Here is a 72,089-nt window from a genome sequence, read left to right on the forward strand (position 1 = left end):
AAGGTAATGTTGGGGACAAATTTAATAAAGAACAGTCATGTCTTATTGAAGAAAATCTCACAAGCGAAACAACCCCAAAAGAGAAGCACTTATGAAATCAAGAACCATCAGTGTGTCTGTTTGAGGTGGTCTCCATGTGATATACTCATCCTCTAGCATCAGTTACAGTCAATAGCATTTGTCGTGTACAATCGCCCCAACCAGAAGCACTTCCTGAACTCAAACACGAGTCAGCACAGACAGTGAATCAGATTTTTTTCTTACATGAATTTCTCCTGAGTCCAGTCGATGCTTTCTTGTGTCCCACTGGGTGAGTGTGTTGAACAGTGTTGCCCAGTTTATATGCTCAGTGTTTGTGGTTCCAACAAACTCCACCTTCCTTTTTCACAAGGTTTCTATGGTCCAGGCAATGGGCCATTAAACAACCATTCAAAGAAGAATCGTTTTGGAATGAATGCAGACATGAGGGCAGTTAGGTGTTGATGAGTGATCAATCAGCTTTCTGCAGGTTTGCTCCATGAAACTTGTTTGACAAAGGAAGCCTCCAGTTGGAGTTCCATCACACGTACTTCAAAACAAGACAAACCCAAATGTATAGTCTGGTATCAAGTGTAAGAGACAGAAAAAGTGGGTGGATTGTAAATTGGCTCCCCACACTGTGGAAAGATTTAAGAGTCTGGATTCATCAAACAGTGAGGCAAGAATCCCACCCCAACCTCATGCACTTTCCACCATTTTCTCCAAAGAATGTGCATAAAGTTGAAGTGCATGTCCTACTGAGGAATCCACGTGAATTTTCAAGAGTTTCCTACTATTTGGTTGACAGTCCTGGAAACTTGTCCAATAATTGAAGCAGTCAGTTAAGAATCACACCCCAACTTCAAAGCACTTTCCACCATTTTCCCCAAAGAATGTGCATAAAGTTGAAGTGCATGTCCTACTGAGGAATCCACATGAATTTTCAAGAGATTCCTACTATTTGGTTGACAGTCCTGGAAACTTGTCCAATAATTGAAGCAGTCAGTTAAGAATCACACCCCAACTTCAAAGCACTTTCCACCATTTTCCCCAAAGAATGTGCATAAAGTTGAAGTGCATGTCCTACTGAGGTATCCACACGACTATTTGAGATAATTTCTCATTCTTTGGAAGACAGTCCAGGAAATGTCTTCAATTGCTGAAGGAGTCTGTTCAGAAACACACCAAACTTAACAGGACTTTCCTCCATGTTCTCAAAAAAAGTGGATAACGGTGAGCTTGCCGTTCAGCTCACACGAGGAAGATCTGCAGGTCATGAAACTACCCCAACAAGAAGCACTTACTATAATGAGGAACAGCTCAGTGTTTCTGTTAGGGCACTTATCATGACAAAGTCTCGCTTCTGATAGAAAATAAGTGTCATTCTAATCGTGGCCACAATATTGATCTTGTACTTGACTTGAAAAATCACATGTCATCCCTAGATGTAATACACAGTTTGTTTCAAAGGTTCAGATCTTGTACATTTTCACTACCAAGACAACCCCAAAGAGAAGCACTTTTGAGCACAAGAATCAGGAGTGACTCCTTTGAGGTGATCTGAGAGTGATTTGCCCACAAAAACGAGGCTTCACATTTACCCAGTGGATGTGGTCTGTCCCAGAGTGTCGCACCCTTTCACTTCAAAGCCATGTAAATGCTCAAATTAGGTAGAAATTAAATAGAAATTCCTTGCAAATACATTTTTATCTATAGTTCATATTTTGTAGGAGGATCTTTGAATGAGAGCCGTCTGCAAGATTACCCCAACAAGTAGCACTTACTTTTAGAAGAAATGTAGTCAGTGCCTGTGTTAAGGTAATGTTGGGGACAAATTCAGGAAAGAACAGTCATGTCTTATTGAAGAAAATCTCACAAGCGAAACAACCCCAAAAGAGAAGCACTTATGAAATCAATAACCATCAGTGTGTCTGTTTGAGGTGGTCTCCATGTGATATACTCATCCTCTAGCATCAGTTACAGTCAATAGCATTTGTCGTGTACAATCGCCCCAACCAGAAGCACTTCCTGAACTCAAACACGAGTCAGCACAGACAGTGAATCAGATTTTTTTCTTACATGAATTTCTCCTCACTCCAGTTGATGCTTTTTTGTGTCCTCCACGTTGCGTTTCCCACTGGGTGAGTGTGTTGAACAGAGTTGCCCAGTTTATATGCTCAGTGTTTGTGGTTCCAACAAACTCCACCCTCCTTTTCCACAAGGTTTCTGAGGTCCAGGCAATGGGCCATTAAACAACCATTCAAAGAAGAATCGTTTTGGAATGAATGCAGACATGAGGGCAGTTAGGTGTTGATGAGTGATCAATCAGCTTTTTGCAGGTTTGCTCCATGAAACTTGTTTGACAAAGGAAGCCTCCAGTTGGAGTTCCATCACACGTACTTCAAAACAAGATAAAACCAAATGTACAGTCTGGAATCAAGTGTAAGAGACAGAAAAAGTGGCTCCCCACACTGTGGAAAGATTTAAGAGTCTGGATTCATCATACAGTGAGGCAAGAATCCCACCCCAACCTCATGCACTTTCCAGCATTTTCTCCAAAGAATGTGCATAAAGTTGAAGTGCATGTCCTACTGAGGAATCCACATGAATCTTCAAGAGTTTCCTACTATTTAGAAGACTACTATTTAAATGTCTTCAATCGCTGAAGCAGTCAGTTAAGAATCACACCCCAACTTCAAAGCACTTTCCACCATGTTCTCAAAAAAAAGTGGATAACAGTGAGCTTGCCGTTCAGCTCACACGAGGAAGATCTGCAGGTCATGAAACTACCCCAACAAGAAGCACTTACTATAATGAGGAACAGCTCAGTGTTTCTATTAGGGCACTTGTCATTACAAAGTCTTGCTTCCGATTGAAAATAAGTGTCATTTTAATCGTGACCACAATATTGGTCTTCTATTTGTCTTGGAAAATCACATGTCATCCCTGGAAGTAATCCACAGTTTGTTTCAAAGGTTCAGATCTTGTACATTTTCACTACCAAGACAACCCCAAAGAGAAGCACTTTTGATCACAAGAATAAGGAGTGACTCCTTTGAGGTGATCTGAGAGTGATTTGCCCTCAAAAATGAGGCTTCACATTTACGCAGTGATTGTGGTCTGTCCCAGAGTGTCGCACTCTTTCACTTCAAAGCCATGTAAATGCTCAAATTAGGTAGAAATGAAATAGAAATTCCTTGCAAATACATTTTTATCTATAGTTCATATTTTGTAGTAGGATTTTTGAATGAGAGCCGTCTGCAAGATTACCCCAACGAGTAGCACTTACTTTATGAAGAAATGTAGTCAGTGCCTGTGTTACGTTAATCTTGGGAACAAATTCAGGAAAGAACAGTCATGTCTTATTGAAGAAAATCTCACAAGCGAAACAACCCCAAAAGAGAAGCACTTATGAAATCAAGAACCATCAGTGTGTCTGTTTGAGGTGGTCTCCATGTGATATACTCATCCTCTAGCATCAGTTACAGTCAATAGCATTTGTCGTGTACAATCGCCCCAACCAGAAGCACTTCCTGAACTCAAACACGAGTCAGCACAGACAGTGAATCAGATTTTTTTCTTACATGAATTTCTCCTGGGTCCAGTCGATGCTTTCTTGTGTCCCACTGGGTGAGTGTGTTGAACAGAGTTGCCCAGTTTATATGCTCAGTGTTTGTGGTTCCAACAAACTCCACCTTCCTTTTTCACAAGGTTTCTATGGTCCAGGCAATGGGCCATTAAACAACCATTCAAAGAAGAATCGTTTTGGAATGAATGCAGACATGAGGGCAGTTAGGTGTTGATGAGTGATCAATCAGCTTTCTGCAGGTTTGCTCCATGAAACTTGTTTGACAAAGGAAGCCTCCAGTTGGAGTTCCATCACACGTACTTCAAAACAAGACAAAACCAAATGTATAGTCTTGTATCAAGTGTAAGAGACAGAAAAAGTGGGAGGATTGTAAATTGGCTCCCCACACTGTGGAAAGATTTAAGAGTCTGGATTCATCATACAGTGAGGCAAGAATCCCACCCCAACCTCATGCACTTTCCACCATTTTCTCCAAAGAATGTGCATAAAGTTGAAGTGCATGTCCTACTGAGGAATCCACGTGAATTTTCAAGAGTTTCCTACTATTTGGTTGACAGTCCTGGAAACTTGTCCAATAATTGAAGCAGTCAGTTAAGAATCACACCCCAACTTCAAAGCACTTTCCACCATTTTCCCCAAAGAATGTGCATAAAGTTGAAGTGCATGTCCTACTGAGGTATCCACACGACTATTTGAGATAATTTCTTATTCTTTGGAAGACAGTCCAGGAAATGTCTTCAATTGCTGAAGGAGTCTGTTCAGAAACACACCAAACTTAACAGGACTTTCCTCCATGTTCTCAAAAAAAGTGGATAACGGTGAGCTTGCCGTTCAGCTCACACGAGGAAGATCTGCAGGTCATGAAACTACCCCAACAAGAAGCACTTACTATAATGAGGAACAGCTCAGTGTTTCTGTTAGGGCACTTATCATGACAAAGTCTCGCTTCTGATAGAAAATAAGTGTCATTCTAATCGTGGCCACAATATTGATCTTGTACTTGACTTGAAAAATCACATGTCATCCCTAGATGTAATACACAGTTTGTTTCAAAGGTTCAGATCTTGTACATTTTCACTACCAAGACAACCCCAAAGAGAAGCACTTTTGAGCACAAGAATCAGGAGTGACTCCTTTGAGGTGATCTGAGAGTGATTTGCCCACAAAAACGAGGCTTCACATTTACCCAGTGGATGTGGTCTGTCCCAGAGTGTCGCACCCTTTCACTTCAAAGCCATGTAAATGCTCAAATTAGGTAGAAATTAAATAGAAATTCCTTGCAAATACATTTTTATCTATAGTTCATATTTTGTAGTAGGATCTTTGAATGAGAGCCGTCTGCAAGATTACCCCAACAAGTAGCACTTACTTTTTGAAGAAATGTAGTCAGTGCCTGTGTTAAGGTAATGTTGGGGACAAATTCAGGAAAGAACAGTCATGTCTTATTGAAGAAAATCTGACGAGCGAAACAACCCCAAAAGAGAAGCACTTATGAAATCAAGAACCATCAGTGTGTCTGTTTGAGGTGGTCTCCATGTGATACACTCATCTGCTAGCTTCAGTTACAGTCAATAGCATTTGTCATGTACAATCGCCCCAACCAGAAGCACTTTCCTGAACTCAAACACAAGTCAGCACAGACAGTGAATCCGATTTTTTTCTTACATGAATTTCTCCTCGCTCCAGTTGATGCTTTCTTGTGTCCTCCACGTTGCGAATCCAACTGGGTGAGTGTGTTGAACAGAGTTGCCCAGTTTATATGCTCAGTGTTTGTGGTTCCAACAAACTCCACCTTCCTTTTTCACAAGGTTTCTATGGTCCAGGCAATGGGCCATTAAACAACCATTCAAAGAAGAATCGTTTTGGAATGAATGCAGACATGAGGGCAGTTAGGTGTTGATGAGTGATCAATCAGCTTTCTGCAGGTTTGCTCCATGAAACTTGTTTGACAAAGGAAGCCTCCAGTTGGAGTTCCATCACACGTACTTCAAAACAAGACAAAACCAAATGTATAGTCTTGTATCAAGTGTAAGAGACAGAAAAAGTGGGAGGATTGTAAATTGGCTCCCCACACTGTGGAAAGATTTAAGAGTCTGGATTCATCATACAGTGAGGCAAGAATCCCACCCCAACCTCATGCACTTTCCACCATTTTCTCCAAAGAATGTGCATAAAGTTGAAGTGCATGTCCTACTGAGGAATCCACATGAATTTTCAAGAGTTTCCTACTATTTGGTTGACAGTCCTGGAAACTTGTCCTAAAATTGAAGCAGTCAGTTAAGAATCACACCCCAACTTCAAAGCACTTTCCACCATTTTCCCCAAAGAATGTGCATAAAGTTGAAGTGCATGTCCTACTGAGGAATCCACATGAATTTTCAAGAGTTTCCTACTATTTGGTTGACAGTCCTGGAAACTTGTCCAATAATTGAAGCAGTCAGTTAAGAATCACACCCCAACTTCAAAGCACTTTCCACCATTTTCCCCAAAGAATGTGCATAAAGTTGAAGTGCATGTCCTACTGAGGTATCCACACGACTATTTGAGATAATTTTTTATTCTTTGGAAGACACTCCAGGAAATGTCTTCAATCGCTGAAGGAGTCTGTTCAGAATCGCATCCAAACTTAACAGGACTTTCCACCATGTTCTCAAAAAAAAGTGGATAACGGTGAGCTTGCCGTTCAGCTCACACGAGGAAGATCTGCAGGTCATGAAACTACCCCAACAAGAAGCACTTACTATAATGAGGAACAGCTCAGTGTTTCTATTAGGGCACTTATCATGACAAAGTCTAGCTTCCGATTGAAAATAAGTGTCATTTTAATCGTGACCACAATATTGGTCTTCTATTTGTCTTGGAAAATCACATGTCATCCCTGGAAGTAATCCACAGTTTGTTTCAAAGGTTCAGATCTTGTACATTTTCACTACCAAGACAACCCCAAAGAGAAGCACTTTTGAGCACAAGAATCAGGAGTGACTCCTTTGAGGTGATCTGAGAGTGATTTGCCCTCAAAAATGAGGCTTCACATTTACGCAGTGATTGTGGTCTGTCCCAGAGTGTCGCACTCTTTCACTTCAAAGCCATGTAAATGCTCAAATTAGGTAGAAATGAAATAGAAATTCCTTGCAAATACATTTTTATCTATAGTTCATATTTTGTAGTAGGATTTTTTAATGAGAGCCGTCTGCAAGATTACCCCAACAAGTAGCACTTACTTTTTGAAGAAATGTAGTCAGTGCCTGTGTTAAGGTAATGTTGGGGACAAATTTAATAAAGAACAGTCATGTCTTATTGAAGAAAATCTCACAAGCGAAACAACCCCAAAAGAGAAGCACTTATGAAATCAAGAACCATCAGTGTGTCTGTTTGAGGTGGTCTCCATGTGATATACTCATCCTCTAGCATCAGTTACAGTCAATAGCATTTGTCGTGTACAATCGCCCCAACCAGAAGCACTTCCTGAACTCAAACACGAGTCAGCACAGACAGTGAATCAGATTTTTTTCTTACATGAATTTCTCCTGGGTCCAGTCGATGCTTTCTTGTGTCCCACTGGGTGAGTGTGTTGAACAGTGTTGCCCAGTTTATATGCTCAGTGTTTGTGGTTCCAACAAACTCCACCTTCCTTTTTCACAAGGTTTCTATGGTCCAGGCAATGGGCCATTAAACAACCATTCAAAGAAGAATCGTTTTGGAATGAATGCAGACATGAGGGCAGTTAGGTGTTGATGAGTGATCAATCAGCTTTCTGCAGGTTTGCTCCATGAAACTTGTTTGACAAAGGAAGCCTCCAGTTGGAGTTCCATCACACGTACTTCAAAACAAGACAAACCCAAATGTATAGTCTGGTATCAAGTGTAAGAGACAGAAAAAGTGGGTGGATTGTAAATTGGCTCCCCACACTGTGGAAAGATTTAAGAGTCTGGATTCATCAAACAGTGAGGCAAGAATCCCACCCCAACCTCATGCACTTTCCACCATTTTCTCCAAAGAATGTGCATAAAGTTGAAGTGCATGTCCTACTGAGGTATCCACACGACTATTTGAGATAATTTCTTATTCTTTGGAAGACAGTCCAGGAAATGTCTTCAATTGCTGAAGGAGTCTGTTCAGAAACACACCAAACTTAACAGGACTTTCCTCCATGTTCTCAAAAAAAGTGGATAACGGTGAGCTTGCCGTTCAGCTCACACGAGGAAGATCTGCAGGTCATGAAACTACCCCAACAAGAAGCACTTACTATAATGAGGAACAGCTCAGTGTTTCTGTTAGGGCACTTATCATGACAAAGTCTCGCTTCTGATAGAAAATAAGTGTCATTCTAATCGTGGCCACAATATTGATCTTGTACTTGACTTGAAAAATCACATGTCATCCCTAGATGTAATACACAGTTTGTTTCAAAGGTTCAGATCTTGTACATTTTCACTACCAAGACAACCCCAAAGAGAAGCACTTTTGAGCACAAGAATCAGGAGTGACTCCTTTGAGGTGATCTGAGAGTGATTTGCCCACAAAAACGAGGCTTCACATTTACCCAGTGGATGTGGTCTGTCCCAGAGTGTCGCACCCTTTCACTTCAAAGCCATGTAAATGCTCAAATTAGGTAGAAATTAAATAGAAATTCCTTGCAAATACATTTTTATCTATAGTTCATATTTTGTAGGAGGATCTTTGAATGAGAGCCGTCTGCAAGATTACCCCAACAAGTAGCACTTACTTTTAGAAGAAATGTAGTCAGTGCCTGTGTTAAGGTAATGTTGGGGACAAATTCAGGAAAGAACAGTCATGTCTTATTGAAGAAAATCTCACAAGCGAAACAACCCCAAAAGAGAAGCACTTATGAAATCAATAACCATCAGTGTGTCTGTTTGAGGTGGTCTCCATGTGATATACTCATCCTCTAGCATCAGTTACAGTCAATAGCATTTGTCGTGTACAATCGCCCCAACCAGAAGCACTTCCTGAACTCAAACACGAGTCAGCACAGACAGTGAATCAGATTTTTTTCTTACATGAATTTCTCCTCACTCCAGTTGATGCTTTTTTGTGTCCTCCACGTTGCGTTTCCCACTGGGTGAGTGTGTTGAACAGAGTTGCCCAGTTTATATGCTCAGTGTTTGTGGTTCCAACAAACTCCACCCTCCTTTTCCACAAGGTTTCTGAGGTCCAGGCAATGGGCCATTAAACAACCATTCAAAGAAGAATCGTTTTGGAATGAATGCAGACATGAGGGCAGTTAGGTGTTGATGAGTGATCAATCAGCTTTTTGCAGGTTTGCTCCATGAAACTTGTTTGACAAAGGAAGCCTCCAGTTGGAGTTCCATCACACGTACTTCAAAACAAGATAAAACCAAATGTACAGTCTGGAATCAAGTGTAAGAGACAGAAAAAGTGGCTCCCCACACTGTGGAAAGATTTAAGAGTCTGGATTCATCATACAGTGAGGCAAGAATCCCACCCCAACCTCATGCACTTTCCAGCATTTTCTCCAAAGAATGTGCATAAAGTTGAAGTGCATGTCCTACTGAGGAATCCACATGAATCTTCAAGAGTTTCCTACTATTTAGAAGACTACTATTTAAATGTCTTCAATCGCTGAAGCAGTCAGTTAAGAATCACACCCCAACTTCAAAGCACTTTCCACCATGTTCTCAAAAAAAAGTGGATAACAGTGAGCTTGCCGTTCAGCTCACACGAGGAAGATCTGCAGGTCATGAAACTACCCCAACAAGAAGCACTTACTATAATGAGGAACAGCTCAGTGTTTCTATTAGGGCACTTATCATGACAAAGTCTTGCTTCTGATAGAAAATAAGTGTCATTCTAATCGTGACCACAATATTGGTCTTCTATTTGTCTTGGAAAATCACATGTCATCCCTGGAAGTAATCCACAGTTTGTTTCAAAGGTTCAGATCTTGTACATTTTCACTACCAAGACAACCCCAAAGAGAAGCACTTTTGATCACAAGAATAAGGAGTGACTCCTTTGAGGTGATCTGAGAGTGATTTGCCCTCAAAAATGAGGCTTCACATTTACGCAGTGATTGTGGTCTGTCCCAGAGTGTCGCACTCTTTCACTTCAAAGCCATGTAAATGCTCAAATTAGGTAGAAATGAAATAGAAATTCCTTGCAAATACATTTTTATCTATAGTTCATATTTTGTAGTAGGATTTTTGAATGAGAGCCGTCTGCAAGATTACCCCAACAAGTTGCACTTACTTTTTGAAGAAATGTAGTCAGTGCCTGTGTTACGTTAATGTTGGGAACAAATTCAGGAAAGAACAGTCATGTCTTATTGAAGAAAATCTCACAAGCGAAACAACCCCAAAAGAGAAGCACTTATGAAATCAAGAACCATCAGTGTGTCTGTTTGAGGTGGTCTCCATGTGATATACTCATCCTCTAGCATCAGTTACAGTCAATAGCATTTGTCGTGTACAATCGCCCCAACCAGAAGCACTTCCTGAACTCAAACACGAGTCAGCACAGACAGTGAATCAGATTTTTTTCTTACATGAATTTCTCCTGGGTCCAGTCGATGCTTTCTTGTGTCCCACTGGGTGAGTGTGTTGAACAGAGTTGCCCAGTTTATATGCTCAGTGTTTGTGGTTCCAACAAACTCCACCTTCCTTTTTCACAAGGTTTCTATGGTCCAGGCAATGGGCCATTAAACAACCAAAGAAGAATCGTTTTGGAATGAATGCAGACATGAGGGCAGTTAGGTGTTGATGAGTGATCAATCAGCTTTCTGCAGGTTTGCTCCATGAAACTTGTTTGACAAAGGAAGCCTCCAGTTGGAGTTCCATCACACGTACTTCAAAACAAGACAAAACCAAATGTACAGTCTGGAATCAAGTGTAAGAGACAGAAAAAGTGGCTCCCCACACTGTGGAAAGATTTAAGAGTCTGGATTCATCATACAGTGAGGCAAGAATCCCACCCCAACCTCATGCACTTTCCACCATTTTCTCCAAAGAATGTGCATAAAGTTGAAGTGCATGTCCTACTGAGGAATCCACGTGAATTTTCAAGAGTTTCCTACTATTTGGTTGACAGTCCTGGAAACTTGTCCAATAATTGAAGCAGTCAGTTAAGGTGCCGTTTACACATACCCGGGTATTTTGAAAAACGAAGACCTTTCCCTTCGTTTGTGCCTTTCGTTTACACACAAAACGGAGTTTTTTCCTCCGAAAACGAAGCTAAAAAAAAACTCCGGCAAAAGTGGAGATTTTTTAAAAACTCCGTTTAGCGTTTGTGTGTAAACTGGTTGAAAGACGAAAACGGAGTTTTCAGAATGGAATGCGGACTTGTCGTCATAGTACAGAGCCCCGCCCCTATCCACCATAGTGGCAGGATAACGCCATTCATTGTTTATCTGGCAAGCATGGAGGTACTAGCAGCATTTATTTTGTTGAGAGCTATACTCGCTTGTGTGATTTTGAAAATTACACTCCTACAAAGTATTGAACAACAAAGGCGCATTACGGCGCGGAGGGCAACAATTGCGGAGCTTCTGTTGGCAGACAGAGCCCGGCCATACCACCGCCAGCGACGGCGATTCTGGATTAGACCCGGACGGACTGCTTTATGGTGGGAAAATTTTGAAAATGGCTTTGTTGTCCCGGAGGAATGGAGGGAAAATTTCAGGATGTCACGATTTTCACTCCTTTCCCTAGCAGAACTGCTACGCCCGCACATCCAGGGTGAGAGTACTCACATGCGCGCTTCTGTTGATGTTGTGAAGAAAGTTGCCTGTCAGCGGTTCTCTATTAGGCTTCTGATTGGCTTGTGTGGAATTCTCATTGTTCTAACATTGCCACCGTCAGGCTTGGCGTAATTTAACAGCTCCTGATAGCGTATTTCTCCGGATCAATGTAGACGGGGTTTTTTTAAAAAACGGGGCTGTGTGCACGGGTTTTTTTTTTAAAACGAAGGTTAGAAAATATGCGTTTTTCAAAATACCCAGGTATGTGTAAACGGCGCCTAAGAATCACACCCCAACTTCATGCACTTTCCACCATTTTCCCCAAAGAATGTGCATAAAGTTGAAGTGCATGTCCTACTGAGGAATCCACATGAATTATCAAGAGTTTCCTACTATTTGTTGACAGTCCTGGAAACTTGTCCAATAATTGAAGCAGTCAGATAAGAATCACACCCTAACTTCAAAGCACTTTCCACCATTTTCCCCAAAGAATGTGCATAAAGTTGAAGTGCATGTCCTACTGAGGTATCCACATGAATTTTCAAGAGTTTCCTACTATTTGGTTGACAGTCCTGGAAACTTGTCCAATAATTGAAGCAGTCAGTTAAGAATCACACCCCAACTTCAAAGCACTTTCCACCATTTCCCCAAAGAATGTGCATAAAGTTGAAGTGCATGTCCTACTGAGGAATCCACATGAATTTTCAAGAGTTTCCTACTATTTGGTTGACAGTCCTGGAAACTTGTCCAATAATTGAAGCAGTCAGTTAAGAATCACACCCCAACTTCAAAGCACTTTCCACCATTTTCCCCAAAGAATGTGCATAAAGTTGAAGTGCATGTCCTACTGAGGTATCCACACGACTATTTGAGATCATTTCTTAGTCTTTGGAAGACAGTCCAGGAAATGTCTTCAATTGCTGAAGGAGTCTGTTCAGAAACACACCAAACTTAACAGGACTTTCCACCATGTTCTCAAAAAAAGTGGATAACGGTGAGCTTGCCGTTCAGCTCACACGAGGAAGATCTGCAGGTCATGAAACTACCCCAACAAGAAGCACTTACTATAATGAGGAACAGCTCAGTGTTTCTGTTAGGGCACTTATCATGACAAAGTCTCGCTTCTGATAGAAAATAAGTGTCATTCTAATTGTGGCCACAATATTGATCTTCTACTTGACTTGAAAAATCACATGTCATCCCTAGATGTAATACACAGTTTGTTTCAAAGGTTCAGATCTTGTACATTTTCACTACCAAGACAACCCCAAAGAGAAGCACTTTTGAGCACAAGAATCAGGAGTGACTCCTTTGAGGTGATCTGAGAGTGATTTGCCCACAAAAACGAGGCTTCACATTTACCCAGTGGATGTGGTCTGTCCCAGAGTGTCGCACCCTTTCACTTCAAAGCCATGTAAATGCTCAAATTAGGTAGAAATTAAATAGAAATTCCTTGCAAATACATTTTTATCTATAGTTCATATTTTGTAGTAGGATCTTTGAATGAGAGCCGTCTGCAAGATTACCCCAACAAGTAGCACTTACTTTTTGAAGAAATGTAGTCAGTGCCTGTGTTAAGGTAATGTTGGGGACAAATTCAGGAAAGAACAGCCATGTCTTATTGAAGAAAATCTCACAAGCGAAACAACCCCAAAAGAGAAGCACTTATGAAATCAAGAACCATCAGTGTGTCTGTTTGAGGTGGTCTCCATGTGATATACTCATCCTCTAGCATCAGTTACAGTCAATAGCATTTGTCGTGTACAATCGCCCCAACCAGAAGCACTTCCTGAACTCAAACACGAGTCAGCACAGACAGTGAATCAGATTTTTTTCTTACATGAATTTCTCCTGGGTCCAGTCGATGCTTTCTTGTGTCCCACTGGGTGAGTGTGTTGAACAGAGTTGCCCAGTTTATATGCTCAGTGTTTGTGGTTCCAACAAACTCCACCCTCCTTTTCCACAAGGTTTCTGAGGTCCAGGCAATGGGCCATTAAACAACCATTCAAAGAAGAATCGTTTTGGAATGAATGCAGACATGAGGGCAGTTAGGTGTTGATGAGTGATCAATCAGCTTTTTGCAGGTTTGCTCCATGAAACTTGTTTGACAAAGGAAGCCTCCAGTTGGAGTTCCATCACACGTACTTCAAAACAAGACAAAACCAAATGTACAGTCTGGAATCAAGTGTAAGAGACAGAAAAAGTGGCTCCCCACACTGTGGAAAGATTTAAGAGTCTGGATTCATCATACAGTGAGGCAAGAATCCCACCCCAACCTCATGCACTTTCCAGCATTTTCTCCAAAGAATGTGCATAAAGTTGAAGTGCATGTCCTACTGAGGAATCCACATGAATCTTCAAGAGTTTCCTACTATTTAGAAGACTACTATTTAAATGTCTTCAATCGCTGAAGCAGTCAGTTAAGAATCACACCCCAACTTCAAAGCACTTTCCACCATTTTCCCCAAAGAATGTGCATAAAGTTGAAGTGCATGTCCTACTGAGGTATCCACACCACTATTTGAGATAATTTCTTATTCTTTGGAAGACAGTCCAGGAAATGTCTTCAATTGCTGAAGGAGTCTGTTCAGAAACACACCAAACTTAACAGGACTTTCCACCATGTTCTCAAAAAAAGTGGATAACGGTGAGCTTGCCGTTCAGCTCACACGAGGAAGATCTGCAGGTCATGAAACTACCCCAACAAGAAGCACTTACTATAATGAGGAACAGCTCAGTGTTTCTATTAGGGCACTTATCATGACAAAGTCTCGCTTCTGATAGAAAATAAGTGTCATTCTAATCGTGACCACAATATTGATCTTCTATTTGACTTGGAAAATCACATGTCATCCCTAGATGTAATACACAGTTTGTTTCAAAGGTTCAGATCTTGTACATTTTCACTACCAAGACAACCCCAAAGAGAAGCACTTTTGAGCACAAGAATCAGGAGTGACTCCTTTGAGGTGATCTGAGAGTGATTTGCCCTCAAAAATGAGGCTTCACATTTACGTAGTGGATGTGGTCTGTCCCAGAGTGTCGCACTCTTTCACTTCAAAGCCATGTAAATGCTCAAATTAGGTAGAAATTAAATAGAAATTCCTCTCAAATACATTTTTATCTATAGTTCATATTTTGTAGTAGGATCTTTGAATGAGAGCCGTCTGCAAGATTACCCCAACAAGTAGCACTTACTTTTTGAAGAAATGTAGTCAGTGCCTGTGTTAAGGTAATGTTGGGAACAAATTCAGGAAAGAACAGTCATGTCTTATTGAAGAAAATCTCACGAGCGAAACAACCCCAAAAGAGAAGCACTTATGTAATCAAGAACCACCAGTGTGTCTGTTTGAGGTGGTCTCCATGTGATACACTCATCTGCTAGCTTCAGTTACAGTCAATAGCATTTGTCGTGTACAATCGCCCCAACCAGAAAGACTTCCTGAACTCAAACACAAGTCAGCACAGACAGTGAATCAGATTTTTTTCTTACATGAATTTCTCCTCGCTCCAGTTGATGCTTTCTTGTGTCCTCCACGTTGCGTTTCCCACTGGGTGAGTGTGTTGAACAGAGTTGCCCAGTTTATATGCTCAGTGTTTGTGGTTCCAACAAACTCCACCTTCCTTTTTCACAAGGTTTCTATGGTCCAGGCAATGGGCCATTAAACAACCATTCAAAGAAGAATCGTTTTGGAATGAATGCAGACATGAGGGCAGTTAGGTGTTGATGAGTGATCAATCAGCTTTCTGCAGGTTTGCTCCATGAAACTTGTTTGACAAAGGAAGCCTCCAGTTGGAGTTCCATCACACGTACTTCAAAACAAGACAAAACCAAATGTATAGTCTGGAATCAAGTGTAAGAGACAGAAAAAGTGGCTCCCCACACTGTGGAAAGATTTAAGAGTCTGGATTCATCATACAGTGAGGCAAGAATCCCACCCCAACCTCATGCACTTTCCACCATTTTCTCCAAAGAATGTGCATAAAGTTGAAGTGCATGTCCTACTGAGGAATCCACATGAATTTTCAAGAGTTTCCTACTATTTGGTTGACAGTCCTGGAAACTTGTCCAATAATTGAAACAGTCAGTTAAGAATCACACCCCAACTTCAAAGCACTTTCCACCATTTTCGCCAAAGAATGTGCATAAAGTTGAAGTGCATGTCCTACTGAGGTATCCACACGACTATTTGAGATCATTTCTTATTCTTTGGAAGACAGTCCAGGAAATGTCTTCAATCACTGAAGGAGTCTGTTCAGAAACACACCAAACTTAACAGGACTTTCCACCATGTTCTCAAAAAAAGTGGATAACGGTGAGCTTGCCGTTCAGCTCACACGAGGAAGATCTGCAGGTCATGAAACTACCCCAACAAGAAGCACTTACTATAATGAGGAACAGCTCAGTGTTTCTATTAGGGCACTTATCATGACAAAGTCTCGCTTCTGATAGAAAATAAGTGTCATTCTAATTGTGGCCACAATATTGATCTTCTATTTGACTTGGAAAATCACATGTCATCCCTGGAAGTAATCCAGTTTGTCTCAAAGGTTCAGATCTTGTACATTTTCACTACCAACACAACCCCAAAGAGAAGCACTTTTGAGCACAAGAATCAGGAGTGACTCCTTTGAGGTGATCTGAGAGTGATTTGCCCTCAAAAATGAGGCTTCACATTTACGCAGTGGATGTGGTCTGTCCCAGAGTGTCACACCCTTTCACTTCAAAGCCATGTAAATGCTCAAATTAGGTAGAAATTAAATAGAAATTCCTTGAAAATTCATTTTTTATCTATTGTTAGATTGTACAAATGTACAAACAGTTCAAAGTGCTTTATATAAAATAAAAGCATTGCAGCAGGGAGTGCAAGAAGCATTAAAAATACATAAAAGAATATAAAGAGAAACAAATAAAATCATTTAAATTAATTTAAAAACAGGCAACAGTCTAGATAAGTTAAAAGATATTTCATGCATAGACACATGAGAAAAGAAATGTCTTTAACCTGGATTTAAAAATGTCTACATTTGGTGAAAGTTTAATCTCCACTGGCAGTTTGTTCCACTTGTTTGCAGCATAACAGCTAAATGCTGCTTCTCCATGTTTAGTCTGGACTCTGGACTGGACCAGCTGACCTGAGTCCTTGGATCTAAGAGCTCTGCTGGGTTTATATTCTCTGAACATATCACAGATGTATTTTGGGCCTAAACCGTTCTGGGATTTGTAAACCATCAGCAGGCTTTTAAAATCTAATCTGTAACGGACTGGAAGCCAGAGTATAATAGTTGTATGCCTCCAAACTTTTGTGGGCCTTCATCTGTTGCCTGGTGTAGTAAGAAGTCTGAAGAACCAGGTAGCTCGTTATGTCCACAGCCTGTATATTCGGCAAATCGTTCCGGTCTTGCGAAAATTCGGACATTTTCATTAAGTATGGGTCACGCCCAATGTATTTCTCAACTAACGCCAAATACCTTTCCCTATATGCCGGCTCCAAACCACTACAATATTCATTCATCTCCATGTTGGTGCTGCTGTAGCAATTACAGCAGCAAGCAAGTCTTCATTGCACAGGCATGTGGAAATAGTAGAAAACAATTCTAATGCGTTAGCAAAAAACCTTCTATATCAGGAGTATTGATCAAGATTCCAGAAATAGAGACTCTTTTCTAGTAAGTTTAAAACCTTCCTCACTCAACTGATAATAACTCCGCAAATGAGCACATTTCTTAATAGATTATATGTAGAAAATAATATTTTGCTATATGTATTGTGTGTATGTGGCCCCGAACCCATCCTCTGTTTGGACTCTTTGTTCATAATGGCCTAAAACTCTATGTGGTTCACAAGGCCTTGCTCCCCCATAAGCACCATCACAACACACAACACTGATTTATCAAAAATTATCACATAATTTCAAACCTAATGACACTCAAACATTGCATGAGGCAATTACATTACCAGCAGGCTCGTCCACCGTTTGCAGCGAATAGGAGCGAGAACCCGATGGCTGAACCGGGAAAAATTCTCCTATGGCCCCAGTTCCACTTGGCGACCGACCAACTCATTACCTTTCAAAGTCTAAGGTCCCGCTCCAAACAGCCGAGTCACCCCACTGGCAATGATCATACTAATGATTGGTTGATTTATACCCACAAAATGATTAATCAGCTTAATGATTACATGAAATACAACAGATGAACAAATACAATTTTTTATGATGTCGTGTAGTATCTTCTGGTCCAATCCTGTCACTGCTTGGTGCTCGGTTCTCCTCTTGGCTGAACATCAGTTCAGCATTCTGATCCGGAACTAATCTTGGAAGGAGAGGTCACCAGTACGTCAAAGCATATCATATCCCGCAGGAAGTCCGTCAGACTGCACCTCGACTTCCGGTTATCATTTGTATTTATAGCCTTATAGGTTGGACTCACACTCGACCGAGTATGATTGGACATGAGTAGGTCCAACATGCTTCGTCATATTCTCTGGATCAGCCCAAAACAATGTGTACGTGTGAATCTGCCCTTGCTTTCCCAATTGTTTTGTTTCCGTACTCCTGGATCACTTTAGGTCATCATGGAAAAGTACTGAGACTATTTCATTCATAATGTCTAAGAACAAAGCCAATTTTTACACTAGACAGGCACTTTGACCAACTAAGCCACAGGGCCACATGGTTCATAAAACTGATGAAAGAATAAAGAGCAGGAACTGGATCCATTTCAGGAAACAAGGTCCTGAGACTCTCCCAAAACTAACTGACTTCAAAAAATTTTTTTTATCAAGTCTGACCAAAGAACACACTCAAAATAACCATGATGCTCATTTAAAGGTCCATCATTTGATCAAGACCAACAATGCAAAGCATTCAGTAGAACCCTGCTAACAACCAGTTTCTCATGCTAAGTCGTAGCTAGCTCTGATGGACAACAGGCACTGCTGGGATTTGAACCCAGGATCTCCTGTTTACTAGACAGGCACTTTGACCAACTAAGCCACAGCGCCACATGGTTCATAAAACTGATGAAGGAATAAAGAGCAGGAACTGAAACCCAGTTCGGAAGTCTGGAAGTTTTGGAAGTCCTGAAGGGTGTTCCACGGAGCTGGATTCGCAGAAAGCCTGGCTTTTCTCGATAGTTCTGGCTAATCAAAGAGAGAGTTCCGCTCCACCAATGTGGCTCTTTTCTTTCAGTTGCTCTTTCCAGCTCTCTGCCTCTTTCAGAACTGACTGATATTCAGTTTCTGCTGCAGCTGCTTTCAGAGTTTCACACAATCCTGCAGGGACTCGGTTGCACTGCTTGAGCTCCTGCTCACACTTTTGACGGAGATGACGCTCACACGTCAAACAGTTTTCCACCTTCTTTAGTTTTTCCTCAGTCATGGAGCAGCCGCTCTCTGCTGCCACTCTTCTGTCTTTTTCTCCTGTCAGAAAGAAATGTTTCTTCAGCAGCTTTGTCCTGAGAATATCCATCCCATGCTATAAATAGCTGATCTTGTCATTCTTCTGTCGGTAAGAGTTCTGTCATTTCTCTGATCCATAATCTCCGTCGGCAGCAGAGGCGTTAGAGGGAATCCCCTCGCTTTGTGAAACTGGAAACTTCCACTTGACTGGAGGAACTACGGAGGCCTGGAGATGATCCTGCAGGAGCTGGACATCCTCTGAGTGAGGAGTCCCAGCTGCAGCAGAGACCTGGGGTTGTTCTTTTTCCAACAGTTGCTGGGTTCCTCATAACTTTCCTTAGTGCCAAAAGTAATGGGACACGTGTAGAAACCCTCGAGCAACCACTGAAGTGGAGGAGATGGTTTCTTAGTTTGACTCATTTTGCTTGTTGTTTTTAAGAACTTAAAATCCAAATGACTTTTTAAGATAGTAAGTAAGTGTTGTTTCTAAGTGCTTGTTAAAATGATTATTTAAGATAGTAATTAAGTGTTTTGTAGGCGATGTGAAAACCGTTTGCTGTGACTTTCAAATATGCTTCAAAAACTGGACGTGTTTCTTCAGATAAACTCCTGACCAACTGTGAAAAAGCAGTGAAAATGTCTGGCCTGTATAAACTTTGTGATGTCAAACAAGATCAGAGATGACATCGATTGTGATGTCACTACAGTGATGACATCACAGCTTTGTGAAGGCTTCTGTTCTGTCTCTTCTGGTCTGTGGTTCCAACCACAGATTCTGGATGGAAGTGAAGTCCGGATTCCAGAATGTTGATTTGTGTTCTCTGTTAATCTCTGGACGACTTCAGCTGATTACTTCCTGTCACTGTCACGTTGGAAGGTCCACTTCTGCCAGTTTTTCAGCAGCCAGTATCATGTTTTCCACCAGCAGTGTTTTCCAAGACAGAATAATGTCAGTTTGTTTAAAATGTTGCCAAAATAAACTATTACAATTACAACAAATGTCATCTCAGGGCACTTCAATAATAAAGTTCAATTCAGGCCAATTAGAGTTTAATTCATTGTAATTATAATCTAATTCATTCATACAGAGCAATTCAAAAACTATTTCCTTGCTAAGGAAACCAACAGATGGCACCGAACTTGCACTATTTCTAATTAGATAGAACTTTTTAATAGTTCTAAGATCATATCTTTCTGGTTTTATTTGCATTTTACAAAGAGTCCTGAGTAATTATGAAAGTGGGGTTTTAGTTTGAAGAAAAAGCCTCAAAATAAAGTGAATTTTAGGAGTACCCCTAGGGGTACGCAGAGGTACTGTAGGGGCTGCGCGGCACACAGGGATTTATTTATTTATTTAAAGACGTCACACAAAAGTGTTTAGTCCCGGGGCGGTCGGTGGCGTAGTGGGTTGAGCAGCCGCCCCATGAACAGAGGCTACAGTCCTCGCTGCAGCTGGCCCCGGTTCGACCCTGTGATGCATGTCTTCCCCCTCTCTCTGCCCCCTGCTTCCTGTGTGTCTCGAACTGTCCTAGCATTAAAGGCATAAAAAGCCCCAAAAAAGTGTTTAGTCCTAAGCTCTTAATATGTGGACAAAATAATGTCCGCTGTGGAATTTAGTAATATGCTATTTATTTAATACAATTTTAAAGAAGATAAATCTTCTCAGCATGGGTCAATGTCAAGCTCATCAATAGGGATAACGGTATGAAGGAGACTCCTGTTTTGTGATGAATGTTACATGAGTTAGGCCTGTTAATGTATTCTTAAAGCAGAACTGCTAGTTCATGCTCAAACTCTTTTCTTAGCGGTGGAGGAGTAATATCAACGAACATCCAGTACAAAATGTCAAATAAAACACGACAGAGGCAACTTTTCGCAACGAAATTTGATATGGATTACCAGTGCACACCAGTAACCACTCCGGTGAGTTGATGATTTTGAAAACGGACGTTTATGGTGCTTTTACGGACCTTTTTGTACATGCACATGACTTGCCATTCTGAGGCAGGTTGAGAAGAATCAAAATTAGGCAAATAAAGCAGTAAAATTCAAAAAAGCGGTGCAGACACTAAAACATTGCAGACGACTCAGAAAAGAGGCTTAATGTTGAAAATACCGCAGTTCTCCTTAAAAAGAGAGAGAAATTAGTTATGTTCATGTATTCTTAAAAAAAAGAGAAATGTTACTTGTTTAAGTTAGATAACAAAGGAAGATTATTTTGATTTAGTATTTATGCTATTTTGGTTAATTATTTATATTTCAAGAAAATGTTTTTTATTTTTATGTTGAATTCAACTGAGGTTAAAAAAAGAGAGAGAAAGCCTGAGAATTTTATGTTCAAGTTAAGGATATTAAATAAAATGATTTTCATGTAATAACCACTGTGTTGCTCTACTTTTGAAGAATCATCGCACGCTTTGTATGTGTGAGGGGTACTCGGGCCAAAAAAGGTTGGGAAACACTGTCCTAACTGAGCTGATCTGGCTGCTGAAGCTCAGCTCTGAGTCCATAATAACACCCAGATTCCTGCTTGGTTTGTGCTTTTTAACATCACAGCCTGAAGCTGGGCTCAGATTTTTAACAGCTGACAATGACCTCTGTTTTCTCTTTGTTTAGCTGCAGGAAGTTCTGGATCATCCGGTTGGTTATTTGTTGGAGGCTCTTTGCTGGGCCAGTTATTCCTCTGTGCCAGCAGCTGAGCACCAGTTCTGCCAAAACTAACAGGAAACATCATCCTGCACCGCTGGATTATCAACAAGTAATACTGACCAAGTCAGGAGATTAAAAAGGATGCAGAGGATAGTCAGCCATCTCCTAAACACGGGACTTGTGTTTGACACCAGTCTTTGAACTGCTGTGAGACCGTTGTTTCCTTCATTCGTTTTTCACCTTTTTTTCCAGAACTACTTGGTCGAAAGGTGTAAAACATTAAAAGTACTGGGTTAAAGTTAGAAAAGCATCATGTAGGAAATAAAATACACTTTTGGGGGAAAAACTTGGCCAATAAGACATTTCAGTAAGACCTCGGGAAATTGTACCAAAAAGGGCAAAACATGTCTCCTTTAAAGGACCAATAAGAGCTACATCTCAGACTCTACAGGCCTCAGTTAACTTGTTAAATGTGTCAGTGGGTCGGTGTGAAAACTCAACATCTAGGATGTTATTTCCAGCTTCTACGTTTAACTGAAATAGAAAATCTGAGAATTACGACAATTTGGGTAGAGCTATTTTACGACAGTAAAATATTTGGCAGTGACTAAGTGCCTTTAGCACAGACAGGAGGGTGGAGGCGAGAGGAGACAATGAGGCTGATACCAGAGCAACCAGATGAGCCTCCAGCGTCCACCTGTCCTGATAGTCCCTCACAAGCAGCTGTCTGTTGTTAGCACGTTAAGCTTTGATTGGTCTGGGCTGGTCTGTGGCATTATTTATAAACCTTCACCCTTGCTGTTTCCTCTCATAGCTTGTTTTCACCATGACAGCTGCTGGGTTCTTCCTGAGGTATAAGCACAAGCTGCCTTTTACAGTTTTTGATTGATTGGAAACATTAATTAATTTTGCATTCTTACTCTTTGTTGTACATAATTTCAGGGTTTCCCTCTTTGCCTTGTTGACTGCTGCTACATGGGGTTTTCCCACTAAAGGTGTGCTATCATCTGTTGTGGTAAAACATTACATGCTTGCTTCAATTAGCTTCTGCTAAACTTGTTCTCATGCACCCAGGTTCAAAATCAGCAGGCCAGAGCAGCAGCGGCACAAGAGCTGCAGGTAATTTTGGCTCTTACCAGGGAGCAGCCGCTGGCCGCCCGGTGACCGTGCCCTACACTGCTTCCAGTGGCGTTTATATGGCAACACCTGTGCTGGTCTCTGGTCAAAGTCAACCTGTTCTTCAGGCAGACCCAAGACTCAGTGGCTATGGCTCATTTGTGCCAACGCAGCTGGTTGTCCAAGCTCCCGGTTTTGTCCAAGCTCCCGGTTTTGTCCAAGCTCCTGGCCTTGTCCAAGGTGCTCTTCAGGCAGACCCAAGATTCAGCAGCTCTGGCTCCGTTGTGCCCGTGCAAATGGCTGTGCAAGCTTCTGGTGTCCCACAGGCTGTTCAGACGGGTCCAGCATTGAGCAGCTTGAGCTCTGGCCTGCCTGCAACAGGATACTCTACTGTCACTTATGTGCCTGTTGACGTAGGATCTGACGCTGGCGCTCTGCAACCTGGAGCTGCCCAATCTGGACCACAAGGTAAATCTTCTGCTTGGAGTGTAGATGGCCCAAAATATGTTTGGAAGCCTAAAGGTGTCTGTGCGTTTTCATGTAGCCACTAGCAAATCTTGCCTAGCTCTATTCTGAAGCAGAAACCTGCCGTGTTTAGTTTGAATTAAAAAAAATTAAGAAGTGTATTAAAACACAAAATGATGCTCAGGTGTGTAATAATGGCTACTTTCTACTTGGAGGAAAGGCCCTTCACTTTAAGCGGCCTTACTGGGTCACCAAAGGGAAACCTGTGCATTGCACCTGTACTTTTCATTAAAAGCTCAAAGTCTCTAGAGGGGGTTGGGGCTTTTAACTTTACATCCTAAGAAACTGATGTTAAGACTCTGTGCTTTCAGAACTTCTGCTGTGAAAAGGACTAATTGTGAAATGTCTCCACACAGAAACCCAGTGGGCTATTGCTCCCTCAGTCTTTGAGGATGCGTCAGCCCAAGCCCTCAGCCTCACTGACGTTCTCCCTGCAGCCCCTCTGTCACCACCTGGCCCTGTCCTCCAGTCAGGGGAGACCTCCAGTGTCACCAAGGAAGCTGAACTCGGGAATTACCAGCAGCAGACGGAGGAATTCGGCTACCCGGATGACCGCCAAGGGTCTGGACCGGGATCCGCAACCGTACTGGTGCCACGCTTTGGTGTGGGTGGATCTCCTAACTTTGACTACAGGCTTTTGTACGGCTTGTACCCCTCTGGAACCTACAGCACCTTCAGCCAGCAGCATGAGAAGGGCAAAGACTACTTTCAGGACGTCCACTACTTGAAGGAGCATATTACTGACAGCCATGGTTCTGGGCAGCAGAAAAAGTTCTTCCCAAGTGCCCGCTAGAGCTGACCATGATGTGCAGAGGGTATGTTGAGTGGTACCTGCAAATGTCTTTATCTCAATGCTCTAACTAATCTGGTTCTGTTTCAGATTGGAAAGCTGAATCCAATGGCATAAGATTCTTTTTAGCCTTTGAATAAAATCTTGTCAAATGATCTTGCTTCAGAATGATTGACTAAGGGAAACAATGGCATGTGAACACCATCTGGGTTCAAGGTCAATGGCAGGCATCACCTGTCATATTTGACTCGGACGTTCTGCTTTTGGTTTCAAACATGGCTTCTCAAAGCTCTGCATCTTGAGAGGAATTGCTATGGAAGTGTTAAATAGTTGCTCAATTGAATATAGCGATCAGCTACAGCATCCTTTACAGCCATTTCTCTACACCTGTACATGGCAGCCAGACACAACCCCTTCTATAGGTTGCTGAGTGCACGGTAGCCAACCTGAAGGCTTGCCATGCCAACATTGTGCTTGAAATACTTGGCTGGATACTCCTTAAATATTCTTCTGCAGTTAAGCCACAGCCAGTGCTGTCTTTGGCAGTCTTGTCATATGATGACCTTGTCTGGGTTTTTTTTTTTTTTTTTTTTTTCCCCCCCAAATCCTGCCAATGGCATGCTAAAGTAATGGCAAGCCAGTGGATAATGAACACAATTTCTATTTTTGTCGCTGGGTATCCATATACTAGGGCTGTTAAAAATGATTGAATACTCGTTCTAAAACCAATTTTTCAGACATCTGTATTGCACATGTCAATGAGACGCATGCGCATCTGGGGGCTTTCAATCAGCCAAACTGCCAGGCAACGGCAGCTTTACATCAATAACGGGACAAACTGACTTCTTGTATAGGTAGTTTATTAAAGTTTAAACATTTAACAATTTGTTTCATGTTATGCCAAGTCCATTTGGGTAAACATTTTAAAGAATTAACCTCATGTTGCTGGTGGTCAACTGATAAGCTAACTGTAGCTCGTGTGCAACTTTGTCTCAAGGCTCCAAAATTTTTCCCTCAAATGACCAAAATCTGAAGTATTTTCAGGTGGGGCTTTATATATTTTTGGGGGTTAAAATCACTTTCGTTGTGTCTGCGGCAGAGTTGTGTTCTGAACTTTCTGCCATCTTCATGTGATCAACATTCAGCAGTGATGCTTTACCAGACAGTGCGACTCCTGTGACCTGACCCTGACCCCGTCATGCAGTGTGCCGACTCAAGGCAGACGGCGGCTGCGCAGATGTTTTTCCACATTTGATAATCATTTTACCTTTGTCTGTTTTTAAAACCTATTCAAATTTAGAATATTATTTGACAACCCTATCCTGTACCTACTATTGTGCTTTAAAAGGCAACTTGTTGGTGAAAGAAGGCAGTCCTAGAAACCTGTTTTATATGTGCATTGAATGATAAATTCTGGTCAAAAATAACTCCAAGGTTCCTCACTGTAGAAGTATAGAACTATCTTACCATCCATTTACTTTACTCGATGTATCCAGTTTAGGGTAGTGGAAGCCTTTAGCCCAGTGATACTATTTTTTTCACAAGAGCCACATTGGCAGAGCAAAATCAAGGGAAGAGCCACTTTTATGAACACATACTAAGTCCCCTTTTGCAAATATGCATTTCTACATATAAAACATCCCACAAAAAAGGAAACAACACAGCCAATACATTTTGCATGTCCTTGACTTTCATGTTGTATTAGTAGTTTGTTGTAATCATAGTGAGACATTCAAGATGAGCATGGTTTTTGTCCTTTTTTTAATTTAAAACCGACCCATTGTGCCTGCATCTCACTAATGGAGCTAGCGTGCACTGCGGTCAAGTGTGACGGTGGTTTAAGCGGGCTGCGTTGCCAGGTTTAACAGAGCCCCCTTTAGGAAACACCATTAAGCCTTAATAAATACTGTGCAGTATTCGCTGTATGTTATTTGAAAAAATGTATTGTTATACGCTACTATGCGAGTGCGAGCCACCAATTAACGCTTGAGGAGCCGCATAATGAGTATCTCTGCTGTAGCCTATCCCTGCTGCCAATTGAAAGAGTCAGGGTACACCCTGGACAGCTCTCCAGTCCAGTCAGCAAAAGGTCTAATAATTTCCACACTTCCATTCACTGAGACTCTGCTAGAACTGTTTGGAGACCTTTTCTAGAGGGCCGTATTGGAGAGCCTGTGGGAGAGTACTTTGAAAGTTTCATTGTGCCAACTATTGCTAGTTTAATAGCAAGTGATCTGAATCGAAGGAGTTAAAAAATATTTTGCAAATTGATCATGTAGCTTTGCACTCGAGGTAATTTGAAAAGGCATCTTCCACATGTGGTAGAATCAGGAAAACAAAAGCAGGAGATATTTAAGTCTTGTGTAGGATGAAAACCAACATGGGAAGATGTGATGCCATGTTAAGGACCGAGTCTGTATGAAGCACAGTGTCATAGCCCTCCAGCTGGTGTCCCAGGTGAGATGAACAAAGGCCGCACACACAGAGGGCAAGTCGAGACAGTTGGTTAAGAGGGATGTATGGCTCTGATGAGGCACACAGAAGACACCAAGTGGTGCCAAGCAGAGGAGGGGCAAGGCTACGTAGCATAGGCTAACGAGTCACATGCAAAAGCTTGGAAAAGGCCAGCGAGTGCAGATTTAACTGAGGCACCCTCATGGTGCAAGGTCAAGCAGGGCCACTGTATTGAGCTTCATCAAGTTATTTTGATCTGGGTTTGTGTAATGCAATTCAACCATGAGGAGAAGGAAACATGTAGTGGTGGAATTTAAAGCAGAAGTATTCAGTTTGCGCTTCAAAAGCAGAGTCAGCCTCAGTGGGTGTGGTGAAGACTCAAAGCCTCTCTGAAGTGAAAACAAACCTTGAGATCAAGTATTCAATACACAGACCTCATTTTATTGGTCAAGTTTATTTTGCCAGAGTTCAGCCACATGTTGGAATCTCCATGGAAGTATCCATGAGAGTCACCTGCAGAAAACAGAAGGGGTCAGTATTGATACAGGAGTCTCAATACTTCAGACACTAGTCCAGCTTTACCTTAGTACAACTTCTGCCCTTTAGACCCAGTCTTGGCATCAGCGTGGTCAAAAGCATCCTGGGAGTATTTGGCGTACGAACTGGAGTCGCGGGCTCGTTGGTAGCCATTGCTGGACTGGACGATGTGGGATGAAGGGTATACAGTGCGCATCTCAGATGTGTCCTTAGGGATCTGGTCGGAGGTCCAGACAGACTGTGGGAAAGAACTGTCGATCTTCAAGTTCATTAGGGCAGCAAGGAAACGAGCAAAGTCTGCGTCCTGCGCAGTAAAGCCAGCATTAGACCCAGAGGAGCCGCTGCCATAGCCAGAGGAGCCGCTGCCGTAGCCAGACCCAGAGGAGACGCTGCCGTATCCAGACCCAGAGGAGACGCTGCCGTAGCCAGACCCAGAGGAGACGCTGCCGTAGCCAGACCCAGAGGAGACGCTGCCGTAGCCAGACCCAGAGGAGACGCTGCCGTAGCCAGACCCAGAGGAGACGCTGCCGTAGCCAGACCCAGAGGAGACGCTGCCGTAGCCAGACCCAGAGGAGACGCTGCCGTAGCCAGAGACAGAGGAGCCGCTGCCGTAGCCAGAGACAGAGGAGCCGCTGCCGTAGCCAGAGACAGAGGAGCCGCTGCCGTAGCCAGACCCAGAGGAGCTGCTGCCGTAGCCAGACCCAGAGGAGCCGCCGCCGTAGCCAGACCCAGAGGAGCCGCCGCCGTAGCCAGACCCAGAGGAGCCGCCGCCGTAGCCAGACCCAGAGGAGCCGCTGCCGTAGCCAGACCCAGACGTGCTACTACCAGAGCCAGAGGACCCACTGTTTTGACCTGAGCCCAGAAATTAGTTGAAGCAAAGTATGACAGCATGGTTAGTCATGTTGTCAGTAGCCTCTGTATCACTGCCAATATGTTTAGTAACAATAAACAAAGCTAAAGGAGTATTTGCAGTTCAAGTGGGTCATTAAACCTGAAGTCTAATATATTGTAAGATTTGGTGCTGCATGATTAATATAGTTGCAGACCCTCTTCCCTCTCATTCCTACCAACATCATGGGTTGAGCATATCCAGACTAAACAACTTCCCATGTTGGCTGCCTTTATATAAACTGCACCTAAATGTTGATATACTTGCTTTTCTGGGGGGGATAACATGTTCCAATGCTGAAGAGCAGGACACAAAGCCAGGAAATCCTGTTTGGATTTCAAAAGAAAAGAAAGAAACTTTAGTATATAGGAGAACAAAAACCTAAACCATTAAACATGAAGACTCACCTGAAGAAAACCTTAAACATCATGTTGAACAAGACAAAACAGAAGCAACACAACTCAGATAAAACTGGTCAAAAACAGCAATCTAGTGACTGCTGTTGAGAGAAGATTTGTGCTGTAACTCACCTGAGGCTGCAGCTGACTTTATATTGGTGCTCTACCTGCTCTAATTACACTCATAAACCTCACCTGGGACCCAGTCAGATCGTGCTGCATTCAATTCAGCTCTGAAAATGAACACTTCTGACATTTAAAAAGGTTTGTTGCAACATGTGAGGAATGAACATGGGATGTTTTAAAGAAGGTGAATTACGCTTGGTCAGATACGGTGTTAAACATCTGGACCAAAGTCCTGCAGATCACTGTGGGCCCCTAATCTCTGGCTGGGGAGTGTGAGGGGAGTGACAGAGATTTGGTCTGAAGGACTCCAGGTCATAACCTCGGTTCTAATACGTCACAAAGACGTCACAGTCATGAAATTGGGGTCCAACACATCACTTGTCCACTTCACTAGTGGGAGCTGCTAGTTGGGTTTAAAGGGGAAAAAACTGAGCTCAGTGTGACATAAGACTGGAGTCTTAGTAAGTTAACCTGCTGAGTTCTGGAAATAACTCTAAAATAATGTTGACTCCTTGGCAGGAATAAGGAGCTCTGCAGCTCTCTCATCCAGAGGATCTAGAAGCATGGATGTGTTTGGAACATAGCAGAGGGTGTATTCTTCCTAAAGTCACGCTAACTGCCTTCTGCGCACTCTGAGATGTTTAAAGCTCAGATTAATATCTGAGCTGAGATGTAGAAACGTGAGACAACATGATGCAGAGCTGCTCTTTTATTAAGTGATATGGAGGAGATCTTAGATTTATTTCAGATGAACTTGATTAAACAGGACATAACGGAGGTTAAATGTTTAAAGCACCTTGTGCCATCATTTTGTTCATATCTGGAAGTGTTTCTCAAATTTGTCTTGACGATTTCTGTGGATTTCCATCATTCCTCCTGAAAACTTGTTGCCTTGTGAGAACAACCAAAGACTCCCACAGACTCCCTGTGACACAGCAAACTTCCAACATGGGAAATGTGACATTTGAGCACTTTATAGTCTGTAGGCGACTGTTTTCTGTTCTTTGTACTGTGGAGGCTTTACCAGCCATCAGTGAGGTGGAACTGTACTGAAAATACACTGAAGTTAAAGTTACATTTTTAACTCATTTAAAAGGGAAAATGTGTCTATTTGAATAATGCTCTTTTTTAATATGGGTCTAAGTTTCTGAGAAAGTCTTTTTTTACTGTAAAATGTTGACTGTCACACCTGAACTTCATATTTATTTATGAAAATGAGAATATTTATATCCCCAGGTTGTTTTAATTCTGAAAACTAACATTTGTTACAGTAGTTCACATCATCTGTCCTCATAATTACTTTCATAAAATCCAACAAAGACCAGACTTTATCATGTTCATATTAAACTGCAACCTGCAGGTTAACAATGTGAGTGACTTAAAGTGTGGAAACAAGTCCACAGAAGTTTTTCTTTTAATTATGTCAGTATATATCGACGATGTGCAAGTAGTCCCCACAGGCAGTGTCCTTGCTGTAGGGACGACCAGGTAAGACATCTGATTCTCACATATAGATGGAACATTTGATGTTGCATTATGCCCAGTATTAATCAGACATGTTTGTTCATGTTCCAGACAGGATAGTGAATGCTTTTGTGCACAGTCCACTGTGTGGTTGTACAGCTCACGACTTAACTGAATATATTCCAACACCTGGCTCGTCTTCTTGCATCCAAATGTAGAACAAAACAGATGTTTGATCTGTAAAATCTGATGTAATGAACAGAATCCATGAGACTGGTTTGATTTATTTAATATATTTATTCTAACCCTCCCCGGGCTCTGGGGAGGATTCATCCCTCCATCAGACCTGTTGCCACTGATTTTCAGTCCACTTCTTGTGTCCTTTGGCACAGCTCAGCCTTTTCTCCCCGTTTCCCCTCCTTAAGAACGGCTTCTTGACAGCCACCCTTCCATGGAGACCATTTCTGATGAGGCTTCATTGAACAGCTGAAGGTCCAGATGCATCTCAGGGAATCACCTGTTTTCTGCAGAAATGCCATTTCATGCATGTCAAACTGTTATTTTATAGATGCAACCAAAGAAATGGGAACAGATGACAAATACTTCCCATCCCTGAATTTTAGCTTGAGCAGCTACTGATGATGCAGCCCTTTTGGCCACCTGGTACCTGCTTCAGGTCAACCTCCTGAACAACCCAACACAAAAGGCCTTTTTCTTCAGCTTTAATTTTTCCCCTACATGCTAACATTCACAAGCAGGTCCTATGCTACTGTCCTGATAGGCAATGATGGCCTTCTGGCCACAGCTCTGCTATTGAGGCCGAGAGGCTCCTTTCAGTTTCCATGACCCAACCTCAATGGTAATGTATAGATTTAATAAAAATACTCAGCTTTGGGTTTCAGATGTCACAAACGGGGTCCTCCACTAGATGTTTGCTCCCAGCACCTGATCCAGCTTACTTCCAGGTAGTGAGTAAGTGACAACATTGAGCCTATAAATTTAGTTCCCAAGCCACTTAAAGTAGCTGCCACATCTTTTGATTTGTGCAGCACAAGCTTCATTACAAGTATTCAGAGTACAAGACCTTTGCAGCCACAGAAGATAGTTATGAAGCCATCCTCGGTCATGGACTTGCAGAAAATACTGTCCAGGTTTCACATGGCCCCAGCATCTGATGGGTCTGCCCTTACCCAGAGCTGTAGGGTGAGGACTGCTACAGAGTGGAAAGGTTTCCCCCTCAGCACACTATGCAGCAGTGGAATATTCTGATAGAGCTCAAGGCCACACCTTTACCCACTGCTGTCAGAGCTGCAGTTGGCTTTTCAGCCAGTTTTAGTTGGGAATACATTCCAAGCTGAAGCCGTCAAGACCCTCACAAGCTCACCTTTGAGCAGAAACTGTCCTTAAGTTAATGCCAACACCTTATTTATAGGATTAAGTCATGTCAACCTGTCAGGCCCTCAACTATCCCCTCCAACCCACAACTGGATGACCCAGAGACAGCTAGGAGCCATTTGATGGAGCAACAAGGTATTCAAGTTAAAGCCATTTATTCAAGCGGCAGCAGCAGCGATGCCTCTAGAATATGCAGATCTGCAAGACAAAGAAAGTCAGTCACCTAGCAGCAGCTACAGAGAGCACACATGCAGAGTAAAATGAGCCTCACCAGAAAGATCCTCAGAAGCCGCTCTGAACTGGAACCTTGTGCTGAGATGTTTTGCCGTGGTCTGGCTCAGATTCTGTTGGGCTGTAGCGGAACTGGCTGAACAGCACACGCTTCTTGTTGTAGCGGGACCGAGATTTGTAAGCGTAGACTTGATCCTCGTCGGTCACAGGAGTGAAGACTGGCTCGTCCTCGCCGCTGGTGTCAGATGAAAGGCTCCAGCTCCCATCTTCAAACTGGTAATTGCTGCCAGGAGCTCCAGACTGACCTCCCTGAGCGCCATGCTGCTGTGCTGCAGAACCACTGGTTCCAGCTGCTTTCTGATACGTTGGCTTAGATAGAGCTTGTCCATAAACTGAATACATGGGTGAGGAAACGGAGAATAAAGATCAGCCTTCCATTTACACCCAGAGTCAATTTAAACTGCTTTTAGTTGCTGAGCTTTGATTGGGATCAGCTTACCGCTTTGTGCAGGAATGCAGGTGATGCTTCCAATCAGCACACAAGAAATCCACAAAACCCTGCAGAAACAGGGACATCTCATATGAAGTTCTGAGTACATTTAGAGACCAGTGGGGTCCAACCACCACCTCCCCTTAACATGCCCAGTCCTGTTGAGCTTAACTGCATATTCATAGTGTAATGCTGCCACCAAATGAGGTTCTGCTTGCCTCAGACATTTAAGGCAGCAGAGGTTCAGTGCCACCACTTAGAAGCACTGGGATAGACTAGCAGTTACTCACCTCATTCTGCTGCAATATAATTAAAGCTTGCCTGGGACCTGCTCCTGCCAAACTGCACTAACACAAAGTTCAGAGCCCTGTGACACTAACCTGAAGCTGCAGGAGCTGCTTTCATATGATCCTCAGTGCAGAGGGAACTGATTGCTCAGCGGTAACAGCTGCTGCTGAAAGCTGCAAGGCTGCAGTTAACTGGCAACAATGCACTAACATATGGAGCATCTCAGTGTTATGTCCATAAATAGATAATAATCAGGAACTCTTGTGAGTATTATGTATTTTATTTACATATATAAATATTAAATTATAAATATAAATGATCAAATATTCTGAATATTCTGCTCTCAATACGTGAAATCTCTCTCATAGTTCATTATTAGTAGGCTAATTGATGAATAAACATCCTGCTGCTGAATAAGTGTTTAAAAAATAAATAAATCAGAAGGAAACCTGCAGAAGAAAGTCTTCTAACAGCTGCCTCTCTGTGTTTATTGGCATACAGCACGGTTAGTGAGATCCAGATCCATGTGGGCACTCAGGACGGATTTAAATAGCGACTCTGAATGGACGGTAAACCCGCACTGAAGGCCCAGTGAGCCAAAGCACGGCCGCCACTGAAACATATATTTGAAACCTATCAATATGCTAACTTTGCGTGTTTACCTCTATAACTGATGTTTTATGTAAAACAGAGCACATGGTCAATTAGCTTTTTAAAAATCTTTATTTTAAAGAAAACGATCAAAACAAGAGTTTTTCTGGAAGAGATTTAAATAAGTTCTGAATATGCATTGAAGAGAGGTTACATTTGAGTCTATTTTCTTTGTTCAAAACTTAAAACAAAAAGCTGAAGTCTGCACACTGAGGAAAACTGGTTTTGAGGATATTTATGAAATTTCCTCCTAATAACCAACTTGGGTCGGTGTCCCCAGTGGAACATTTTATTTGTAGTCTGCAGGTTTCATGTTTTCAGCTGGAGATGGATGCTTTTTGTTCTGTATGTTACATATTTTTATCTTGATCAGGACATTCAGAACGCTTGCATGCACAGGTAAGTCCAGCTTCAGTTCCAGGTGTACTCGTCCATTTAACTGGACCACCATGTTGTCCCAGCGTACATGCACGGGATAGACTGTGTAGGAAACCTTCATGGCATTCTGCTGCCTCTAACTTTCTCTGTGGGACATCACGCTGCATGTAAGTGCAGCTGAAATCGCTGCCAACATGTTGTCTTTAAGTCACCTGAAGGGGGATTTTCTCACATGAGGCTGCGGTTACAAAATCAGGATTTTATTAGAGCAGAGCGACAGTCTGGACATGCTTTAAGTGACCACGAGTTGACACGTAGTCTTAATGGGCTGATTTTCAGTTTAGCCGTCTGACCAAAGAAACAGAAAAATATGTGGATGAGAGCAGCTTTATTGGGAATTTGGCTGGAAATATACACTCATTCTTTCCTGTTTTTACTAAAAGATGCAGAAATATTAAACTCTGTAACATGTGTTTAGTGCACCAACCCATGCCAACTCAGTTAGCATATATACAGTTATAGGAATAGTTTACTGAAGGTCCCATCTTGTAGACAGCCTCAGTGTTGCATTTCCAGTCCAGTCTGCTGTCCAGGTGAACCCTCAGGTATCTGTAATCCTCAACCACCTCTTCACCGAGGATGGAGACGCTGTTCAGCTGACTGCTGCTCCTCCTAAAATCCACATTCATCTCTTTTGTTTGTATCCAGATGAGGCCATAGTTTATTTTCCTATAGATGTGATAGTTTCATATAGATGTGCTGAGGTGTGGCAGGGAAGCTGTTGGTACATGGAGGATGTGAGGTCTGTAGCAGGAGGCAGCAGCATGCTGAGTTTGTCTGAACTCTTCCATCTGTCTGATCCCACATTATCCCAAAGCCTGTGAGCTTTTCCATTCCTGACCACACATCCCTCACACTGTTCTGCTGCAGATGGTTTCCCACCGACTTGCTCTCTTCCTTTTTTCTTCACACTCCTCCTTAACTCCCTGTTTCCCTCCATGAAGGCCTTCTTCTTTATGCTCAGTGGCTGCAACACAAGTTCACATCAACCAGGCGTTTGTTCAGAAAACAGCGTCACAGCTTTGGACTCAGGAAGTGTTTCAGATGTCAGCTGTCACTCAGACACACTTTCATAGGGCCTGGATAGCTCAGTTGGTAGAGCATCAGACTTTTAATCTCAGGGTCCAGGGTTCAAGTCCCTGTTCAGGTGTAGAAATGTAATCTACCATTTAACCTGTACTTCCCTCTATGCCTGCACTCTGTTTCTACACTGTCACCTCTGACAGAGCCTGGCTGATGCTTTTCCTTCTATGTAGCTTATTGTTAGCTTTGCTGTTAGCCGCATCGTTATATCCTCATTTGTAACTTATATAAACTATAGAATAATTCTATAGAAACTATAGAAATCACCTTAAATACACCAGCTGCAGAGTGTTGATCACATTCACTGAAACTACAACAGGTTAAGAGCATTTATCATGAATAGTTCTGCTTTATATCAGGGCTTCTTTTCACTTAGATTTCACTATTTGGACAATCTGTAATGAATGAACACCCAGAACAGAACACAAGACATTACAGAGATAAATCAACGCTGGTGCAGTTTAAACAACAAGGGCATTGTTTGCTTCATTTAAGTGGCAATAAAACAAAGCACTTCATCAGAAAAATCAGTGTCAGAAATATATTTTGTAAAGGCCTCAAGAGACATAGATGTTGGAGGAAGTTGCGTAAACTGTGATGATGTCACAAGTTCAGTCGCAGTGGTGCTTCCAGCTTCTCTGGAGTTTGCTTTGTTCCACATAAGGAGCAGTATTCTTTAGTATTTCAGCTTTAGACTGACAACATTTGTTGCTCAGTTTTCCTCTGAGCCACAGAGATGCTCAGCTTTCATTGTGTCCAATAACTGCAGCTTCTAAAGTGGGTTTCATAGCACTGCTGCATCTCTGACAGTTATCAGATCATTTGGGTGGAAACACAGACATCACAACCCTCTGAATCTGCTTTCAGTCCCACTGGAACAGTCTCTCACAGTTTCAGACACAAAATGTGTCTATTAGTTTGAATCTCAGCTGATATCTCCAACAACTGTAGAGGGACTCATATCATTTCACCAGCTGGTGTGATAAACTTACAGAAACACCTCAGGAGCAGCACCGGGGATCTTTTGGGAGAAAAGGGGATTCTCTCCATGCTGATAGAGCTGGTGATAAATGAGTTTATAACTCTCGTTTCAGGTCACTTGCCCTTCCTCGTGTGTCTCGGTCTGATTGTCGGATGAATGTTTCCACCTGTTCCCTGTTAACCCAGTGTATAAGAGTCTGCGCCCCCCCTTGTCTTGTGCCAGTGGGTCGTATCCGTCAGTATCTACGTGCGTTCACTCCGGCCTTCCCAAGTCTGGTCACAGCCTTGTTCCAAGCAACCTTTGTGCTTTGTTCTGTTTCTCTGAGAGAGTTTTTGGTTTTGGTCATTTTTATATCACAGATTGGTTAAACCATAGTATATGTTTCATAGTTCTTTTGTTTCCTCCGAGTGGAGTGATTCTTTGTTTTCTTCATTATTTTTCTGTTTTTCAGTTGATTACTAACCATAGTCTTCTCAGTCTTTCCTCCGTAGTGGGAGGGATTTAGCGTTACTTATAACTTTTGATAGTCTTTTTGTTTTTCCTCCTTATAGTGGAGCGAGTATTATTTTGATCATTTTTATAGTTATACTTCTTCCATTTTTGGGAGAAGCATATTTAGATAATTCCATAGCCTGTATTTTCTTCTCTCTCGGATAATTGATCCTCTGCTTTTCAATAAAGCTTGTTATTGGAAAACCTTCTCCCTGCATCTGCGTCCTGAGTTCCTGGGCCTGACAACACTTTCCATATAGCTTATTGCGGACAGACGCTTTTAAAGTATCTATCTGTTGAGTTGTAAATACATTTTATGATAGTTATCCCATATATACTCTGTTTTCTTATAAGAGTTTTGAGCAAAGTTGTGCCTTGCTTATTTGTGTGAAGGTGGTAAATTCCACTGTTAGGAATGTGGTCTGGTCCGGCCTGAAACTGAATCCCCCTTCCCTTCTTTTGAGAGCTTTTTGTACACACCCATTTCCGAATAAAATGGAGGAGGCGTGATGGAGAAGCTTCAGAGTGGTTAGGAGATTGTAAGGAGCTGTCTCCTCACTAGCTCTCTTCAGGAGTAAAAACCCTTGACGTCTCTCTCTCTATCTTTATGAATTTCTAGGTATTTGAACCTGACACTATCCATAGATTATGACATTAAAAACCGAACAAGTTTAACAATACTGTACATCCATGTAGGCCTATTCATTAAACATTAATGTACCTGTAACCTGTAATGAATCATTCATAATACACAAACAACGGTATGCACTAGCCTATCAACTGACTAAGAACGTACACTCATGCAACTTTCATGAGACAACTAAAGGCAAAAAAGAATATGGACAGAAATAATGACAGAAATAACAAACCATATTCATAACAGGATTTTGAACTTAAATGGGAAAATATAAGTTTGATCCAGCTTAAATAGGTAGCCCATATGGACAGTATTGGTCGGTTAGAGAAGTTTATTTGATGTTATATCTAATATTGCAGAACATCAAAGCCTGTGGAAGAGAGAAGTGTTTGAGGCCCTGGACCTGGTGCGCTCAGAGGTGGAGCGGCGTTTTGATCAGGAGGGACTCCGCGGAGCTGCAGGGCGAGAGCAGGCAGTTCAGGGGAAACGAGTGGATGTGGGGTCCCCGGAACTGACCCCCTTTCCTGCAAACCTTGCAGCACCAACCCCGCTCCATGCTGTCAGAGGTGGAGAAGCTCATTAGGCTTTCTCTGGCCCCGCCCATATCTGTGGCGGCATCCGAGCGCTCTTTCTCAGCCTGAAAACCTGGCTGCGCAACACCATGACGCAGGAGAGACTAACACATTTGGCCATTATGAACGCTCACAGCGACCTTATGGATGAAAGCCATGTCTCAACCCTGCTTAGAATTTTCATTAGTAGGTCAACTGAGAGAAGGTCCACTTTTGGAAATGTATGAAAGCCCTGAGTCATGAGCGCAGACTTTTCTTTTCTCATTTGTGGTGTATTTTATGCTGTTATGTTCCTTAAATGGCTTGATTTGGTTATCAATTTTTATTTTCTGAACAATAAAGATGCCGTGTTCATCCATTCTATTTCTCTTATAACTGCATGTTATTATAAAATAACTTCAAATCAAATCCTCAATCATTGATAAGTGTGCGTGCTTCCGCCGCCCCTCCCAACAAAAACCCCGCCACCCCAAACAGAACAGTTCCAACATCTATGGTGTCAACTGTTTGCTCTCTCCCAACGTCTCAGCTGATGGAAACATCCCTCACACACATAGTAAACTCACTCAGTTACTCGTATAAGAAACACACAGAAAAACATGTTGCCCTGAACTCGGTGCCCTGCACTTGCTCGCTTGCTTGGGTGAGGAGGTGCTACGGTGGCCCTGAAGTGCAAATCACAACGGCAAAAGAGAAAGCGACAATGGCAAATCAAAAATTCATTAAACTTCATATGGAGGAACAAAAACCACTATATTAAAAAAATCTGTAGTAATGAACTGATACGATAATGATGGCCTTAACTTTTTAGACTTTTACACTTTAAATAATACTTTCAAAATAAATTGGATTAAACAATTTATCAAGAGCACATCTTCAATTTGGAACTTCATACCGAATTTAATTTTCTCTAAATTAGGAGGCCTAAATTTCTTTTTACTTTGTAATTATAAAAACTCAGCATCAGCAGTGATATCCTCCATGGCTGCACAAACACAGGAAAAAGCAGCAAATAAACAACAGAACAGCAGCGCAGAGACATCACAGCAATGAACTGTCAGCAACAAACTGACTAAATCCCTTTATTTCACTTCACACAGCTCAGCTGTGGCTCCAGTCCATCCAATCCTAACTCCAGCACAGAGCGGCTGAGTGAATGTGGTCTGGACTCTGTGGAGGAGAGTCATGGTTTCAGAGCCGCTGTAGAAGGACAGAACACCTGCTCTGTGATCCAGGTACACTCCCACTCTGGAGGACTGAGGCCCTGAGATGGAGGCTTTCACCTTGTTGGACCAAAATTCAGAACTGTTTTGGTAACATTTTAATGCCCAAGATTTGTCATTAAATCCAAACCCACATGCATTCCCTGTTCTGCTGGTGTTCTTGTATGCGGCTGCTACATCAGCTCCTCCCCCTCTCCTCTCCACCTCCCAGTAACAACGTCCAGTCAGACTCTCTCTGCTCAGGACCTGACACCATTCTGTCAGTCTGTCTGGATGAGCAGAATAAGACTGAGGCTGTTTCATTCCTGTCACCTTTCTGTTCCCCTCTGACAGTAACAGATATGTGTTTGCTGTGTTTGGATCCAGTGTGATGTCACAGGAATATTTGAAGAAGTCAGCTCTGCTCTTTGGCTCCGGTTCTGGTTCTGGCAGTAAAACATCCACTTCAGTGACTGTCAGTCCATTCCTCTCTCAGGATGTCCTGTAGTTTGTCTCTGAGCTCTGACACAGCTGCTGTCACATCCTCAAAGTGCCTCAGAGGACGGATGCTGATGCTGGATGAGTGTGTAGACTCCCTGAGTGCTGACACTGAGGGGCAGCTGTGCAGAAAGTGGCTGTGATCCTCTGTGTGTGAGAGCTGCTGCATCTCAGCATCTCTCCTCTGCAGCTCAGTGATCTCCTGCTCCAGCTTCTCCTGAAGCTCTTTGACTCGACTCCCTTCACTTTGCTGCTGGGATCTGATCTGCTGCTTCCCATCAGAGCTTCTTTTGTGGAGGAGACGGATCAGCTCAGTGAAGATGTTCTCACTGTGCTCCACTGTTTCATCAGCAGACTGATGGATGGCCTCCACCTGCTGCTGAAGCAGCTTCACATCTTTCTCTCTGTCCTGGATTCTTCATTCACCATCTTCTGTGTCTTCTGTGTCACTAAGAACAGCAAATGAAGAAGTAAAGGAAGTAAATCAGATCCTGTATGTATCCAATGAGTGTGATCCTGACCGTATCCAAACCAGTCAAACTTCTGCTTAGTTCAGGTTCAGTTGAAGGTTTAGTCAGTGGTGTTATTTATTTAGTCATTTACAAATCCTCTGAAAAGTAGATCATAAAGCAACTGAAGTTTGGTGGATTAAAGCCTGCTGTTTAAAGCACAGAGCAACGTCACCTCCCAAACCCAACCCTGCCACTGGCTCTAAAGGAGAGGAGCCTGTTAGCGGAGGGCCCTGCTCAGAGTCCTGCTTTAGTGAACTACAGCAACCAAGTAAACCTGCCAGACTTCTGTTGGGATCAGACTGATCTATGAGGGCTTAAAGATTCAATAAAGAGAAACATGCAGCTGAGCCTAAATAAAACTTGAACAGAGAACTTACAGGAGAGGTTTTTAATGCTTTTATGCATCAATCTTTACTTCATTGGGATTAAAATTTGGAACATTTTTCTAATAAAAGAAAAAGATGTCAAGGCTCAGAAAGCACCTTTATTATTGTTTTACATTTACTGTAATATGTAGGATCCATAAACTCATTTATCACCAGCTCTATCAGCATGGAGAGAATCCCCTTTTCTCCCAAAAGATCCCAGGTGCTGCTCCTGAGGTGTTTCTGTAAGTTTATCACACCAGCTGGTGAAATGATATGAGTCCCTCTACAGTTGTTGGAGATATCAGCTGAGATTCAAACTAAAAGACACATTTTGTGTCTGAAACTGTGAGAGACTGTTCAAGTGGGACTGAAAGCAGATTCAGAGGGTTGTGATGTATGTGTTTCCACCCAAATGATCTGATAACTGTCAGAGATGCAGCAGTGCTATGAAATCCACTTTAGAAGCTGCAGTTATTGGACACAATGAAAGCTAAGCATCTCTGTGGCTCAGAGGAAAACTGAGCAACAAATGTTGTCAGTCTAAAGCTGAAATACTAAAGAATGCTGCTCCTTATGGGGAACAAACCAAACTCCAGAGAAGCTGGAAGCACCACTGCGACTGAACTTGTAACATCATCACAGTTTACGCAGCTTCCTCCAACATCTGTGTCTCTTGAGGCCTTTACAAAATATATTTCTGACACTGATTTTTCTGATGAAGTGCTTTGTTTTATTGCCACTTAAATGAAGCAAACAATGCTCTTGTTGTTTAAACTGCACCAGCGTTGATTTATCTCTGTAATGTCTTGTGTTCTGTTCTGGGTGTTCATTCATTACAGATTGTCCAAATAGTGAAATCTAAGTGAAAAGAAGCCCTGATATAAAGCAGAACTATTCATGATAAATGCTCTTAACCTGTTGTAGTTTCAGTGAATGTGATCAACACTCTGCAGCTGGTGTATTTAAGGTGATTTCTATAGTTTCTATAGAATTATTCTATAGTTTATTTAAGTTACAAATAAGGATATTAAGATGCAGCTAACAGCAAAGCTAACAATAAGCTACATAGAAGGAAAAGCATCAGCCAGGCTCTGTCAGAGGTGACAGTGTAGAAACAGAGTGCAGGCATAGAGGGAAGTACAGGTTAAATGGTAGATTACATTTCTACACCTGAACAGGGACTTGAACCCTGGACCCTCAGATTAAAAGTCTGATGCTCTACCAACTGAGCTATCCAGGCCCTATGAAAGTGTGTCTGAGTGACAGCTGACATCTGAAACACTTCCTGAGTCCAAAGCTGTGACGCTGTTTTCTGAACAAACGCCTGGTTGATGTGAACTTGTGTTGCAGCCACTGAGCATAAAGAAGAAGGCCTTCATGGAGGGAAACAGGGAGTTAAGGAGGAGTGTGAAGAAAAAAGGAAGAGAGCAAGTCGGTGGGAAACTATCTGCAGCAGAACAGTGTGAGGGATGTGTGGTCAGGAATGGAAAAGCTCACAGGCTTTGGGATAATGTGGGATCAGACAGATGGAAGAGTTCAGACAAACTCAGCATGCTGCTGTCTCCTGCTACAGACCTCACATCCTCCATGTACCAACAGCTTCCCTGTCACACCTCAGCACATCTACATGAAACTATCACATCTATAGGAAAATAAACTATCGCCTCATCTGGATACAAACAAAAGAGATGATTGTGGATTTTAGGAGGAGCAGCAGTCAGCTGAACACCGTCTCCATCCTCGGTGAAGAGGTGGTTGAGGATTACAGATACCTGAGGGTTCACCTGGACAGCAGACTGGACTGGAAATGCAACACTGAGGCTGTCTACAAGATGGGACATTCAGTAAACTATTCCTATAACTGTATGTATGCTAACTGAGTCGGCATGGGTTGGTGCACTAAACACATGTTACAGAGTTTAATATTTCTGCATCTTTTAGTAAAAACAGGAAAGAATGAGTGTATATTTCCAGCCAAATTCCCAATAAAGCTGCTCTCATCCACATATTTTTCTGTTTCTTCTGTCAGACGGCTAAACTGAAAATCAGCCCATTAAGACTACGTGTCAGCTCGTGGTCACTTAAAGCATGTCCAGACTGTAGCTCTGCTCTAATAAAATCCTGATTTTGTAACCGCAGCCTCATGTGAGAAAATCCCCCTTCAGGTGACTTAAAGACAACATGTTGGCAGCGATTTCAGCTGCACTTACATGCAGCGTGATGTCCCACAGAGAAAGTTAGAGGCAGCAGAATGTCATGAAGGTTTCCTACACAGTCTATCCCGTGCATGTACGCTGGGACAACATGGTGGTCCAGTTAAATGGACGAGTACACCTGGAACTGAAGCTGGACTTACCTGTGCATGCAAGCGTTCTGAATGTCCTGATCAAGATAAAAATATGTAACATACAGAACAAAAAGCATCCATCTCCAGCTGAAAACATGAAACCTGCAGACTACACATAAAATGTTCCACTGGGGTGACCGACCCAAGTTGGTTATTACACTCAAAAAACTCACCCAGGGCATGTGTTTGATTAGCAAACTAGAAATATGTTCACATTAAATGAATTAATCATGTTTATGTTCATTAAATGATTCGTTTTTGTTTGTTGAACATAAAACTAAGAAAATTCAGATGAATAAGATTCATTCATTTCAATGCAATTAGAATGAGGTCTTTCCAATCAATGACTCTGATGGGAATAGCTATTGCGCATGCGTCACACCCACCAGCTGCAGAGAAAGCCCGGGAGTCTGAGTGGACGTTAATCAACGCAGGCTCATGCAAGAATCGTTTGCCATAAAGGTTAGTAATTCAGATATATACAGGAATGTATTTGTTTAAACAGCGAGAGTGATCAATTGTACACGTTAGACATTTGTGAGACTTATTTTAGTCACTTGTTTTTCTCACAGTTAATGCTAGCTTAACTTTGCTATTGCTAACATTAGCAGGCTCCGCAACTAGCTGTATCACTCCCGCCTCTTCCACACACCGCAGATCCAAACAGCTGAATAGTGGAGTGATACAGCGCGTCCGTTTAGCATGTTAGCCTGTGTGAACAGCGAGGGTGCCAGGATGTAGTCATAGCCACAGGTAATAATTGTGTTTTCAGTGTAAATGTTCATATGTGAAGGCGTGACAGTCGCTCTACTGGCGTTTGTGAACGCTAGTCATTTTTCAGCTAAGAGCCAGGCTAAATAACTGATAGACGACGATGAGTTGGAGCTGCAGTTCTGGGAAGATAGCAAACGGCTGTGTAAATCTGTTTAAACTATGATGCTATGAAAGCTGTGGTGCAGTAACCTATGTGTCATCTCAATGAAGACTCATGTTCTTGCCAAGTTAACAGAAATTGTTTCTTTAAGGTTAAGTAACAGTCTTTACATTTCAGTGTATGTAATTACAAATAATGTAATACTTGCCCAATTCACTATAGAAACATTATGTTGTATTAACCTTTTAAAACAATTTCTCTTTTTACCAGAAATACATCCCAAAATAAAGTACTGTCCCCATGCCCTGAGATTTGTATGCACCTCAAAAATACATGGTAAGTTGTTAATATTAATATGTCATTGTGTATTTGTTTTCTAGTTGGCATGTAGCATTGTACCAGGAGCTTATTCAGCCTTATTTTCTCCTCCAGCCTGTATTTGGGTATTTTGTATTTGAGGAAATGTAATATATTTATTTTATCCTTTGCTAATTTTTTTTATTTTTATTTTCTTTCAGTGACGTGTATGTGGCAGTGCAAGCATTGTGTCGCCAGAGAGAGTAGTAGGTACAAATTACTTAAGCATTATAAACTACATCATCATTATGGAAGAAGCCAACTTTTTCTGTGCATATATGTAAATTGTCCATGCACATTCAAGACATGGAGTGGGCTCAACACCCATGTCTATAAAGCTCATTCATGTCAAGTTAAACAGACAACTTCCAGTTCAGTAACTTTTAAATGCGAGTTATGTGAATGCAGTGACCTCTCCACTGAGAAAGATTTTTTTGTTCATATTGGAACACATCTGCGAAGTAACGAGACAGTTAGTTGTGTGTTTCTTGGTTGCCTTTTCAAGACAAATGTTTACAGTACATTTTACACACACAAAAACAGGAAGCATCATCCACACACACTGAAAGATCTCAAAGCCAGTGTAGTTACATTTGTGGACCCGTTGGAAGTGTCAGATACCTCTGATAATGTGAGGACTGGCTGTTCTGCTGATGTATCATATGGTGAAGTTGAAACTGAGTCAGTGACAGAAAGTGATGATGGTGCGGTTGAAAATATTCCAGAACTAATTGAGAAAAAATTAGCGGTAATATTGTTGAAATTGGAACATATATTTCATATTCCAGCAAAAGGAGTAGATGAGTTATTGGAGGAGTTGCATTTTTTGTTAAGTTCAGCTAGTGCACCTGTCACAAAGTGTACAGTTACAGAAATTTTCAATAGCCATAATCTCCATATCGATCAGGCTGTAATCGAAGAACTTGCCAATTCTGTATGTGTTTCTAATCCTGTGGCTAAAATTTTGGGCAAGTGTGGCTCTCTTGCTACGTCTTATAAAAGAAAACAATACTACAAGCTAAATTTTAGGGTTGTAGAGCCTGTTGAGTATGTTTTGTCTGTAGACCAAAGGAGGTCATTTCAGTACATCCCTTTATTGCAGTCATTGCAGGAAATACTGAGTCACAATACGTTACTGAATAGAGTGATTGAAGAACACATAGCTCAAGAAAATAGAAAGGATTTGCATGGTGATCAGCAGGTTTACACATCTTTTCGAGATGGTGACCATTATAAAACAAATCGCTTTCTAGCTGTTGATGAGTTGAGAATATCCATAAAACTTTATATTGACGATTTTGAGGTTTGTAATCCTCTTGGGACCTCGCGCAAAAAGCATAAGCTTTGTGGTGTGTACTGGGTCTTGGACAATTTGCCTCCTGGCTCTCAGTCTGTTCTCCAATCCATTTATGTGGCTGTTGTTTGTAAAAGTGAAGATTTGAGGAAATTTGGGTACGAAAAAGTCTTGGATCCACTTTTGAAAGATCTGGTCATTTTGGAGCAACGTGGTGTGTTCATCAGTCAGTTGAACGAGTGTATCAAAGGCACCGTGAACGGCGTAATAGCTGACAATCTAGGAGCCCATGGGCTGGCAGGTTTTGTAGAAAGTTTTTCTGGGGAATACATCTGTAGATTCTGCACTGCCAAGAAATCTGAAATCCAGTCATTGACTGCTGGTGTGTTTGAGCGTAGAACACGGGAACTTCATGAAGCCCATTTGAAGCATGTACTAGAAACGGCAAGTAAATGCTGTGGAGTTAAACGGGAATGTATTTTGAGTAAGAATCTCAGCCATTTTCACATCACTGCAGGCTATCCTCCAGATTTAGCACATGATCTGTTGGAGGGCATAATACCCGTGGAGCTTGCTCATTGTTTTTCTCGCTTGATCTCTAAAAAGTATTTCACCTTAGAAAAACTTAACAATTTAATTCAAAATTTTGAGTACAAATGGGGGGATAAAACCAATCGGCCTCACGCAATACCACAGACTTTCTCAGTTAAAAAAAGCATTGGTGGAAATGCACATGAAAATTGGTCTCTGCTTAGATTGTTGCCTCTGATTATTGGTCCACTTGTTCCAGAGGATGAACCTATATGGCATGTTGTTTTGGATCTCAAGGACATAGTGGAGCTTGTTGTAGCCCCTGTCCACTCTGATGAGTCAATTGCATATCTTGACTGTAAAATCAGTGAACATCGCCAGAGATACCAAGAGCTTTTTCCAAACAGCCATCTTCTCCCTAAACATCATTATTTGGAGCACTACCCTGCTTTGATTCGCCTCTTTGGGCCTCTTATCCATAAATGGACAATGAGATTTGAGGCGAAACATAGTTTCTTCAAACAGATTGCTCGCCATACCAACTGTTTTAAAAACATACCTCTCACACTTGCCAGAAAACACCAGCTCACAGTTGCCTCAGACTTGCACTCTTCTGACCATAGGACACCTTTGGTGGTAACTAGTGTGTCATCGGTACCAATTGATGTTTTGCAAAGTAACATTGCAATTGCTATTAAGCAAAGATTACCAGATGAGACTGATGTCTATATTACAAAAAGTGTGTCATACAATGGTATGAACTACAACAAAGGAATGATTGTTGTCCACGGGCAATTATTTGGTCTTCCTGAGTTTGCTGAAATTCTGCAGATTTGTGTTTTGCAAGGCAAGATACATTTTATTGTGAAAAAGTTCTCCGCTTGGTATAGAGAGCACTTTAGATCTTTTGAACTTGACACGTCACATGTGAGAGAGGTGTCTCTGGTTGAGCATGGGGAACTACTTGATGACTATCCCTTAGCTGTCTATTCAGTGGGAGGCCTGCGTCTGGTTACTTTGAAGAGGCACATTAACTTACTGGGAAGACGGGAGTGATGTTATGGTATGAGGTATGATTTTAATGATGAATGAATGTATTCATTTATTATTTTTAAGTAATCAGTCAAGTAATCAATTCCACAACCAAAATATATAATTAATATGTATTAATTTACATTATAAGACTTATAAGAATTTGAGAAGATTGGACCAGAGAATGTTCAGAATTTGTGCTTGATAATTTAATGCATTGCCTTACAGTAAGTGGGGAAAAATATATATTTTTTTCTGTCAGTCAAGTACAGCTCTGCTTAGCACAATATGTGTACAATCAAAGCCCATACACAGCTTTGATACCTGGATTTAATTTAAATGTTTATTTAAAAGGGACAATGCCTAATTATGAATATCAGTAAGAATACAGATGTAAATATGCCAGAGTTAGCAGCCCTGCTAATTTACATCCTTAGTCCCTTGGCAGGTCATGTTCATTTAGATTTTCATTATGTAGCCTATCAATTGAATTGGATTATGGTAAATTTGGATGATCAGGTACACCAAAAAGCATTTGGTTTGAACTTTTTACATCTTGGCTTATTTACTGAATCAAATATATATTTAGTTAAAAATCAAATGGTTCTTGAAGGAATGCTATTTAAGATTGCCCTGCAATGAAGGTAATTTTTTCACTTGTTTGTGGCAGGAAACTAATTTTGTGGAAAAACAATCGCATAGTTTTTATAAAAAATAAATATCAACACTTGTCTAATTATAAATTATTGTAAGAGACTATTTTTTTCATTGTGAAATATTCAGCCAGTGTTTTTTTGTTTGTTTGTTTGTTTTTGTTTTTGTTTAGGTCCACACAATGGCCCAGCCCATAAGACTGAGGGTTATCCTTGGTGAAGATGATGCCAGGAAACTAATTCTGCCAGCAGGGGTACCGAACTCCATACAGGAATTGTGCCAGACAATAATGACCGGTTTTGGATTGCAAGAAGATTTTCGGCTTCAATATCAAGATGCTGATTTTGGAAATGAGTTCGTAAACCTGTCGGTGACCTCCGAAATACATGACAAAGCAACTATAAAGGTTGTTTACTTAGGTACTCGCAACACTGATGACACAATGACACGTCAACCTCAAGCAGTCCAAGGCTCAACAGATTCATCGTCAGTCTCCTCGGTTGAAACGGATAATACAGAGCCCATTTCATCTTCAGGTTCATCACCATCTACAAGGCTGTCAGTTTGGCCAAGTGTCTTCACAATCCCTAGTTTCAACTATGATGCTGAACTGCAACTTGACAAGGCAAATGCTGAGTGCAGTGTTAGTGGAACTCATTTGAGCCTCTCGCCGAAACTGAAATCACACATTTTGGAACAACTAGCTGAAGAAATCATTAAATTCAAAGCCTACCCAACTGACAATAATCTGAATGATGTTGCAGAAGCTCTTGTGAAAAAGCATCCTTGTCTGAAGGAGCAGGGATCCTTCAATGGCTGTTATGGGTGGAAGATTAGCCTAAAATATAAAATGGCCAATTTAAGGACCAAACTAAGAGGCCTTGGATGTTACGAGGTGACCATAAATTCACTGAAGAACAAGACCCAAAACAAAGCAGCCTTGAATGTTAAAAAGCCCAGAAGAGCAGAAGTCAACTATTGTCCGCAGCATCCAAAAGGAGAAACGACTGACACTCTGGAAAACGAAAGAATTGCGCTGCTTTCAGAGATTACGAAGAGAAACAATGACCATGTAGTGGCACTGAAAATGGAAAAGACTTTCTCGTATAGAAGGCAAGAAGTTCTTCAAGGACAGCCCCTCGTTGCAGACTTCAAGAGCAGATGGCCAGCTCTGTTCACTCAGAAAGAGGTGAATGTCCTATTTGTGCTCAGATTTTATGTATACCTCAGAGTATGTGCACACAAGTACAAGAAGATAATGACAAATTAAATATAGTGTTGACCAGTTGTTTGTCTTCTCACTGTTACAGATATATATATCATGTAGAGCTGGGATGATATGCTTTTAACACCAAACCATAGAAAAAACCTGAATGATGATATGATGACATTTACAGACTATACAGGGTTATACGTTTACTTTATTATGTGGTAGCACTGCGTGATTCATATAAACGTGTTTATAATTTTCAGTTTATATTTTTAAAATGAAGACTAATTAACATTCTTGCCTCCTTATTGACAAGTCCCTTAGAATAAGCTTTCATATTGTTGAACTGATTAATGGTTGAAGCCTTAGACTCTTTAGGTCTTTAAAATGGTTAACATTCGTCCTCTCTCGCCTCCCTTTTCTCTGTCCTAAAAAACGCGATACTATTGTGAATCGATTTTTTTTTTTCTCCCACCTCTAATATCATGATCAAACAGCTATAGTAGTCATTCTCTGATCATCCTTCCTGTGTTGCATTTTGTTGTGATGTTCAAATAGGATGAGTGACAAGTGTACTGTTTATGTTTTTCAGATCGACAACGAGTTCATGCGCATATCAACAGTACCTCTGCTATCTACATTCTTTGCTGAGCTTGACCAACACTCTCCACGCCTGATGGAGCTCTTTCGAGGGAAAGGTGGAGCGGCTGGGAAAAAAATGAGACGTATCATGGTGGCCATTTCCAAGGTTTGTATTAAAATGTGTAGACCTATGCGTATGAAATACTTTTTATGTCCCTGTCATGACAATTGCATGAGCAAAAATCTCTATGTATGTAAGCAAAAGCTCCAAGAGTCCGTTAATACTGTGGAGTTGTTTTTTGGAACTGCTGCCTAAAATGCAGAATATTGTCAAAATGAGTTCCCTTTTTTCCTCAGGATGACACAATACATACAAGACGAGCATGCATTCTCAAGTCCTTGTGCGTCTACCTGAATGAAGACCATGAGAAATTTGTGAAGGAATATATGGTGAGTTACATACACTAGGTGTGACAAAGTAGCAAGTCAGAGAAAACACATATTTACTTGCTGGATGTGTTCAATTTGAAGCAAAAACTATGGGTGATAAATATTGCATATTAAAACGTGGAACCCTGTACAACTAAAGTACATTTTGCTTTGCCCTTGTTTTTCATCATCTGCCATTTCTAAAATCTGAAAACTTGATCTATAGAATTGGCTGAATGTATGTTTTAAATGTCCTAAAACAATGTTATTAACCATTTTAATATATTTAGTACAAATATGGCTTGGCTTTTAGTACAAAGCCAGGCCAGACTTGAGCCTGTTTCTTGGGTAACATTATTATTTATATCCCTTAATCATAAATGACATCTGTTGTTTAATGCTAAGTTTTTTTACTTTGAAAGCATGAATTAGAGCTCAATCCTTTAATTTTTTTCATACAAAGATGTTGTTTCCCCATGGCACCTGCTGTTTTTTTTGGGGGGGTCAAATTCTCATCAGTTGAAATTTCTCAAAGAGATGCAAACAATATATAAACAAAAACTGTCCACCATCTAAACTGGCCCCCCATGCCCTCTAAAAAACTGCAGGTTAACATGATTCTTTGGTAAAGGCTGGCCAATTTTATGCAGTGTTGTTGGTGTGGTTGACTGATCCATATTCTCTTGTAGCAGCTGAAGCCTGTAGCTCTTGTATAGTGATTGCTGGTCTCTGTTACTTCCTTTCCCAGTTCTCAAATGAATAAAGCATTCTTTTGGACATCCCTTTAAACACTAAATGCCGGTGGTCACAGGGATATCCAACCTTAGATTTCAATTTGTACCATTTTTGTAATGTACGCATCTGTATTACTTTTATACATCTCCAACTGTACAACTTAATATTTACTTATTTTCTTCATAAAATTGTATGTCTATTTCCACACTTTGTCTAGACTCATATCAAATGTATTTATTGTCATATTTTACTCCATAGGACACAGACACTGAGGCCAACACTTCAATGGAGCAAACTGTGATGGGGGTGTACGTCATACAGAATGAGGGTGCAGAGCCTGGAGATGACCCACAGGACATCGGTGTCCTGATTGAAGGTGTGGAGGTCCTCAGTGGTTTGGGGGACACTGCGATTGCCTGTGCCCTGTTATTTGGACTGATATACTGTCTGAACCTGAGCTACCCACCCGAGCTCAAATGCACTTTTGAAGTCCTGCAGAAGATTCTGCTGAAGCTGGATGGGCAGAGGTTGTCATCCAAGGCACAGTTCCTGAAAAACAAGCTTAAAGGGTGAATAAGCTTGATGAAGACTGATTCAAGCATGGCATTTGTCCACGTCTCTGCCAATGTAGATTTTTGTTTTTGAAAGTTCAAAAAGTTCAAAATCGGAAGAAAAATGTTCCAACAGACAATTTACTTTGCATAATGGACTGAGACTAAGATTGTTGTCTCATATGTTGAAAAGTCTCCTGTGTGTGTGTGGGTGGAGACGACACAGAACTGTGTTTTTGAACACTGATCCAGACTGATTTACTAGATGGACGGTTGTGGCTGGAGGAGTTGTATTCATATTGGTTTCCAAAAACTGTTTCTGTGAGTGGAGCAGTCATACTTGCACTTTGAGCTCCTAAAGTTGAGTATTTTTATTTACAAAGATTTGACATTTCTTTTTCAGTAATTTTTCACCATTTCTGATTTTACAAAAAAAACAGTAATTGTAATAATTCAGTGTTTAAAGCGATAACATTTTTATAGTTATGCACACATGTTATTGCATTTTTATAAATGTTTTAACAAGTTTAGTTGTTGCACTAAGAATTTCACTTGCCATGCACAAAATCCTGGAAGATTGTTTTAACGCTGTTTTCTTACCGAAGAATTTAAGACACTGTTTTAGTCAGCAGTTAAGTTGTACTGTGGCATATTGTGGAGATGCAAAGGACAATGGTAAACATCGGGTATCACTTCTATTTTGCACCCAAATGTTAAATAAAAATTGTAACCGTTTTTTTTAATGTTCTTTATGTATGTTAGTGGATCTTTGGTAATTTAATTAAACAATGCTTACATTGTAAGCATTATGTTATCCTAATGTAAATGTTGTTGGATGAACTAATATAGGTTTTTAGTGTACACTAACAGTGAAATAAAGTTATTTGTTCATCCAACAAGATTTACATTAGTACAACAGACAAAATCTATATTAGTTCATCCAACTAGATTTACATTAGTACAACAGACAAAATCTATATTAGTTCATCCAACTAGATTTACATTAGTACAACAGACAAAATCTATATTAGTTCATCCAACTAGATTTACATTAGTACAACAGACAAAATCTATATTAGTTCATCCAACTAGATGGAATTGTGTTGTACCAACTTAATTTACTTTAATCAGACTAACACAATCAAGATAGACTGACTTAACATTATTTCTTTAGATGGAATATAGGTGGCAAGATAAAATTACGTTCATCCAATGAATCTTTTTTTGAGTGGAGGAAATTTCATAAATATCCTCAAAACCAGTTTTCCTCAGTGTGCAGACTTCGGGTTTTTGTTTTAAGTTTTGTACAAAGAAAATAGACTCAAATGTAACCTCTCTTCTATGCATATTCAGAACTTATTTAAATCTCTTCCAGAAAAACTCTTGTTTTGATCGTTTTCTTTAAAAGAAAGATTTTTAAAAAGCTACTTGACCATGTGCTCTGTTTTACATATAACATCAGTTATAGAGGTAAACACGCAAAGTTAACATATTGACGGGTTTCAAATATATGTTTCAGTGGCGGCCGTGCTTTGGCTCACTGGGCCTTCAGTGCGGGTTTACCGTCCATTCAGAGTCGCTATTTAAATCCGTCCTGAGTGCCCACATGGATCTGGATCTCACTAACCGTGCTGTATGCCAATAAACACAGAGAGACAGCTGTTAGAAGACTTTCTTCTGCAGGTTTCCTTCTGATTTATTTATTTTTTAAACACATATTCAGCAGCAGGATGTTTATTCATCAATTAGCCGACTAATAATGAACTATGAGAGAGATTTCACGTATTGAGAGCAGCTTCCATTGTTATTGTTATTATTATCACGTATATCAGCAGTTCAGAATATTTGATCATTTATATTTATAATATAATATTTATACATGTAAATAAAATACATTATACTCACAAGAGTTCCTGATTATTATCTATTTATTGCCATAACACTGAGATGCTCCATATGTTAGTCCATTGTTGCCAGTTAACTGCAGCCTTGCAGCTTTCAGCAGCAGCTGTTACCGCTGAGCAATCAGTTCCCTCTGCACTGAGGATCATATGAAAGCAGCTCCTGCAGCTTCAGGTTAGTGTCAAAGGGCTCTGAACTTTGTGTTAGTGCAGTTTGGCAGCAGCAGGTCCCAGGCAAGCTTTAATTATATTGCAGCAGAATGAGGTGAGTAACTTCTAGTCTATCCCAGTGCTTCTAAGTGGTGGCACTGAACCTCTGCTGCCTTAAATGTCTGAGGCAAGCAGAACCTCATTTGGTCGCAGCATTACACTATGAATATGCAGTTAAGCTCAGCAGGACTGGGCATGTTAAGGGGAGGTGGTGGTTGGACCCCACTGGTCTCTAAATGTACTCAGAACTTCATATGAGATGTCCCTGTTTCTGCAGGGTTTTGTGGATTTCTTGTGTGCTGATTGGAAGCATCACCTGCATTCCTGCACAAAGCGGTAAGCTGATCCCAATCAAAGCTCAGCAACTAAAAGCAGTTTAAATTGACTCAGGTGTAAATGGAAGGCTGATCTTTATTCTCCGTTTCCTCACCCATGTATTCAGTTTATGGACAAGCTCTATCTAAGCCAACGTATCAGAAAGCAGCTGGAACCAGTGGTTCTGCAGCACAGCAGCATGGCGCTCAGGGAGGTCAGTCTGGAGCTCCTGGCAGCAATTACCAGTTTGAAGATGGGAGCTGGAGCCTTTCATCTGACACCAGCGGCGAGGACGAGCCAGTCTTCACTCCTGTGACCGACGAGGATCAAGTCTACGCTTACAAATCTCGGTCCCGCTACAACCAGAAGCGTGTGCTGTTCAGCCAGTTCCGCTACACCCCAACAGAATCTGAGCCAGACCACGGCAAAGCATCTCAGCACAAGGTTCAAGTTCAGAGCGGCTTCTGAGGATCTTTCTGGTGAGGCTCATTGTACTCTGCATGTGTGCTCTCTGTAGCTGCTGGTAGGTGACTGACTTTCTTTGTCTTGCAGATCTGCATATTCTAGAGGCATCGCTGCTGCTACCGCTTGAATAAATGGCTTTAACTTGAATACCTTGTTGCTCCATCAAATGGCTCCTAGCTGTCTCTGGGTCATCCAGTTGTGGGTTGGAGGGGATAATTGGGGGCCTGATGGGTTGACATGACTTAATCCTATAAATAAGGTGTTGGCATTAACTTAAGGACAGTTTCTGCTCAAAGGTGAGCTTGTGAGGGTCTAAATGGCTTCAGCTTGGAATGTATTCCCAACTAAAACTGGCTGAAAAGCCAACTGCAGCTCTCTGACAGCAGTGGGTAAAGGTGTGGCCTTGAGCTCTATCAGAAGATTCCACTGCTGCATATTGTGCTGAGGGGGAAACCTTTACACTCTGTAGCAATCCTCGCCCTACAGCTCTGGGTAAGGGCAGACCCATCAGATGCTGGGGGCCATGTGAAACCTGGACAGTATTTTCTGTGAGTCCATGACCGAGGATGGCTTCATAACTATCTTATGTGGCTGCAAAGGTCTTGTACTCTGAATACTTGTAATGACGCTTGTGCTACACAAATCAATAGATGTGGCAGCTACTTGCATCTAGTGACTTGGGAACAAAATTTATTGGCTCAATGTTGTCGCTTACTCACTATCTGGAAGTAAGTTGGATCAGGTGGTGGGGGCAAACATCTAGTGGAGGACCCTGTTCATGACATCTGAAACCCAACGCAGAGTATTTTTGTTAAATCTATACATTACCATTGAGGTTGGGTCATGGAAACTGAAAGGAGCCTCACTAGCAGAGGTGTGGCCAGAAGGTCGTCATTGCCTATCAGGACAGTAGCATAGGACCTGCTTGTGAATATTAGCATGTAGGGAAAAATTCCAGCTGAAGAAAAAGGCCTTTTGTGTCGGGTTGTTCAGGAGGTTGACCTGAAGCAGGTACCAGGTGGCCAAAAGGGCTGCATCATCAGTAGCTGCTCAAGCTAAAATTCAGGGATGGGAAGAATTTATCATCTGTTCCCATTTCTCTGGTTGCATCTATAAAATAACAGTTTGACATGCATGAAATAGCATTTCTGCAGAAAACAGGTGATTCCCAGAGATGCATCTGGACCTTCAGCTGTTCAATGAAGCCTCATCAGAAATGGTCTCCATGGAAGGGTGGCTGCCAAGAGGCCGTTCATAAGGAGGGGAAACGGGGAGAAAAGGCTGAGCTATGCCAAATGACACAAGAAGTGGACTGAAAATCAGTGGCAACAGGTCTGATGGAGGGATGAATCCTCCCCAGAGCCCGGGGAGGGTTAGAATAAATGTATTAAATAAATCAAACAAGTCTCATGGATTCTGTTCATTACATCAGATTTTACAGATCAAGCATCTATTTTGTTCTACATTTGGATGCAAGAAGACGAGCCAGGTGTTGGAATATATTCAATTAAGTCGTGAGCTGTACAACCACACAGTGGACTGTGCACAAAAGCATTCACTATCCTGTCTGGAACATGAACAAACATGTGTGATTAATACTGGGCATAATGCAACATCAAATGTTCCATCTATATGTGAGAATCAGATGTCTTACCTGGTCGTCCCTACAGCAAGGACACTGCCTGTGGGGACTACTTGCACATAGTGGACATATACTGACATAATTAAAAGAAAAACTTCTGTGGACTTGTTCCCTCACTTTAAGTCACTCACATTGTTAACCTGCAGGTTCATCTGAAATAAATCTAAGATCTCCTCCATATCACTTAATAAAAGAGCAGCTCTGCATCATGTTGTCTCACGTTTCTACATCTCAGCTCAGATATTAATCTGAGCTTTAAACATCTCAGAGTGCGCAGAAGGCAGTTAGCGTGACTTTAGTAAGAATCCACCCTCTGCTATGTTCCAAACACATCCATGCTTCTAGATCCTCTGGATGAGAGAGCTGCAGAGCTCCTTATTCCTGCCAAGGAGTCAACATTATGTTAGAGTTATTTCCAGAACTCAGCAGGTTAACTTACTAAAACTCCAGTCTTATGTCACGCTGAGCTCACTTTTTTCCCCTTGAAACCCAACTAGCAGCTCCCACTAGTGAAGTGGACAAGTGATGTGTTAGACCCCAATTTCATGACTGTGACGACTTTGTGACGTATTAGAACCGAGGTTATAACCTGGAGTCCTTCAGACCAAATCTCTGTCACTCCCCTCACACTCCCCAGCCAGAGATTAGGGGCCCACAGTGATCTGCAGGACTTTGGTCCAGATGTTTAACAGCGTATCTGACCAAGCGTCATTCACCTTCTTTAAAATATCCCATGTTCATTCCTCACATGTTGCAACAAACCTTTTTAAATGTCAGAAGTGTTCATTTTCAGAGCTGAATGGAATGCAGCACGATCTGACTGGGTCCCAGGTGAGGTTTATGAGTGTAATTAGAGCAGGTAGAGCACCAATATAAAGTCAGCTGCAGCCTCAGATGAGTTACAGCACAAATCTTCTCTCAACAGCAGTCACTAGATTGCTGTTTTTGACCAGTTTTATCTGAACTGTTTTGTCTAGTTCAACATGATGTTTAAGGTTTTCTTCAGGTGAGTCTCCATGTTTAATGGTTTAGGTTTTTGTTCTCCTATATACTAAAGTTTCTTTCTTTTCTTTTGAAATCCAAACAGGATTTCCTGGCTTTGTGTCCTGCTCTTCAGCATTGGAACATGTTATCCCCCCCAGAAAAGCAAGTATATCAACATTTAGGTGCAGTTTATATAAAGGCAGCCAACATGGGAAGTTGTTTAGTCTGGACATGCTCAACCCATGATGTTGGTAGGAATGAGAGGGAAGAGGGTCTGCAACTATATTAATCATGCAGCACCAAATCTTACAATATATTAGACTTCAGGTTTAATGACCCACTTGAAATTCAAATAGTCCTTTAGCTTTGTTTTTTGTTACTAAACATATTGGCAGTGATACAGAGGCTACTGACAGCACGACTAACCATGCTGTCATACTTTGCTTCAACTAATTTCTGGGCTCAGGTCAAAACAGCGGCTCCTCTGGCTCTGGTAGTAGCACGTCTGGCTACGGCAGCGGCTCCTCTGGGTCTGGCTACGGCAGCGGCTCCTCTGGGTCTGGCTACGGCAGCGGCTCCTCTGTCTCTGGGTCTGGCTACGGCAGCGGCTCCTCTGGGTCTGGCTACGGGAGCGGCTCCTCTGGGTCTGGCTACGGCAGCGTCTCCTCTGGGTCTGGCTACGGCAGCGTCTCCTCTGGGTCTGGCTACGGCAGCGGCTCCTCTGGGTCTAATGCTGGCTTTACTGCGCAGGACGCAGACTTTGCTCGTTTCCTTGCTGCCCTAACGAACTTGAAGATCGAAAGTTCTTTCCCACAGTCTGTCTGGACCTCCGACCAGGTCCCTAAGGACACATCTGAGATGCGCACTGTATACCCTTCATCCCACGTCGTCCAGTCCAGCAATGGCTACCAACGAGCCCGCGACTCCAGTTCGTACGCCAAATACTCCCAGGATGCTTTTGACCACGCTGATGCCAAGACTGGGTCTAAAGGGCAGAAGTTGTACTAAGGTAAAGCTGGACTAGTGTCTGAAGTATTCAGACTCCTGTATCAATACTGACCCCTTCTGTTTTCTGCAGGTGACTCTCATGGACACTTCCATGGAGATTCCAACATGTGGCTGAACTTTGGCAAAATAAACTTGACCAATAAAATGAGGTCTGTGTATTGAATACTTGATCTCAAGGTTTGTTTTCACTTCATAGAGGCTTTGAGTCTTCACCACACCCACTGAGGCTGACTCTGCTTTTGAAGGGCAAACTGAATACTTCTGCTTTAAATTCCACCATATGTTTCCTTCTCCTCATGGTTGAATTGCATTACACAAACCCAGACCAAAATAACTTGACGCTCAGTACAGTGGCCTTGCTTGACCTTGCACCATGAAGCTGTTTCAGTTAAATCTGCACTCGCTGGCCTTTTCCAAGCTTTAATTGCATGTGACTCGTTAGCCTATGCTACGTAGCCTTGCCCCTCGTCTGCTTGGCACCACTTGGTGTCTTCTGTGTGCCTCATCAGAGCCATACATCCCTCTTAACCAACTGTCTCGACTTGCCCCCTGTGTGTGCGGCCTTGTTCATCTCACCTGGGACACCAGCTGGAGGGCTATGACACTGTGCTTCATACAGACTCGGTCCTTAACATGGCATCACATCTTCCCATGTTGGTTTTCATCCTACACAAGACTTAAATATCTCCTGCTTTTGTTTTCCTGATTCTACCACATGTGGAAGATGCCTTTTCAAATTTCCCTCGAGTGCAAAGCTACATGATTTTGCAAAATATTTTTTAACTCCTTCGATTCAGCTCACTTGCTATTAAACTAGCAATAGTTGGCACAATAAAACTTTCAAAGTACTCTCCCACAGTAGGCTCTCTGATACGGCCCTCTAGAAAAGGTCTCCAAACAGTTCTAGCAGAGTCTCAGTGAATGGAAGTGTGGAAATTATTAGACCTTTTGCAGAGTGGACTGGAGAGCTGTCCAGGGTGTACCCTGACTCTTTCAATTGGCAGCAGGGATAGGCTAAAGCAGAGATACTCATTGCGCGGCTCCTCAAGCTTTAATTGGTGGCTCGCACTCGCATAGTAGCTTATAACAATATGGTAACAATAACAAATTTTGTCAAATAACATACAGCGAATACTGCACAGTATGAAGTATTTTTATTAAGGCTTAATGGTGTTTCCTAAAGGGGGCTCTGTTAAACCTGGCAACGCAGCCCGCTTAAACCACCGTCACACTTGACCGCAGTGCACGCTAGCTCCATTAGCGAGATGCAGGCACAATGGGTCGGTTTTTAGTTTAAAAAGGACTAAACCATGCTCATCTTGAATGTCTCACTATGATTGCAACAAACTACAAATACAACATGAAGAAAGTCAAGGACATGCATGCCAGCTTCCAGTATTGAGTATTAAGGATTCCAGTATTCAGGTAAATGCGGTCTTAATTGAAAATGTATTGGCTGTGTTGTTTCTTTTTGTGGGATGTTTTATATGTAGAAATGCATATTTGCAAAAGGGGACATAGTATGTTGTCATAAAAGTTGCTCTGCCAATGTGGCTCTTGTGGAAAAAAAAAATAGTATCACTGGGCTAAAGGCTTCCACTACCCTAAACTGGATACATTGAGTAAAGTAAATGGATGGTAAGATAGTTCCAGTGAGGAACCTTGGAGTTATTTTTGACCAGAATTTATCATTCAATGCACAAAACAGGTTTCTAGGACTGCCTTCTTTCACCTTTGTAATATTGTTAAAATCAGGAACTGTCTTAGTGATGCAGTAAAACTGCTCCATGCATTTGTTACTGCAGGATTTGACTACTGTAATTCTTTATTGCATTCAGAGGATGCAACATCAATAGGCATGTTCTGGCACAACTGCAGAACCTGCCATTACAGAGTGGAAAGGCAACAAGTTGCCTATTAAAGCACAATAGTAGAGTGGTACAGGGTAGGGTGGTCAAAGAATATTCTAAATTGGAATAGGTTTAAAAAAAAAAAGTGAAAATTAATATTCGAATGTTGAAAAACATCTGCCTTGAGTCGGCACAATGCATGACGGGGTCAGGGACAGGTCACAGGAGTCACACCGTCTGGTAAAGCGTCACTGCTGAAAGTTGATTCACTTGATGGCAGAAAGTTCAGGGCCCAACTTGACTGCAGACACAAAGAAAGTGATTTTAACCCCCAATAATATATAAAGGCCCGCCTGGAAATACTTCAGATTTTGGTCAGTTGGAAAAATTTAGAAGCCTTGACAGTTGTATACGAGCTACAGTTAGCGTATCAGTCGACCACCAGCAACATGAGGTTACATCTTTAAAATATTCAAGAAAAGACTTTGCATAACATGAAACAAAAATTGTTAAATGTTCCAACTTGAATAAACCACCTATACAAGTAGTTAAGTCTGTTAACTTAAGCAAAAAAAAAAAAAAAAAAAAAAAAAAAAAAAGAAAACCCTTGGCAAGGTCATCATTTGACAAGACTGCTGAAGACAGCACTGGCTGTGGCTCAACTGTAGAAGAATATTTAAGGAGTATCCAGCCAAGTATTTCAAGCACACCGTTGGTTGGCAAGCCTTCAGGTTGGCTACCGTGCTCTCAGCAACCTATAGAAGGGGTTGTGTCTGGCTGCTATGTACAGGTGTAGAGAAATGGCTGTGAAGGATGCTGTAGCTGATCGCTGTAGTCAATTGAGCAACTATTTAACACTTCCATAGCAATTCCTCTCAAGATGCAGAGCTTTGAGACGCCATGTTTGAAACCAAAAGCAGAATGTCCGAGTCAAATATGACAGGCGATGCCTGCCATTTGCCTTGAACCCAGATGGTGTACACAGGCCATTGTTTCCCTTAGTCAATCATTCTGAAGGAAGATCATTTGACAAGATTTTATTCAAAGACTAAAACGAATGTTGGATTCAGCTTTCCAATCTGAAACAGAACCAGATTAGTTAGAGCATTGAGATAAAGACATTTGCAGGTACCACTCAACATACCCTCTGCACATCATGTTCAGCTCTAGCGGGCACTAGGGAAGAACTTTTTCTGCTGCCCAGAACCATGGCTGTCAGTAATATGCTCCTTCAAGTAGTGGACGTCCTGAAAGTAGTCTTTGCCCTTCTCATGCTGCTGGCTGAAGGTGCTGTAGGTTCCAGAGGGGTACAAGCCGTACAAAAGCCTGTAGTCAAAGTTAGGAGATCCATCCACACCAAAGCGTGGCACCAGTACGGTTGCAGATCCCGGTCCAGACCCTTGGCGGTCATCCGGGTAGCCGAATTCCTCCGTCTGCTGCTGGTAATTCCCGAGTTCAGCTTCCTTGGTGACACTGGAGGTCTCCCCTGACTGGAGGACAGGGCCAGGTGGTGACAGAGGGGCTGCAGGGAGAACGTCAGTGAGGCTGAGGGCTTGGGCTGACGCATCCTCAAAGACTGAGGGAGCAATAGCCCACTGGGTTTCTGTGTGGAGACATTTCACAATTAGTCCTTTTCACAGCAGAAGTTCTGAAACCACAGAGTGTTGACATCAGTTTCCTAGGATGTAAAGTTAAAAGCTCAACCCCCTCTCCAGAGATTTTGAGCAGCCCAAATGAAAAGTACAGGTGCAATGCTCGGGTTCTCTTTGGTGCCTCAGTAAGGCTGCTTAAAGTGAAGGGCCTTTCCTCCAAGCAGAAGGGAGCCATTACACACCTGAGCGTCATTTTGTTTTAATACACATGTTCGGAATTTTTTACAATTCAAACACAGCAGGTTTCGGCTTCAGAATAGAGTTCGGCAAAATTTGCTAGTGACTACATGAAAACGCACAGACACCTTTAGGCTTCCAAACATATTTTGGGCTATCTACACTCCAAGCAGAAGATTTACCTTGTGGTCCAGATTGGGCAGCTCCAGGTTGCAGAGCGCCAGCGTCAGATCCTACATCAACAGGCACATAAGTGACAGTAGAGTATCCTGTTGCAGGCAGGCCAGAGCTCAAGCTGCTCAATGCTGGACCCGTCTGAACAGCCTGTGGGACACCAGAAGCTTGCACAGCCATTTGCACGGGCACAACGGAGCCAGAGCTGCTGAATCTTGGGTCTGCCTGAAGAGCACCTTGGACAAGGCCAGGAGCTTGGACAAGGCCGGGAGCTTGGACAACCAGTTGCGTTGGCACAAATGAGCCAAAGCCACTGAGTCTTGGGTCTGCCTGAAGAACAGGTTGACTTACACCAGAGGATAGCACAGGTGTCGCCATATAAACGTCACTGGAAGCAGTGTAGGGCACGGTCACCGGGCGGCCAGCGGCTGCTCCCTGGTAAGAGCCAAAATTACCTGCAGCTCTTGTGCCGCTGCTGCTCTGGCCTGCTGATTTTGAACCTGGGTGCATGAGAACAAGTTTAGCAGAAGCTAATTCAAGCAAGCATGTAATGTTTTACCACAACAGATGATAGCACACCTTTAGTGGGAAAACCCCATGTAGCAGCAGTCAACAAGGCAAAGAGGGAAACCCTGAAATTATGTACAGCAAAGAGTAAGAATGCAATATTAACTAATGTTTCCAATCAATCAAACAAAAACTGTGAAAGACAGCTTGTGCTTATACCTCAGGAAGAACCCAGCAGCTGTCATGGTGAAAACAAGCTATGAGAGGAAACAGCAAGGGTGAAGGTTTATAAATAATGCCACAGACCAGCCCAGACCAATCAAAGCTTAACGTGCTAACAACAGACAGCTGCTTGTGAGGGACTATCAGGACAGGTGGACGCTGGAGGCTCATCTGGTTGCTCTGGTATCAGCCTCATTGTCTCCTCTCGCCTCCACCCTCCTGTCTGTGCTAAAGGCACTTAGTCACTGCCAAATATTTTACTGTCGTAAAATAGCTCTACCCAAATTGTCGTAATTCTCAGATTTTCTATTTCAGTTAAACGTAGAAGCTGGAAATAACAGCCTAGATGTTGAGTTTTCACACCGACCCACTGACACATTTAACAAGTTAACTGAGGCCTGTAGAGTCTGAGATGTAGCTCTTATTGGTCCTTTAAAGGAGACATGTTTTGCCCTTTTTGGTACAATTTCCCGAGGTCTTACTGAAATGTATGAGACAGGTCAGGAGCTCCTGGTCTTATTGGCCAAGTTTTTCCCCCAAAAGTGTATTTTATTTCCTAAACATGATGCTTTTCTAACTTTAACCCAGTACTTTTAATGTTTTACACCTTTCGACCAAGTAGTTCTGGAAAAAAAGATGAAAAAACGAATGAAGGAAACAACGGTCTCACAGCAGTTCAAAGACTGGTGTCAAACACAAGTCCCGTGTTTAGGAGATGGCTGACTATCCTCTGCATCCTTTTTAATCTCCTGACTTGGTCAGTGTTACTTGTTGATAATCCAGCGGTGCAGGATGATGTTTCCTGTTAGTTTTGGCAGAACTGGTGCTCAGCTGCTGGCACAGAGGAATAACTGGCCCAGCAAAGAGCCTCCAACAAATAACCAACCGGATGATCCAGAACATCCTGCAGCTAAACAAAGAGAAAACAGAGGTCATTGTCAGCTGTTAAAAATCTGAGCTCAGCTTCAGGCTGTGATGTTAAAAACCACAAACCAAGCAGGAATCTGGTGTTATTATGGACTCAGAGCTGAGCTTCAGCAGCCAGATCAGCTCAGTTAGGACAGTGTTTCCCAACCTTTTTTGGCCCGAGTACCCCTCACACATACATGAAAATCATTTTATTTAATATCCTTAACTTGAACATAAAATTCTCAGGCTTTCTCTCTCTTTTGTTTTAACCTCAGTTGAATTCAACATAAGAATAAAAAACATTTTCTTGAAATATAAATAATTAACCAAAATAGCAGAAATACTAAATCAAAATAATCTTCCTTTGTTATCTAACTTAAACAAGTAACATTTCTCTTTTTTTAAGAATACATGAACATAACTAATTTCTCTCTCTTTTTAAAGGAGAACTGCGGTATTTTCAACATTAAGCCTCTTTTCTGAGTCGTCTGCAATGTTTTAGTGGCTGCACCGCTTTTTTTAAATTTTACTGCTTTATTTGCCTAATTTTGATTCTTCTCAACCTGCCTCAGAATGGCAAGTCATGTGCATGTACAAAAAGGTCCGTAAAAGCACCATAAACGTCCGTTTTCAAAATCATCAACTCACCGGAGTGGTTACTGGTGTGCACTGGTAATCCATATCAAATTTCGTTGCGAAAAGTTGCTTCTGTCGTGTTTTATTTGACATTTTGTACTGGATGTTTGTTGATATTACTCCTCCACCGCTAAGAAAAGAGTTTGAGCATGAACTAGCAGTTCTGCTTTAAGAATACATTAACAGGCCTAACTCATGTAAAATTCATCACAAAACAGGAGTCTCCTTCATACCGTTATCCCTATTGATGAGCTTGACATAGACCCATGCTGAGAAGATTTATCTTCTTTAAAATTGTATTAAATAAATAGCATATTACTAAATTCCACAGCGGACATTATTTTGTCCACATATTAAGAGCTTAGGACTAAACACTTTTTTGGGGCTTTTTATGCCTTTAATGCTAGGACAGTTCGAGACACACAGGAAGCATGGGGCAGAGAGAGGGGGAAGACATGCATCACAGGGTCGAACCGGGGCCAGCTGCAGCGAGGACTGTAGCCTCTGTTCATGGGGCGGCTGCTTAACCCACTACGCCACCGACCGCCCCGGGACTAAACACTTTTGTGTGACGTCTTAAAATAAATAAATAAATCCCTGTGTGCCGCGCAGCCCCTACAGTACCTCTGCGTACCCCTAGGGGTACTCCTAAAATTCACTTTATTTTGAGGCTTTTTCTTCAAATTAAAACCCCACTTTCATAATTACTCGGGACTCTTTGTAAAATGCAAATAAAACCAGAAAGATATGATCTTAGAACTATTAAAAAGTTCTATCTAATCAGAAATAGTGCAAGTTCGGTGCTATCTGTTGGTTTCCTTAGCTAGGAAATAGTTTTTGATTTGCTCTGTATGAATGAATTAGATTCATTCTGATTATAATTACAATGAATTAAACTCCAATTGGCCTGAATTGGACTTTATTACTGAAGTGCCCTGAGATGACATTTGTTGTAATTGTAATAGTTTATTTTGGCAACATTTTAAACAAACTGACATTATTCTGTCATGGAAAACACTGCTGGTGGAAAACATGATACTGGCTGCTGAAAAACTGGCAGAAGTGGACCTTCCAACGTGACAGTGACAGGAAGTAATCAGCTGAAGTCGTCCAGAGATTAACAGAGAACACAAATCAACATTCTGGAATCCGGACTTCACTTCCATCCAGAATCTGTGGTTGGAACCACAGACCAGAAGAGACAGAACAGAAGCCTTCACAAAGCTGTGATGTCATCACTGTGGTGACATCACAAGCGATGTCATCTCTGATCTTGTTTGACATCACAAAGTTTCTACAGTCCAGACATTTTCACTGCTTTTTCACAGCTGGTCAGGAGTTTATCTGAAGAAACACGTCCAGTTTCTGAAGCAGATTTGAAAGTCACAGCAAACGGTTTTCACATCGCCTAAAAAACAATAATTACTATCTTAAATAATCATTTTAACAAGCACTTAGAAACAACGCTTAATTACTATCTTAAAAAGTCATTTTGATTTTAAGTTCTTAAAAACAACAAGCAAAATGAGTCAAACCAAGAAACCATCTCCTCCACTTCAGTGGTGTGACATGGCAGACGACGATTTGCCCGAGGGTTTCTACACGTGTCCCATTACTTTTGGCAGTAAGGAAAGTTATGAGGAACCCAGCAACTGTTGGAAAAAGAACAATCCCAGGTCTCTGCTGCAGCTGGGACTCCTCACTCAGAGGATGTCCAGCTCCTGCAGGATCATCTCCAGGCCTCCGTAGTTCCTCCAGTCAAGTGGAAGTTTCCAGTTTCACAAACCGAGGGGATTCCCTCTAACGCCTCTGCTGCCGACCGAGATCATGGATCAGAGAAATGACAGAACTCTTACCGACAGAAGAATGACAAGATCAGCTATTTATAGCATGGGATGGATATTCTGAGGACAAAGCTGCTGAAGAAACATTTCTTTCTGACAGGAGAAAAAGACAGAAGAGTGGCAGCAGAGAGCGGCTGCTCCATGACTGAGGAAAAACTAAAGAAGGTGGGAAACTGTTTGACGTGTGAGCGGCATCTCCGTCAAAAGTGTGAGCAGGAGCTCAAGCAGTGCAACCGAGTCCCTGCAGGATTGTGTGAAACTCTGAAAGCAGCAGCAGCAGAAAGTGAATATCAGTCAGTTCTGAAAGAGGCAGAGAGCTGGAAAGAGCAACTGAAAGAAAAGACTGCCGCCGATATTAATCTGGCCTCCAAACTAACAGCACAGGAGGAGGCCACAAAGACACAAGAAAAGAAGGTGGCAGATCTCATGAAGGCTTTATTTCTATCCGTCATCATCGAGCCAGAAGAGAACAAAGTGCTGTCAGTGTTCAGCTCTCAGACAGTTCACCTTCAGTTCCACTGACACACTGATGCTGGGAATTCATTTTTATCAGTGCTGCAGTCTGTCCTTCACTCACATGGTGGGAACCTGAGATTTCCTCTGACTCCCAAACACAACTACATTGCTGTCAGTGTGCTGCTTATTGGGCTGTGAATGTTGTCAGAGCAGCTTTTCAGCAACAAGCTGCAGATGTGGCTGTTGTGCTGCTTCTGATTCACAGTCAGTGTGGACAATATGGAAAGTAGAGCTGAGGAGGAGCAGCTGAAGCTTCTGCTTCTTCCATCATTACGTAGAGAGATGACACTGGAATGACACTGAGATGCTTTGGTGTTCAGAGCTTTTATTGATTCTAAACAGGCAGGAGTGGAAAATAAGTGTCAAAAAATAATTGAATGTTATCACTCATCTCTTAAGGCCCTAAGAAAAATATTTTCACATTCAAAATATATATATATTCAATATTTGGGATTTTATGAGTTGTATCTCCCAGGTTACTTTTCCCTATTAAGGTATAAATGGAGCCAAAATTAAGATAAATGATCCATTGTTATATTTCTTGGTCATTTACATTACACAGAGCACATTTAAAGTTGATTTTATTATTTGTTATGAGATTACTAATCCAGTTTAGTAATCTCGGAAACGGAACATCTCAAGATTAACACATTGAACTTTTTGTGCACTGAAGATTACATAAAAACAAAATCATTTTACCACAACTGAACACTGGAGAAGGTTTTATGGGTCCAGGTTTTCCATAATGGTGGCAACTCTATGAACAATGCCCCTCATTTCCTGCCTATATTTAATTTTTTATGGAACGCTTGGAAGCAGTTGCGTGGGTGTTTCCCAGTGACGATGCACAGACGAACACCACACTTTGTGCAGTAGATTGTTGTCTGTCCTTCTGGGCAAAGCCTGCACCTTCCCCTGTCTGTGAAAGCTGGGAAGTGATCCACTTGATCATGGCGGACATCAACCATGGCTCTTGGGGTTGTTGGCCTTTGTATGCATCTGGTGGGGCTGTGCACATTCTCCTCCCCTCCCTTAGAAGGCCTTCCCTTCTTCTTTCCACTGTGGATAAGGGCATCTGCAACCTCCGGCCTGAATTCCTTCAGCTTTTGGTGCTTTTGCACACCAATGCTTTTGGCATCTCTGCGATACAGCAGCCATCCATTGTTGAGGGCTATATCAGCCATTTGCCAAAAGAGGCACAGGTACCACCGGTGGGACTTTGCAGGGGTGCGGTACCAGGCCACCATCATGTCAGCAAGGTCAACTCCTGACATCACTTGACTCAGAGTCAGAAGAACTTGCAGGGATCTCCTCTATCACTCTCATTCCTGTGTTTCTCTTTCTTTCCCCTTAAAAGGAGCACATTGACCAAATTTCTACCCCTAATCTGGCAACGTATCTCAGGGGATACATACATTTCAAAAGCTGCTAAGTAACACCACAAACACAGTGGAAACATTTTTTATTCATCAGAATGTTTAGACAAAATGTCCTAATTATTATTAGGAATTTAAATTGTTGTTTGATTGAAAATAAGTATGACTAATATATGAATACTTACCCCCAAGGAAGCAGGTTCTTCACCACTGGCGGCAATTTTGTTTTCTGATCAGGCTGACGAAACGATGAAAGATAGCCTGAACCAAATCATGTGATCAGATGCTGATACCAGACAAGACTTTTGATAAATGCCAACTTAATTAGTGAAAACCTCCCAGCACACCCCTTACAGGATGTTAAAGAGTGTGTATCTCCTGGTGCACGTTGCCTGTTTCAGGGTTTTTAAGGGTGGCAGCTTCATGACACTTTCTCCAGTCTGACCCTCACTTGGAACACAATCAGACATACTGGGACATGTGGGAAAGGATCACAGTGTTCATACTGTACATATCTGAGAACATACACAGGAAGACACTTTATCATTTACATGTTGATTCGGTCTTTCAAAGGCAGATTCTTACTGGAATCCATGTTATACACTGTATGCTGACACGTAGAAATAATCCCATCTGCTTGTAAGCAGCTCTTAATAGAAACAAGCATGACTACACTGTTATTACTGTATTATGTTGATGCATGAAAGCAGCTGAATGATTGCGCTGTAAACACTGAGAACAAGCTGCAGATGTGGCTGTTGTGTTACTTTTGCTTCACAGTCAGTGTAGACAACATACAAAACAGTTTCAATGATACTTCCAGGTGAGGCGTGAAGAAAGCAGCTGTGAGCACCGTAACATACAATAAATACATTATTACTGACCTGGACAGTGATACATTCAGGTTCAGTTCCTGCTGTCCCATTTTTAATCACATATATATAAAGGATCCCTGCTTCTGTTTTCATTTACATCTCATACAGCATTCATACAACCCATGTTTGCCACCATTGCCTGGGCTCTATGAACATGTGTTGCATATTATTTACAGTTCAGATCAGAAAGCTGAAACAGAGAGCAAAGCAGCACACGTGATGCCTGCTGACTGAGAACAGAGCACCGCTGCTTCTGACATCACAAGAAGTGATGTCATCACTGTGGAAACATGACATCAGAGGACATGACATCACTGTAGTTTCTAAAAGCCTGAAAGACAAAGCGCCTGAAAAACAACACGTACTTAAAGAGTCATTTAGACAAACGCTAAAAAACAACAAGCAAAACGAGTCAAAGCAGAATATCCTCTCCTGCACTTCTGTGGGGTGACCATAGTAACAGAGCTACAGGCTATCTAAGCAAATAAAAACACCTGAGTTCAGCCATTTAGCTTTTCAATTCCTCCTTCTGTAGCTCATCAAACATAACCAAGTCAGCCTTTTACCAGAGGAAATATTACTAAAAAACACAGTATGCACAGTGTTACAACTTTCAACAGATACAAAGTAACGAACAATATTTCAGTCCAGGTACTGAACATGTTTTAATCTCACTGTGGCACAGTCAATAAATACTTCTACAAGAGGGAATATTGCTAAATAAAAAGTCAAAATCTTAAATTAAGAGTTCCTTATATGGTCTGAGAAGTTATATCATCTTAACTTCCAAATTGCGCGCAATGCGTCACACACTGTCCATTCACTGAACAGGCGACGCACCCAATGCCTGCAAATACAACCTCCTCACTTCACTCTTTGGTAGGCCTATGCAGCATTGGCTAAAGTAGGTTACGTGGTTGAAATAGGGAAAATCGTGCCTATGTTATTCTTCCTTGGCACATATCAGTCTTAGCGTAGTCTGAAGGATGTCTTTGGGAATTTTTACAGGGGCACAACGCATGTTTACAGAGGCACGTGTCCCGGTAAAAAGTGTCTGGTGACGTGCCTGCATTAGATTACCAAAAGTATGACTATGCTACATACACCTTACTTCAAAAGTACACTCCTTCGGGTAAGTAAAATTATTGCACCTTGTGCAAACCTTTATGCCAGTGAGGATGCAGAGATTACATGAATATTGGAAATAAATCACAAAACCCACTTCCTGAGGTGGATCCATTTCCTGCTCTTTATTCTTTCATCAGTTTTATGAACCATGTGGCGCTGTGGCTTAGTTGGTCAAAGTGCCTGTCTTGTAAACAGGAGATCCTTGGTTCAGCTATGACTTAGCATGAGAATCAGGTTGTTGTCAGGGTTCTACTGAATGCTTTGCGTAGTTGCTCTTCATCAAATGATGGACCTTTCAATGAGCATCTTTGGTCAGACTTGATAAAAATGCTTTTTAGAAGTCACAGTTAGTTTTGGGAGAGTCTCTGGAGCTCATTTCCTGAAATGGATCCAGTTCCTGCTCTTTATTCTTTCATTAGCTTTATGAACCATGTGGTGCTGTGGCTTAGTTGGTCTAAGTGCCTGTCTTGTAACCAGGAGATCCTGGGTTCAAATCCCAGCAGTGCCTAAAAGCCTTCATAGCAAGCTATGACTTAGTATAGAAAACAGCTTTTTATCAGCTTTCTACATAATTATTTTAACTGGTCCACTTAAAGGCGGGGTAGGGGATCTTTTTCTGGAACATTTTTTTACATATTGCTTGAAATACTCTTCACACCCCCATTGCAACCAATTAATTAAAAGTTTTGACACAAATATGAAAAGTTTTAGTGGCCTCTAGAACGTACAATCCAGGAAAAACAGTATCCAGTCATTGTGAACGGACCGTTCACAATGATTGGATTCTGATGCCGTCTATCAAACTGCAATCTGCTCCTCCCTCCCCCTCCTTCCCCCTGTGCGCGTACCCTGCTCCGTGAACGTCCAGAAGCTTGGCAGGAAGCTAAACTAGAGCCAGCTTGGCTAGCACCTAGCATTATTAAACGTATAGTTAGCATAAACTAAATACTAAATACTAAATACGGCAACGATCGATGCTTGCTGTCAGAACAGCGCTCGTGCACCTTCGTGCGCGTGCGCGTTCATGTACTCTAGAGGCGTGCCTTCGGGGGGAAAGTGGAGAAAAGGGTTGGGACTTTTTACCTGTGTATTTTCAAAATGCAGCTTCGCTGGACTCAAAATCCAGGATCTCCTACTCTACCTTTAATGAAAGTGCGTCTAAATAGCGCACAGCTTTTAAAGTGTCATTTATGCGTATTTTTTACTTTCAGAGTGTAATTTTCCTCCGTTCACACAACACGTCAAATGGTTAGGGTACAGTACGGTGGAGGTTCTCCTCGTGTCACACTACATAACATCAAAATAAATGTACAAACTGTGAAATAGTCAGAGTTAGAGTAAAAGCTGAGGGCAGGACGTCATTTCCTTGAAATATGTAGCGGAAAATAAAACGCAAAAGCATAAAAAAGCCTTGTAAAAACACAGTAAATGACTTGGCGTGTAATAAGTACACCGCTTCATGAGATCTGGCTGTAACTGGTGAAAGTGACTTCCTCATGAACAGCAGGGTCTGAGTTGAAAACCCAACAATATCTGCAAGATATGATGAAGTTTTGAACCAATTGGAGGCACTTCTTAGCCTGGGTGAAAGCCGACTGTTGACTCTGTCAAACAGTCTGGGAAAACCCAAGAGGAATCCGTTTCCTTGGAGGGTGGGACCTTACCCAGCAACTTAAATTCATTGGAGTAACGGAGTTCCCTTAACCAATCATAATGTTTAGAAATGAAGTTGGTTATGCGCCGAGGTTCATGCTTACTCTCGCGAGGCTCTAGCTCGCGAATCACGCTTCCCACATCCGCTTTCATTATACCGGTACCATTTGATAAATCAAACTTTTCCCAAAGCCAGTTGGAAGGAGAGCTTCGACATCCTTGCCACTAACAATATTGAAGAGGCATTCCTCTTTGTTACGCTCTCGCTTTAATTGTGTAATGATCTCCAGAGTTGAGACAACTTCATGGATAGCTTCTAGCGTTCTTCCGTCGCCATGTTTATTTCCGCTGCGGTTGAACTACAATTATATGGACTACAATGGACTCCGCACGTGAGTTCTGCGTCACCACTCGCAACTGTTTACTGATTGGCAAAACACTGAGCGAACCGAGGTAGGGTGATTTGGCCAGACTATGTGCGGAGCCAAAATCTTTGGGCGGAAGTACGTAGGATGGCGTCGCCAGGCTAGGCACTTCTACTCATGACTTTAAATATTCTTGAGGTACAGAATCACAAAAAAAAAAATTTGAGATGGATCCACCTCCTGCTCTTTATTCTTTCATCAGATTTATGAACCATGTGGCGCTGTGGCTTAGTTGGTCAAAGTGCCTGTCTAGTAAACAGGAGATCCTGGGTTCAAATCCCAGCAGTGCCTTAAGATGTTATTATGTACATCAACATGGTGCCATAACTGTTTACAGCAGTGCTTCAGGAGTGCTGGACTTCTAAAGCAGTCTGTACTTGGAGGCACTTCATCTCATGGCTTTAAATATTCTTGAGTTACAGAAGATTGAACTGGGACTTAATCCAATGTTTTCACATATGGAGATAATGTGAATAACATCAAGCCCTGATTTATGCAGAGATCACATGAATATCAGAAATAAATCACAAAAACCGCTTCCTGAGGCGGATCCAGTTCCTGCTCTTTATTCTTTCATCAGTTCTATGAACCATGTGGCGCTGTGGCTTAGTTGGTCAAAGCGCCTGTCTTGCAAACAGGAGATCCTGGGTTCAAATCCAAGCAGTGCCTGAAAGCCTTCAGAGCAAGCTATGACTTAGCATATAAAACAGCTTATTATCAGCTTTCTACTAAATACTTTTCACTGGTCCACTTAATGAAAGTGCGTATAAATAGCACACAGCTTTTAAAGTGTCATTTATGCCTATTTTATCCTTTCAGAGTGTCTCTGCCAGCAGCAGCACAGTCCATCACCCAGCATCGGTAAGTGATGATGTAACGTGACGTGATATTAAAAGGTGTAGGCCTTTTTTGTTAATATATTTTTTATTGCTTTCACATAAAAACAAATTACACACCAAACAGCAATGCATAATGTAAAACCTTACTGAAAACGAACAAAACAAAAACAAATCAACAACACACAAAAACAAAAAAAATCAAAAGTTTTCTGATTTATGCTTTGTAATAATAATGTCAATGTCAAGGTAACTAAACAGAGGCCTTTTGTTTTTATATCTCAACAGAAACTGAGACCCACTGATGAGTTTCTTCTTTTCCTGATGTACCTGTCAGTGGGTTTTCCTCCCAGGGATCTTGCAGAGAGGTTCAGCATTCACCGCACTGCTGCAAGTGGAATCATCTCCACATGGACTCATTTCCTGTACTGCCTGTTAGGAAGCCAGCGCCTTTGGATTCCTCCAGCGACAGTGAGAGCTCACCTGCCAGTTGAGTTTGCAGCTTTTTCTGACACACAGGCGGTCCTTTATTGTACGGAGATATTTTGTCAGGCGCCATCCTCTCTGCTCCTTCAGAGTGCGGTTTTTTCCACATACAAATCTCACACTACATTCAAGGCCTTGGTTGGCATGGCACCCCACGGTGCTGCCACCTTTGTGTCCGGACTGTATGCA

General features: G+C 41.9%; 6 non-coding genes across 6 annotated transcripts; 4 read left to right on the forward strand and 2 right to left on the reverse strand.

The window, feature by feature from the left end:
• Positions 1 to 18,256: 18,256 nt before the first annotated feature.
• Positions 18,257 to 18,330, reverse strand: trnat-agu (transfer RNA threonine (anticodon AGU)). The gene has a single exon. It is a non-coding gene; the product is annotated as a tRNA-Thr (tRNA).
• A 15,914-nt stretch (positions 18,331 to 34,244) lies between these two features.
• trnak-uuu (transfer RNA lysine (anticodon UUU)) lies at positions 34,245 to 34,317 on the forward strand. The gene has a single exon. It is a non-coding gene; the product is annotated as a tRNA-Lys (tRNA).
• Positions 34,318 to 40,680: 6,363 nt separating this feature from the next.
• trnak-uuu (transfer RNA lysine (anticodon UUU)) lies at positions 40,681 to 40,753 on the reverse strand. The gene has a single exon. It is a non-coding gene; the product is annotated as a tRNA-Lys (tRNA).
• A 28,181-nt stretch (positions 40,754 to 68,934) lies between these two features.
• trnat-ugu (transfer RNA threonine (anticodon UGU)) lies at positions 68,935 to 69,008 on the forward strand. Its single transcript has one exon. It is a non-coding gene; the product is annotated as a tRNA-Thr (tRNA).
• Positions 69,009 to 70,795: 1,787 nt separating this feature from the next.
• On the forward strand, positions 70,796 to 70,869 carry trnat-agu (transfer RNA threonine (anticodon AGU)). Its single transcript has one exon. It is a non-coding gene; the product is annotated as a tRNA-Thr (tRNA).
• Positions 70,870 to 71,173: 304 nt separating this feature from the next.
• trnaa-ugc (transfer RNA alanine (anticodon UGC)) lies at positions 71,174 to 71,247 on the forward strand. Its single transcript has one exon. It is a non-coding gene; the product is annotated as a tRNA-Ala (tRNA).
• Positions 71,248 to 72,089: the final 842 nt, after the last annotated feature.

Source organism: Odontesthes bonariensis, chromosome 11, assembly GCF_027942865.1.
Source record: "Odontesthes bonariensis isolate fOdoBon6 chromosome 11, fOdoBon6.hap1, whole genome shotgun sequence".
NCBI lineage: Eukaryota > Metazoa > Chordata > Actinopteri > Atheriniformes > Atherinopsidae > Odontesthes > Odontesthes bonariensis.